The 72,089-nt window shown below is 34.7% G+C and overlaps 2 protein-coding genes across 3 annotated transcripts; one reads left to right on the forward strand and one right to left on the reverse strand.

The window, feature by feature from the left end:
• The first annotated feature begins 1,983 nt into the window (after positions 1 to 1,983).
• ADAD1 (adenosine deaminase domain containing 1) lies at positions 1,984 to 36,692 on the forward strand. 2 transcript variants are annotated; one of them, XM_003795517.1, is made up of 12 exons: positions 1,984 to 2,010; positions 2,365 to 2,539; positions 3,261 to 3,449; positions 6,448 to 6,615; positions 13,923 to 13,991; positions 17,232 to 17,357; positions 21,376 to 21,499; positions 23,067 to 23,237; positions 24,660 to 24,889; positions 29,000 to 29,237; positions 32,608 to 32,737; positions 36,526 to 36,692. In XM_003795517.1, exons 2-12 carry the CDS (start codon positions 2,368 to 2,370, stop codon positions 36,637 to 36,639), a joined length of 1,731 nt encoding a protein of 576 aa, XP_003795565.2. In that variant the 5' UTR covers positions 1,984 to 2,010; positions 2,365 to 2,367; the 3' UTR covers positions 36,640 to 36,692. The 2 variants fall into 2 exon arrangements, with proteins under 2 accessions (XP_003795565.2, XP_012664181.1); XM_012808727.1 differs by lacking the exon at positions 1,984 to 2,010 and having other exon boundaries at positions 2,368 to 2,539; positions 23,100 to 23,237; positions 36,526 to 36,639.
• A 27,318-nt stretch (positions 36,693 to 64,010) lies between these two features.
• On the reverse strand, positions 64,011 to 69,240 carry IL2 (interleukin 2). Its single transcript, XM_003795518.1, has 4 exons — positions 68,821 to 69,240; positions 68,674 to 68,733; positions 66,191 to 66,337; positions 64,011 to 64,399 (listed from the first exon to the last, which is right to left on the reverse strand). Exons 1-4 carry the CDS (start codon positions 68,965 to 68,967, stop codon positions 64,295 to 64,297), a joined length of 459 nt encoding a protein of 152 aa, XP_003795566.1. The 5' UTR covers positions 68,968 to 69,240; the 3' UTR covers positions 64,011 to 64,294.
• Between the last annotated feature and the right edge of the window lie 2,849 nt (positions 69,241 to 72,089).

Here is a 72,089-nt window from a genome sequence, read left to right on the forward strand (position 1 = left end):
CAGAGACTCTGTACTATATGATTCTTTCATACATCCAAAATCACTTCAAAATAAAACATAATTATTCATTATTCATAATATATGACTATACAATAAGAACATTTTTACTTCTTGAGCTTCTATTTCCATTCTATGCCTCCCTTTAAATTTGATTCTAATGTATTAATAATTACATTTTTGTTCTTAGAAGTTTTATCATCCTTATACTTCTTGGCAACATTTTAAAATTTCCTTTAAATTTAATTTCCTTTAACCACAAATCTCTGCATGTTAAAATGAGTTGTCATGATGATTATTAATGAACACTTGATCAAAAATAAAAAACACATTTTAATAATTATTAAAGAAAAATATACTTTTACTGAAAATTCATTGCTTAATGAGGGGAATGAGACTGTTGTTTTGTTTGTTTTTTTAGTTTTTGTCCAGTGTTGAATTTGAACCCACCACCTCTGGTATGTGGGGCCAGCGCCCTACTCCTTTGAGCCACAGGAGTCACCTGAGGTGGTTGTTTTTCTAATTAACCCATGTACCTAATAGACATTACTTCTGCTACAATGAGGTAGACTACCATCTATGCTATTGTTATTTTTCTTTCTCTTTCCTATTTTTTGTGGGGGGGGGGGCTACAATTTTTCTTTTTAGGTCTATGTTATCCAGGTTGGACTTTAACAACTCAGCTCCACTGATCTTCCAGCATCAATCACCCAAGTAGCTGGAACTACAAGTACATGCTCCAGTGTCCTTCATTAAAAACAAAACAGATTTAACCTGAGAAACCTTATCCACATAAAAAAGTAGACGGACATTGAAATTTTGTTATTACAATGCCATTCAATTCTTTAGATTCCTTCCTGGTTACACGCCAAAGCCTGTCGAATGATGTACTATTAAAAATATTTCCAACAATCTTGTCAGTTAACTCCCAGATTAGGGTCTCTTTCAACGTTCAGGAAAACACCCATAGTGTTACCCAGATTACAGCTAACTGCACTCAAGGACCGTTTACTTTTCTTTCTCCCCCCACCCCACCCGCCCCGAGACAGTGTCTCACTTTGTCGCCCTAGGTAGAGTGCTGTAGCATCATAGCTCACAGCAACCTTAAACTCTTGGGTTCAAGTGACTCTCTTGCCTCTGCCTCCCTGGTAGCTGGGACTACAGGTGCCACCACCAAGCTTAGCTATTTTTTTAGAGACGGGGTCTTGCTCTGGCTCAGGCTGGTCTCAGACCAGTGAGCTCGGACTGCTCGGTTTATAGGTTTACAGGCGTGGGCCACCTCGCCTGGCCTAAAGGCTCTGTTTTCAAGACTTGTGCAGCTCCACTGGTCAAGTTTCAGCAAATCTGAGGTGTTTTTTGTTTTGTTTTTCTGTAGGCATAGAGAACACCGTGAAGGTCAAAGCTATCTCCGGATAAAATGAAAGATTTCCTTGAAACTACCCTCACCCAGAAACCAAGCACTGCGGCTAAGAAGCCGGCAGGATAAACAACCGTCACAAAGACGACGAACTCCCCATAGGCTCTCTGTGAGGACTCAGTGGGCCCCAGGCAGTAAATGAAAAGGCGGACACGAGCGATTTCACCTAACTTCTCTCGCAGAGAGGGCCACCAGGGACCGGGAGACACGAGCCCTGGTCGCCAGAGCCTGGAACGCGGCCTGGAATGCACGCGACGTCTGACGTATTTTATCTTGACGTCGCAGGCGGCGGCGCAGAGGGCCGAGCGCTGGCGCAGGCGCAGATACAGGAACGCCGGCCGCCAAGGCGGTTGGTGATTGGACGAAGCGGGCGCGGGGGCGCCGGTAGGCGCCTATAGGGGCACCTCGAGGCCGCTTTTTTGAAGGATGCGACTCTGAGGTTGCGGCCCTCGCGCGAAGCGGCCTGAAGAGAGAAGTTGAGGCCGGGAGGAGGAAGCAACGGCGGCGGCGGCCGGCGAGCTCCCAGCCAGCGGCTGCCCACCTGCCTGCCTGCGGGATCCAGCGGAGAAGGCAGGAAGGACAGCCTCGGTGGGTGAGCGTTAGACTAGGACTCGGGAGGCCGCCAGCCGGATGATTTGTTTTTTCATCTTTGTTCTAGAACTTGCTAATGTCTCCCGTGATCCCGGAGTAGATTTACGGAGCTTTTCAACGGATCACTGTGCTTTCTTTCCTCCTTGATAGCAGAGTTTAGAGGGAATTGAGATGATGAGACCTAAGTGTCTGCGTTAACTCACAAAGCAATTATTGAGGTCATTTAAAAGGGGATTTGGCGCTCAAGTGAATGTGTGTGTAAAAGCCATTTATGGAAATAGAGGGTTTTTCCAGAGTAATCATTTTTCATTTACTTAGTATTTTTTTCTCTTTCTGACTTTATCATGTTTGCAGGTGAGAAAATGTCTGGCAACAATGACTGGTTTCAGAGTTCCCGGGTCCCTAGTTTTGCCCAGATGCTGAAAAAGAACTTGCCAGTTCAACCACCATCCTCAACAGTAACCACACCTGCGGGATACTCCTCGGAAAGTTACAGCCTGTCGAATATGGCATCCAAGGTTACGCAAGTGACGGGTACAACTTCTCTTTTATTTGTAATAATGACTCAGTTCTTCAAGATTCTAGGGTGGCCAATAAGTTCTGTTGAGCCTCTGGTTTAAATGTTTCTTGGATATATATACGTTTACCAGCGGCCATCAAAACTGAGGCGGCTGGTAGAACCCTGTGCTGCTCATTTAACTATCCCTTATCACCTTCCCTGTTCAACCGCTACAAATTTGTCTTGTTTTTTTGAGGTCAGGACCAGGTTTATACTTATTTGTATTCCACCTTTCATTTAGTGTGCTCTTAAGTATGAAGCAGGGGCAAACATGCTTTAACAATTAGGTTGAATTCAGTGTGAGAGGCAGTGTCAAGCAGTGGATGGGAGCCAGAAACTAGGTTCTAGTCCCAGATCTGTGCCTTTCTCAATTCTAGGCCTTAACGACATCATCTGTAAAAATGGTTTAGAGAGTCTCTGAAGACCTTGACATCATGAAAATTCCGTGATTCCTTGATCGCTTAATAATATGATATTACCTTGTTTTCAAAATAGTTTTAGTATTCCAAAAGGTAACAGGTTGTGTTTGCCATGTATGCTAAAATTATTTAACAGAAACATAAAAACGTTTAAGTGTGTGGGGTAACTAAATGTATGTGGGACAATCTTCTGTTTTCAAAAAGAACTTAGTGCTTTTGCTCATATTTTGTTTTTGTTTTTTTAACCAATGTGACAAGCATAAACATTTATTTTTAGGTAATTTCCCAGAACCATTGCTTTCCAAAGGTCTTTCATCTATTTCAAATCCTGTCCTTCCTCCAAAAAAAATACCTAAGGAATTTATAATGAAATACAAACGTGGAGAAATAAATCCTGTGTCAGCCTTGCACCAGTTTGCACAGATGCAACGAGTTCAGCTTGACCTTAAGGAAACAGTAACAACAGGCAAGTACAAAGTCATCCAGTTATTATTTTACTGGAAAATATTTTCCATTAAAATCAGAGATAACAGTGGTGCTAAATTTCGTTCTCCTATAACATTGGGGTTAGGTAACTATTTGTATGTTTTGACAGGTATACTTAAGAAATTTTTATGTTCACATGTTAGTCTTTTGAGCCTCTGCAAATAACTCACACATACTTAAATTTTATAATTATAATTATCAAATTGTAATTTTCTTCTGTGCTTACCTAACTGCAGCCTGCCTCATGGATTATTTGGAGATGTGAATACTTCTTTTACAATAAACACATTTTTGTAGCGATATTAAATATTTAAACTATGATTATCTTTAAAGAAGGATTTTGTTATGCTCATGGATAAGAAAAATCAGGGTCAAATTTGACTTCTGAAATTCAGGGATTCATTGCGAAAACAGCATTACATGATTGGTACTCTGGATTTGCTTGCTACAGTTTTCCTCATTCTTATGTCCCCAAACAGAAGAATCTGTTACTGTGTTGTGCGTATGAATGGCTATAAGAGTACATATCAGGAAAATGTAGAAAACAGCTTCTGATCTCTTTACATTGTAGCCAGTGATAAGGAAGCACTTTAGGAAAATGAAGGAATAAGAGAATAAGTGCTCTTAAGAGGTATAGACAATTAGAAGCATGAGAGTCAAAAATAATCTTTTAAAGAAAACTTTAGGTATATGTACATCTGTGTGCATTTGTGAACACAAGTAGTGTTGTTTCTTTGGTTACATTAATTTTTTATGATACTATTGCCAGTATTGATCTCAAAGCCAGCATCTTTGCAAAAGAAGTTAAAGCTATCGATTTTACTAAAAGTTGTCACTACATCAAATTTCAGTCTTTTGATTTGGATAAAATACCAGTAGACTAACCATTCACAAAAGTAGGACTTAACATAGAAGATGGCGTTTTCTTAATGTAGAAAGTAGGCTTGGGTGGCGCCTGTGGCTCAAAGAGTAGGGCACCAGCCCCATATGCCGGAGGTAGTGGGTTCAAACCCAGCCCCGGCCAAAACTGCAAAAAAAAAAAAAAAAAGAAAGTAGGATTAATCTCCATGTAACTAGTTAGCTTTCTTACATTCTCAGATTGCCCTTGGACAATGTAAGTAGAGTATTGGTCACTTTTTAAAAAAGAAAACCAAATCTTTATTGCTCCAAGAAAAACCTGCTTAAAACCACCCATTGATTCTTGTTTGATGTTTGGTAATAAGACGAGAGTGTCAGTACTTTTAAACTATCTCTACAGGTGATTTAGATCCATACTAAAGTATGGAAAACCTGATGTATTAACAGGCTAAAGGTTAAAGGCTCAGCATTCTGACACAGAAGACTTAACAAATTTGATGTGTAATATCTTATGCATAAGAATCATCTGGACCACTTGTTAAATATAGAAATTGGTCTCTGTTTTAGTAAATTTGGATTGGAACCCAGGTGATCATGAAGGAAGGAAATTGGGAAACTAAAGTCTTAGATATCGGAGGAAAAGCAGTTTACCCAGATGCAGTGAGGAGTTGCTTTTAAAACCTTAATGTATGTCATTAAAAAGAAAAAGTTAATACTATTGTGAATATGCATGGAAATAAGATAGGGAGGTTTATGTGTAATGACATTGTATCTAGCCATCTGTAACCAGAGAGGAGATTTAAGGCCTCTAAAGTCCTACCAACAAATAAAACTTGAAACAGAAAAATCCTTGACCTATAATATCTGTAAATTTAGGAGATGATTTTTTTCATCAAATATGAAAGTAAGTAAAATTAATTCTTATAGGAATTTTGAACGACTAGACATTCAGTTTAATTCTATGGTATATCTTTTAAAATTGTTTATGTTTTGGTTTTCCTTGTGAGTTAGCCACCAACATTCCCCTCCCCAAATTCCCTAAGCTGTAGTAAAGGAGTGGTTGATTTGCTTAATATAATGCCATGGTGGGTACACAGGGTTTCTTCAAAGGGATTTCTTATGTTCTAGATACTGTAAAAGCATTTAGGGCCATTGATGATGGTAGAAATTCAACTTTACTACATATTTGTATTGAAATTTTTCTTTCCCCCTTTCTTTTGTTAGTTATTTTTGAGACAGAGTCTCACTCTGTTGCCGTGGGTAGAGTACTGTGACATTATACCTCGTAACAACCTCAAACTGTTGGGCTCAAGCAATCCTCTTGCTTCAGCCTCCCAGGTAGCTGGAATACAGGTGCCCACCACAATGCCTGGCTAATTTTTCTATTTTTAGTAGAGATGAAGTTTCAGTCTTACTTAGGTTAATTTCAAACTCCTGAGCTCAAGCAGTCCACCTGCCTCAACTTCCCAAAATGCTACCACATGAGCCACCACACCCAGCCTTGTATTGAAATTTTAAAGAACTGAGATATGTAAAACCTCCACATCTTACCTTTCATTTGTTTTGATACTAGAGTGTTAAAATTGCCAGCCATTATACTAGACCAGCGGTTCTCAACCTATGGGTTGCAACCCCTTTGGGGATCAAATGACCCTTTCACAAGGGTCGCCTAAGATCATCCTGCATATCATATATTTACATTTATGATTCATAACAGTAGCAAAATTACAGTTATGAAGTAGCAACAAAAATAATTTTATGATTGTGGGTCATTACAACATAAGGAACTGTATTAAAGGGTTGCAGCATTAGGAACGTTGAGAACCACTGTACTAGGCACTCATTACCACCCCATGTATAACCTGTATTTTAGCACTGGCCCTGTTGCTCACACTGAATGTGGAGCCAGCCTCGCTGCTAAAATCCTCAGAATTAGCTCAGGGGCCCATCCAGCTTTAGTTTAATCTTTGCTGGCCTTACAGAAAGACTTAAAGAGATAGCATTTGTAAAGTGAATAGTTTCCCAGAGTTTTTATACTGAAATGTTTTCCTAAATATAGGTATCATTTGCAGGAATATATAGTGTATTGCTGTAGCATTCATTTTGTATTATTTTTCAAGGTAATGTTATGGGACCATATTTCGCTTTCTGTGCTGTGGTAGATGGTATTCAGTACAAGACTGGTCTGGGACAAAATAAAAAGGAGTCTAGATCCAATGCAGCAAAATTAGCTCTTGATGAGCTTCTACAATTGGAAGAACCTGAACCAAGAGTTTTGGAAACTTCAGGTAAATATTCTTGATTATATGGTATTTGTAAAATGTATCATTTTCCAGAAGGAATCACTTGAAATATTTTGTTAATGAAGGGTTACTTGGCAACTTCAAGGTAGCAGTTTGAATAATTTCCTTCAGCTGCTGTCCACTGGTTAAAAGTAGTTAACATGCTCTTGCATATATATATATGTATATATATATTTTTTTTTGAGACAGAGTCTCAAGCTGTCGCCCTGAGTAGAGTTCCGTGACATCACAGCTCACAGCAACCACCAACTCCTGGGCTCAAGCGAGTCTCCTGCCTCCACCTCCCAAGTAGCTGGGACTACAGGTGCCCGCCACAACACCCAGCTATTTTTTGGTTGCAGCCATCGTTGTTTGGCAGGCCTGGGCTGGATTCAAACCCGCCAGCTCAGGTGTATATGGCTGGCACCTTAGCCGCTTGAGCCACAGGCACCAAGCCGCTCGTGCATATTTTATCACCAAAAAAAAAAAAAAAAAAAAAAATTGCTAAACTATCTAATGATTTGTTGAATTATTAATGGGTTTGAGTCCTGAAACATGTTTTTTCCTATAATTTATTAGATTATTATTATGTCAACATTCAACATTTAATACTTCTAGGACGTTAATAAAATTTTGGGGAAATTTTGCCTCTCTTAAATTCAGTAGATGATAGACTTGCTTGTGAAAATAGCCTAAGATAGCATAACAAATAGGTTAAGAGTACAAACTCCAGAATTAGATTGCTAAGGTTGGAATACTGACCCTTTGGAGGCAAGTTATTTGCCCTTTAAACCTGTTTTAATTTAAAAGTGAGGACAATGAAAGTAACTACTTTCTATGGCTGTCATTAGGTTTAAACAAATAATGCATTTAAACCCCTTAACCAGTGCCTGGTAAATAATGTACAAATAATAGTAATTCTTTTGAATAAATATTAATTTAAAGAATGTTAGCATTGTTATGTATGTTAGCAGTTGTTGCCAATATAATATTTTTTTACCTGTAAATGAGGCAGCTTTATAAAGAAAAACATTTCAATCTGATTTAAGCAGTGACTATAAATTGTTTTTAAATACAGATCCTCACTTTCTTTATGGATTTTTTTGCTTTTAGTTTTTTAATGTTAGATTTTCCTTTGTTTTCTTAATACATCTTTAAGTGTATCTTTAAAGTCTGTATATTCTTTAAGTTGAATTCTTCATGTATGTTTAATTAAAGCTATTTAACAATTAAAAATTATTTATTTGTAGTCTTATTTTTCAAATTGTTTACTTCGGATTTAGTGGGTAGAGTATTTTGTTAATTTTCATGTTATTTTCTGCTTTTAAAATGTATTAATATTTTAAGGCCAGGTATGAGTTTGGTAAATATGTTGGAAATATTGGCACTGTAAATGCCATTTCATTTTTATTTTTAAATAATACTTTGTTTTTCACATGTTATTTACCTACAAAGAGCAATGACACAATTATTTTACTTTGTTATAAAGTGTGCCTTTTAAATTCTATATAAAATTCTGCTGTCTTGTTCTGTATATGCATATATATTTTTTGACTTTTTTTGTAATATTCATGGTGATGCTTGTAGTTAATTTGTATTTGTCCAATATTTTTGGCTATCATTTTAATTTTTAAAGGATTTTATGAACTATAAAATTAGGTTGTTTCGACATAATTGAATATTTTGACAGAAAAGTTTAATATTTGTACATATTACATAATTATCTGATATGTATGGTTTTGCATTTTTTGTTGTGAACAATATTTGACTTTTAAAAAAAATTGGAAGGTAATTACTTGAATGTAGAAAGAAACCCATTTTTTAAAATGAAGTCTGTTTTGACAATTTGAATCCTGATTTTATTTATTATGCTAACCTTATCAACTTTTATGTACATCCATCATTCTTTTATTCAGTGCTATGTACCATGTTGCTCTGGGAAAACAAATATAATACTACCCCCACCTGGAACTTACTGACTAATGATATATTCAGGTTTTTTAATGGATATATGTTTACCTTTTCAGAGTTCTTAACCAATTAATGTGAAATTCAGAAATAAAGTTCTTAAGAAATTTCTTCAGCTTATTAAGAGAAATCCTTTATGTGTGATTATTTTATCTGCTATTATACTATATTCCACTTGATTATTTTTTTCCTAGTTTCCTTCCAGGCAATAGAATCAATAAATCTGTGGTTTAGGATGTTCTGTGTTCTGGGGATTATGATAGATACTGGGACTCTACAATTAAATAAGGTCTGCCTGTCCTCGACCTTTTAAGAGCTAAAATACTTTAAGTTTACAGACTGATCCTAGAAAAAGTGCTACATACCTCATTGCTGTATATCACTAAAGTCACCTTCAAGGAACTACCCTTGAGAAGCTATGCACTGACACAAGCATCTAGTCCACCCTTCAAAACAATTTTTGAACTTTTTTTTTTGGAACGACCATCAGAGCTGTTGTCTTTGAAGGTCTGGTAGTCAAGGTGGCTCACCTGTAATCGTGAGCTTACATTGGCAGCACAGCTGTGTTCACGTGGATGTATGGCAATGGCTTGCTGAGTGGCATTCATTATTGTGTGCTCTTGTGTACCATACAATTACAGCTCTGATAGTCATTCTAGAAAAAGAGTTCAAAAATTGCTTTAAAGGGTAGACTAGGTGCTGGGGTCAGTACATAGCATCCTAAGGAGAATACTTTGAAAGTGACAGTAGTGATATTCAGCAGTGAAGTAGATAGCACTTTTTCTAGGATGAGTTCAAGAACTTAATTGTTCTTGACATCTAATTAATCAGAAAAAAGGATAGAAGTAATTAGTTTCTCATGATAAATGCTTTTTCCTTAAAGCTTTCAATGTGTTTATCTAGGGCTAGCACATGATCATCTGTCTTTTCCTTTTTTTTTTTTTTTTTCGTTAATTGAGACAGAGTCTCACTCTGTTGCCCAGGCTAGAGTGCAATGGCCCTAGCCTTGCTCACAACAACCTCAAAATCCTAGGCTCAATCCGTACTCCTGCCTCTGTCTCCAGTAGCTGGGACCATCAACACAGGCCACGGTGCTTGGCTAATTTTTCTATTTTTAGTCTCTCTCTTGTTCAGGCTAATCTTGGAACTCCAAACCTCAAGCTATCCTTCCATCTCAGCCTCCTAGGGTGCTAGGATTACAGGCATGAACCACCACACCTGCCCTATCTTTTCTCTTTTTTGTGTGTGAAAATTAAGGTAGCTTTTACCCATCTCTACTGTATCCACTTTTATGTTCATTATTGTTTTCTCTAAAAAGTGCCTTAATTACAACTTCAGGGATATATTTTTCCTTGGTGCAGATGCTGTAAATAGTATGTGTGTAAAGTCATCTTTTCCTCTATAGTGAGCTGTAATTTCTTCTTTAATTTGTTCTAAATAGCTGAGTTTATAGGTTTTTCTTATGAAAGGTTATAGAGGAAAGACATTGAGTATTCATTTCTTCTTTGCTATCAACCTCACATTAGTTTTACTAATATTAGTATTCAAGTTTTCAATATTCGAGTTTTACTTGTTCATATTTACATCATTTTTTTCAAAATTCTAAACTCATCACTTTCAAAATTCACTTAACAGCTTTCATATTTTATACATGGTTTTTTTTTTTTTTTTTTTTTTTTTGAGACGGAGCCTCAAGCTATTCCCCTGGGTAGAGTGCCATGGCATCACAGCTCATAGCAACCTCCAACTCCTGGGCTCAAGCAAGTTTCCTGCCTCAGCCTCCCAAGTAGCTGGGACCACAGGCGCCCGCCACAACGCCCGGCCATTTTTTAGTTGCAGCCATCATTGTTGTTTGGCGAGCCCGGGCTGGGGATTCGAACCCACCACCTTAGGTGTATGTGGCTGGTGCCTTAGCTGCTTGAGCCATAGGCTCTGAGCCTATACATGGTTTTCTAAATACAGTATTTTTTGTTAACTGTTTCAAGTGCAGTATGATTAATGATACTATCATAAGTTTTGAAAATCTGTAACACTTGACACGATGTAAGAATCTGGTTTCTAAGTTTATTTAGATAACTTATAATTAAAAAATTTTAATTGTGGTAAAATACACAAGGCAAAATTACCATCTTCACTATTTTAAGCGTATAGTTTGGGGGTGTTAAGTACACTTGGTTGTGCAACCAATATCTAGAACTCTTTGCAAAACTGAAATCCTATACCTATTAAGTAACAACCACCCATTCCCCTTTCCCTCAAGCCCAAGGCAACCACCATTCTACTTACTGTCTCTATGAATTTGAATACTTAGCGTGCCTCATATAAGTGGAATCATACAGTATTTTTTTTTTTTTGTAACTGGCTTCCTTAGGATAATGTTCTTAAGGTTCTTCCATGTTTTAGCATGTGTCAGAATCTTCCACCCCTTTTATAAGGCAAACATGAAACAAAGTTTATTGAGGAAGGGAAATATAGGCTTACAGAGTAAGAATCTTACAAAGCAGGATACATTCACCATACATAGTGAACAGGCCTCCATTGCCAGGGCAAATAGGTGAAGAGGACAGAAACCCCTTCCTTTTAAAGGATGAACAATACATCATTGTTTGTATCTTCTGTAGTTTATCCATTTATTTGTTCATAGATATTTGGGTTGCTTCCACTTTGGGGCCATTATGAATAATACTGCTGTGAACATAAATATACAGATATCTCAAACATCTCACTTTTAATTCTTGGTGCTACCAAGAAGTGGAATTTCTGGATCATATGATAATATTTTTTTTTTTTGAGACAGAGTCTCACTATGTTGCCCTCGGTAAAGTACTGTGGTGTCACAGCTCACAGCAACCTGAAACTCTTGGGCTTAAGCAATTCTCTTGCCTCAGCCTCCCAAGTATCTGGGACTACAGGTGTCCACCACAACACACGGCTATTTTTTTGTTGATGTTGTAGTTGTCAGTGTTTTTTTATTATTTTTTAGTTGTCATTGTTGTTTAGCAGGCCCAGGCAGGGTTCAAACCCACCAGCACCCAGCTCATATGACAGTTATTAAATCTGAAGCACTGCCATACTGTTCTGCATGCTGGCTGCACCATTTTACCCACTTTACATTCCCATCATCTTGCACAGGAGTTTAATTTCTCCATACCTTTGCCAACAGTTGTTTTTGTTTTTCCTTTTTTTGGCCTCAAATTCCTGGCCTTCCTGAGTACTAGGACTATAGGAATGAATCACCACACACAACCAAAGATGTTCCTTCTTTCTTATCACAGAGATTTGGGGGTTGGTTGGTTGGTTGTTTTTTGAGACAGAGTCTTACTTTGTTGTCCTGGATAGTATGCAGTGCAAGCTCAAACTCCTGGGCTCAAGTGATCCTCCTGCCTGTGCCTCCCAAGTAGCTGGGACTATAGGTGTGCACCACCGTGCTCAGCTAATTTTTTCTCTATTTTTTGTAGAGATAGAGTCTCGCCATGTTGGTCAGTTCCTTTTGAACTGACCTCGAGTGATCCTCCTGCCCAGGCCTCCCAAGTGCTAGGATTAAGGCATGAGCCACTGTCCCCAGGCTACTTTTCTATAATAGCCATCCTAATGAATGTGAGGTGGTATCTCATTGTGGTTTTGACTTACATTTCCATAATGTTAGTGATTTTTGAGCATCTTTTCATGTGCTTACTGGATGTTTGTGTATCTTCTTTAGATGTCTATTTAAATACTTCATTTCTCAGTCAATTTATTTTTTGTTGTTGAGTTTTAGAAGTCCTCTGTATATTCTGGATGTCAAACCTTTATCAGATACATGATTTGAAAATACTTTTCCTACTCTGTGGGTTGCCTTTTTACTTTGTTGGTAGTCCTTAGATGTATAAAAGTTTTTAAATATGATGAAGTCCAGTTGGTTTTTTTTTTTTTCTTTTGTGGCCTATGCTTTTGATCTCATAGCCAAGAATCATTGCCAAATCCAATCTTGTGAAGTTTTTCCTCTGCCTAGGTCCTTGACCCATTTTGAGTGAATTTTATATATGGTGTTATGTAAGGGTCTGACTTTATTCTTTTGCATCAGTTTTCCCAGCATCATTTGTTGAAAAGATTCATATTGAATGGTCTTGTAAACTTTTGTCAATAATCATTTGACCATATATGCAGAGGTTTCGTTCTGGACTCTTACTCCATTGGTCCATATATCTTTATGCCAGTACCAATCTGCATTACTACAGATTTGGAGTAAGTTTTGAAATCAGAAAATGTGAATATTCCAACTTAGGAGGATTTCAATATTATTGGGCTACTTGTACATGGTATTTTAAAAGGCTGACCATCTTACAAGTTGTATTTATTAAGGTTATTTTTGTATAGTAAATAGGATTTAATATCTTTAACTTTGGGGGGAAAGGGAGGGGAGCCGGAGGCTGGGTACAGGGAGGGTAATTGGTGGGACCACACCTATGGTGCTTCTTACAAGGGTACATGTGAAACTTTCTAGATGTAAAATATGAATGTCTTAATACAATAACTAGGAAAGTGCCATGAAGGCTATGTTGACCAGTTTGATGAGAATATTTCCAGTTGTGTATGAAATCAGCACACTGTACCCCATGACTGCATTAATGTACACAGCTATGATTTATTAAAAAAAAAATCTTTAATTTTCATTCCCCTTAAACCATACTTATTTGAATAAATAGAATTAAATCTTTCTTTGTCTGAGTTTTAAAATTTTGCTTATCTAAAGTCCAGAGTATATGTATCTAACTTTTGTTAGTATTTTCTTTACTAATGTCTCTAAGATAACATTGTCATTCATTGTATGTTTCTGTGTTTTCAATTAGTTTTCTATATTACTCAAAATGTAAGTCCATTACTTTGTCTTTATGAGTGGTTCTTAAGAGACTGACTACTTTAGTTGATACCTTAATGTCTAGAGCACTGATTATCAACTGCTGTGCCATGGCTGTGGGAGGATTTTAGGTGTGCCATGAAAGTTTTTAAAGATGATTAATTAAATGTTTTCTACAATATTATTGTAAATAGAAAATTGTTAATAAGAATATACAATAGGACTTCATTTTAACGGATTTTCAGATTGTTGCATCTGTTAGAAAGCAAGCAATATTGTAGTGTAAGATTAGGAAACCTAGAAATTTGTTTGCATAAATGATTTCAAAATATTAGAAAAGAAATTTATCAGGGTTGAGTTAATGGGTATTTGATGGCTGAGAATTGGCAGAAATATACAGAAAAAAAATAATCATTTTCAGATTGCTGTTTTATTTCAAAATAGCTAAGTACTAGCTCTTTGGGACATTGTCATGTTTCCTTATATTACTTTTTTTTTTAACTTATAGGTCCTCCTCCTATCCCTGCAGAACCTGTTGTTCCACCTGAACCAGCATATGTTTCAAAAGTACACTATGGTAGGAAAGTCTTTTATGATGTTCTTTCTTAAAAGATAAAACCCAATTAAAAATTGTAACATAATTAAAATATGCATTAACATTTTATCATTCAAACCTTCACACATCTACAGAGAGGAAAATTTCCTTCTATACTATGCTAAAAATAACAGAACTAAGGAATGAAGAAGAAAGATGAAAGAAAGGGTTTTTCTCCCCCATAATGAGATGGTTTGTCAATTTCACATATCAGCTTCTTTGAAAATGCTTTGCTTTGATGGGCTTGTCATTAGTGAAAACCAATGCCATTCTGGTGCTTGTTATGCATTTTATGCATTCATTTCAAATAATCTGTTCACTTTCTTTTGATAGCAGTTATTTGGCACTTAAGCCCAAGAAAGCTATAGCTTCAATTCAAGATACTAGTTTTGTGACCAAGGACCACTTACTTCTCTGTGTACCTTTCTCCCCAATTTGTAAAGTAGCCATTATAGTAATTACTTTATACAGTTACTGTGAGGATTAAATGAATTCATACATGTAAAATACTTAGATCAGTGCCTGGCACACATAGATGCTCACTAAATAGTGTGGCATCACATTCAAAATTATATAGCAGTTATTATTTACTTTTCCTTTTATATTATAAATCTCTTGAAAGGTAGGAAATTATTCTTAATTTCTACATTTACTACATAGTAGGCACATTTCACACTTTAGAGTATTTGTAAAATTAAAAGGAGCCGCCTTTTGCATTTTCTAAACCTAGAGTTTAGGATTTGAAAAGTTTTATGTATGTTCAATCTAGTCTTCCATTGTCTCTTGCTTGCATGCAGTAAAAGGACAAGACCAGGGAAAATAGGCACATTCAGGAGACAAAATCCACCAATAGACAGATATAGCCTCTGGCCTGATAGTCATAAGAATTGATGAACAGAAGGGCCATAGGGGATCAATCCTACACCAGTGATCTCCCATTGTGGAAAGTAGGCCCTTGTCTTTCCTTTTATCTTCTGTGAACATTTTCAGTGAATAATGAGGTAGAATCCAAGGCAATTGGATTATAGCAATTTATATTTATCCAAATAATATAAATTGCTATCACCCAAGAAAAAGGATGGTAATCTGTGAGAAAGAATGATTGTGTAGTTAAAAAATAAGTCAGGTTGTGTAGATAAAAAAAAAAAGTAAAGTCAGGTTCCCACATGTCAGAAAAGGGAGAGCAAAAACATCATCCTTTAAAACTCACAAGTGAAAACAAGAGTTGGATGTTATAACCAAGAGGAAGCTTTTGAGACTGACAAAAATCTTCTGAACACTTCCTATTGGGCCAGATATGGACCAGTCAGCTATTTCACAACCTATCTACTTTGCCATGTTTTTCTAATTGGACCATATCTTCCTTGAAAATAGTACTATTTGTCTCAGAAGATAGATTCAGGTTACTCATGATACCAAATATCATTTGAAATCAGCAACTTAAAATAAAAAAAAATGATGTTAACTGACATTTTGTGTCATGTTTTTATTTCATCGTTCATTTCCAATAATTTGTAAGGGTATTTTACATGTATTCCCTCAACAGCCAGCACATGTGTAGGGAAAACAATATCGTACTTGCTTCTCATTCATTCACAAATACTAAGAAAAGATATTTAGTAAGATTTGATTATATTCACAGTGTTTGTTTATTTCCATACTAAACTAAGATTAAGAGGTATTATTGGTATATTGTTAATTCCCATTGTTCTTTATGATTGTCCACAGCCAAACATTTTCTTTCCACATATGTCAGTTCTGTCAGCGCTAATTGCAGTGTGCTTGCTTTTTTATGCTGTATCATAACACAAAATAATTGCTTAACTGTAGAGGACATGATTAAATTGTAGTACATTCATCCCGTAAAACCATTAGGAAGAATGAAGCAAGACTAATGTCTCCCTTTGAAGTCTAAGACCAAATCTAAAAGCAGTGTTTATCATGTTCCATTTTTTATTTTCAGTGTATATTTATATATTGTTTCTCAAAATATCCATAAGAAATTGATAATAGTGATTGCATCTGGAGAGGAAAATTCTGAATGTATACTTTGTTTCAAGAAAGTTAAATTTTAAGAAAACATAAAGTAGAAACTTTTTCTCCTGTATCATCAGTTTGGGTGATAAACAGAGTTGGTAGTTCATTCTGCTTTCTCTGAGAGCTTCATTTTGTGATTACAGAAAAATACATGTTTAATGGGGTTACAAGAACATGTAAATGAACTAGCTGAAGTAAGTTATATGTTAGCAGAGACTAATATTGTACTTCTAGCATTTATGTACCATTTAAAAAGTAATGATCATTAAGCAGATAAGAATTTCTGTAAAAATACATATTTAAAATATATGCTGTGCGTGAGAGCAAAACTGTTTCACTGATGTTTTTTCCTCTGAAAAATATTAAATGAACTGGAAACATCTTGATTAATCGACCACCAGCAACCACCATGAAAGATCAGGAACCATCTATCAGTGATTTCCAACCAAACTTTGAGAAACACTGTATTTAAATGTATTAAACTCTCCTTATCTAGAATAATGCTTCTTCCCAAGACATATAGAATCATTTATAGACAAAGTAAAAAATTGCCAGGGCCCTACTCGAGATACTCTGTCATGTTTGTTTTTTTTTTTTTTAATAATCCACGAGTAACTTTTGAGGTATATTCTTTGGTTATAAACTGTTCCATGGTAATCCCAGTTACTTAGAGAATCATCTTCATTCTCTTTCAAAGTTTGGAACTTCTTTAGTGGAAATGAGAAAATATTTGAAGAGTCTAAAAGCTTAGTGGTTTTGTAGTGGTTCTGTGGGGCAAGTAATAAGGGATTTATTTGTATTTATGTGTATTTTGATCATGACAGGGATTGGGGAGGACTGTGGACATTCAGTGGGATGATGATCATCTTGAAGTGTGTTCCTGCACAACAAAGAATTGTCTTGTGTCTCATATGACTTTGAATATCTTATCAGACTAAATTCTACAAATATAAATCAGTAGTCCCTTACTGTGTAATACTAACACAGCTTTTTATAAGAAGTTAGGCAAAACTCAGTAACTTGAGCTTTTAGAATTGAATACTTTAAAATCTCTATCATGACATAAATTTGTCTGCATATGACTGTAAATTATTAACTAATTTGATTGTAAGGTTATAATGAATAAAACATCTCTAGGAGAAAGCACAGTGTTTTTCAAGTTCATATTTTGATTTTTTTTTCTAGAAGGGAGACATATTCAATATGCAAAGATTTCTCAGATTGTAAAAGAAACATTTAATCAACTAATTTCTAATCATTCAGAATATCTGAAATGTAGCAATTCATTGGCTGCTTTTATAATTGAAAGAGGTAAGTCTAAATATTTGGGATGTGTTATTTCATAGAAAAACTAGTATCTTAAGAGTCTCAACTATATTATATTAGTATTTTAGTTAACTATCTTTGTTCTGTTCACAGTGATCTTGGATTGATTTGAAGTGGGCTTTTCCAGCAGGTGTGAGTCATTAAACACAAAGGTTCTCAGAGGTAGAGATAAAGTACACTGACCAGGAACCAATAATGAACTGCAGAATGGCAAAAGGGCTCACATTTTAAGCCTTAACCCTGGTAGTACTACTGTTCTCCTGAAACCTAACCTTCATTATAACAAACATTGAGAGGGCAGCTGTAAAAATTAGTATCTTTTCTTCACTTTTAAATAGGAAAATATCAAATATGGAAAATCATATTATTGTGGATGTTATGTGGCAATTCTAACTATATTTTTATCTTTTGTTTACTCTTTAATGTTCTGAGTTGGCCATTAGCTATACTTTGTATTAATTTCTGAATCAGATATTATAAATTATATAAAAAACAATTTGAAATTTAGTTCCTGTTCTTAAGGAGTTATAATAATCTAAGTAGGAAGAGAAGACATATATATACTTGTCAAAAAGATAAAAAATTAAAAATTGTTTTCTGTACTGCAAAAATATGTGAAAATTCATAGAGGAATGATAGGATTAAAATGTTTTGGAATAAGTGAGATTTAAGCTGAAACTGTATTACCAAAGTTTGGATGAATAAAGGAAAGGAAAACATATTTGGAGAGAGAGGCATAATGGAACAGAACAGTAGTGGGAGACTGTTTATGGAACAACAAGGTAAATGTATTTTTAGTACAGAGTAGTCTACATACAAGACTAATGCAAAATATAGTTAGATTGGTAAAATAGGGGCAGATTACAAAGTGGCTTAAAAGCCACTGAAAAGTTGGATTTGTAATATCTGTGAAAGGTTTTAAACAGGACTAGACCTTGTTCTGTAATTGTTGGGAGCATTAACATCAGAGTCAGCCCTGCTACTTAAATTACTCTGGGCAAGTTATAAACTTAAAATTTCTATGCCTTAATTTTCATCTCATTTGTTAAAATAGATATATTAGAAATAATACTACTGCTTGGAGTTGCTAGGATTAGATATGATAATGTAAATAAAGTATTTAGCGCAGTACTTTGCATTTAGTTTAATAAATTTCATTTGTGATATTAAGAAAAATTAAGCAATAATTGACAACAGTTTTTTTCGAAAGATTACAGAGGTTGAACCTGAACTATGGGAGCACAACTTAGGTGGTTGTGATACAGTGCCTAAATTAGAGTAGAGATGAACTCTTAAAAGAAGGGAAAAAATAGATGTGATAAGATAAAGTTGATGACAAACAATAGATTAAATAAGAGTAAAAAATGTAGCATTTCACATTTACAGAGCCGAGTAGTGTTTCCATTTATGCAAGGAATCTAGAAGCTGGTGTGAAGTTGTGGAGAAGAGCATGGACAGGAAATAAATGTAGTTTTAGAAATTATGAGTGTGAATATAGGATAGGAAGTCCTGAGTGCAATTAAGTGAATGTAACTGGAGTACCTCACACAGTCAATACATATTTAATATTTATTCTTAGACACATATTTAAAATATATTCAGAGAAACCTTGCCTCATCATTTTTAATTGAGTCTATAAGAAGCTAACAAATTTAGATGTCCTTTTCTTCCCTGCCACATCTTCTCTATTGTAACTGTAGAAGATGGATCCTCTTACAAGCTAAAGTCTTTATTTTCTTGACATTATCACCTTAATTCATCAAGAAGCTAATTATAGCCCCTGTTTACTCTTTTCTTCAATTTAGCTTTTTTGCTCTGCTCCTTCTTGGTAAGTTTACTTATCAAGGCTAACTATTGCCTGCATGTTACAGAATCCAGTGTATTTTTTACCTATTCACTTCTCTTTTTATTCATCTGTTGGGACACTTAGGTGGTTTCTATACCTCCTTGGCTATTGTGCATAATGTTGTGCTGAACATGGGAGCTAAGATATCTCTTTGGATCTTATATCCAGAACCAGGATTGCTAGATCATATGGCCATTATAATTTATTGCTTAGGGAATCTTCATACTGTTTTCCAAAATGACTATACAAACTTATATTCCTACTAATAACATAGGATAACTTTTCAGCTACGTCCTCACTAAAAACTTAACTATGTTTTGACTTTTTGATAATAGCCTCACATCTGTTAAGATGGCTATCTCCCAGTAGTTTCGATTTGCATTTTTCTGATGATTAGTAATGTTGAGCACTGTTTGTAAATCTTCCTTGAGAAAAACGTCTGTGAGTCCTTCACCTATTTTTTTAATCAAAACTTTTTTTAAACAGTTGTGGGAGTTACTTATGGTTTGGATGTCAACCCTTTGTTGGATAAATGGTTTGCAGATATTTTCTTCTATTTTGTAAGATGCTTTTTCATTTTGTTGATTGTTTTCTTTATTGTGCATGAAGTAGTGATCTTGAGATGTGACTCAAGATGGTTTTTGCTTCAATAGCTTCCCCATAGTTCTGGGGTAAAACCCACACTCTTTACCATGTATATAATGTCTTTTTCTCTAGCTTCATCTTATACCAGTCCTTTCAAACTCCCCCTCCTTGACAGGAGCAACTTATACTGGTAGTCTCTCTCTGCCAAGGATGCTGTGTACATAATATTTCTTTTGACTAGAATACCCTTTCTGACACTCATGCTGAGAAATTTCAGCTTGTTAGGGAGGGAGTCTGCAACTAGTCTGTATGAGATACCCTTTGTTCTCATTATTTTATCAGCCCCATATTTGTTTTCTTCAAAGCATTGTCACAATTTGAGGTTTGTTTAGTCTTTTTTTCTCAAACTCCTGGCCTCAAATGATCCTTCCACCTTAGCCTTCCAAGTAGCTGGGACTCTAGTAGTGTGTGCCGCTGTGCCCTGCTATTTAATCATTTTTCTGTCTCTCCTACTAGAAGCTTCATGAAGGCACATCTTGCTCAATATTTTACTCCTAACTTCTATTTCAGTGCCTGGTACTTGGTAGAACCTCAGTGATTACTGAGGTTACTGTAAGTCCTTTAGGTCATTGCAGGTGCAAAATCAAACTTGTTTGAAAGACTAGACCTGAGATTTTCTGTTTCTAATGCTTAGCTTGTTCCTAAGCATTAGAAAGACCTCATAATTAGGGTATGAGAGGAAAAAAGACTGCCAATTTGAATTGTGTATTCTCGGAGCATAGAGTTTCAAGGACATTTTAAGTGGGGCATAGAAAAGTTTGAATGGAACAAAGCTACCTGGGAAAAGCATAAGGTTTTGTTTCTTCAAGAAAGCACTTTCAGTAAAACAGAGAAAAGACAATTTGGTTTATAGACAGTGGGTTAAGAAAAATAAAAGAGGCAGTATATATAGATAGATAAAAATAGAATGGCAAGTGAGGTCTCCTAGAAGGTCAAATGGATCTAGATGTAGGAGAAATAGCTACATACCTGAAAATCAAGGATATTTGGTTATACTATTGATTATAATAAAAATTTAGATTGTGTATCATAAGATAGCTGACTTTATAATTGTAAAATCTTTTCTTTTTTTTTATATTTTAGAAAAGAGTCTGTCTCTCTTTTGCCCCAGCTAGAATGTAATGGTATCATTATGCCTCATTGCAACCTCAAACTCTTGGGCTCAAGCAATCCTTCCTCAGCCTCCCAAGTGGCTGGAAGTACAAGAATATACCACCATGTCCAGCTAAATTTTTCCATTTTTAGTAGAAATAGGGCTGGTCCTGAACTTTTGACCTCAAGCCAACCTCCCACCTAAGCCTCCCAGAGAGCTAGGATTATAGGCAAGAGGGATACCACTTTGGAAATTTTGCTTCTTATAAGATTCTAAGACTCTTATTTGAAATTGTGGAATTATTTTTTCTTTTGGTCAATATATTTTACTTAATTAAAAATGGTGGAATAGAGGTGAAGGCTGAACCTAGGGAAGAGGGAGGTTAAATTAACCTGCTGCTGTTCACCTTTTTCTTTCAGCTGGACATCACGAAGTTGTAGCTATAGGCACAGGCGAATACAATTATAGCCAGTGCATTAAGCCAAATGGAAGAGTGTTACATGACACTCATGCTGTTGTTACAGCAAGAAGGTCTCTCCTTAGGTAAGGTAATAGATACATTTAATGCCAACAAATACTAATATTTTCATCCCAAAGTAACTACATATAAATGTCTATTTACAAATGGAGTTTACTAATCATTAAGCCAAGACGTGACATACTCTTATCTAAGTCATCTGATTACTGATTACTTAAACCTTATTATAGTAACTAACAGGAGCTAGTCTGTGGATCTTGGAGGCTTTCACTATTAAGATTCTATGAACTTAGTTTTAGGAGCCCCCCGTTTAAAAAGATAAAAATAACATCTTTTTTACTGACTGAAGTTACTGGAAAGTATAGCTTTAGATATGTACCAAGTAGATATCACTCTGAATTAGCCATACTATCCCAGCACCAGAAACTGACAGGTTCATGCAGAGTTTACATATGGAATATAACTAAAATATTCTTCAGGCTATTATGTGTCAGAATGGGGCTGAGGTAAACATACCTCATTTCTTTTTCCAGATTCGTCTGTCACTCTGCTCATAAGCAGAGTAAATAGCAAATGGGAGAAGCAGGAATTTGAAGTCCTTTTATATGAAAACTTAAAAAGTAGGAAATGAGTGTTGCCTTCCTATTCACCAGCTTTGATTCTTTTTAAGCTAGGAACTTACTTTTTATCAAACTTTTTGTTATAAAAAAAAAAGTGAGAATAGGATAATAAATTCCCTGAATAAAATTCAGCTTCAGCAGTTATGATTTTCTGCTGTTCTTGTTTAATCTCTCCACACTCACTTTTTATTGTTGGTGTTTTCTTTGCTGCTGTAGTTTAAAACAAATTTATACAGTATTTTTACCATAAAAATGTAAGTATGTATGTTTCTGTAATAAAGAATTCTGTAGTTTTAAAAGAAAGATTATTCAGCAGATCCATGAAGATAATGCAACTCATTGCACTCCTGTCTGCCTAGTGTTTACAGAATTATTTGGCCTCTTTAAAAGAGCCTATCCTTGGAATGGTATATTATTGCTTAATTTTTTTATATATATATTTCTGATGGGATTGAATGAAATACATCTTAAAATCATTTTTTAAATAAGCAAAACAGTATGTCCAATATTTTTATTATAAGAGTACTTCTTAACTAATAGTTTTCACTCTATTGTTTCTATGTGTTTTTTCCTTTATAACCATTAGGGAACAGGAACTATAGTATTGCTGTTGTTGTAGTAGTTTATTTTGGTAAAGAAGGAGAAATATAAGTAAGATAAAAAGTTGACTCTTCACCTAGGAGGCTGAGAGCAGAACTGGCCAAGGAAGAAGGATGAAATCATTAGAGAAATGGGACTTTCATTTTGATTGTTAAAGACTCAAATGTGAAATGAAAGTATAGTGGAAGTCAAGAAATGGTGTTTTAGGGCAGGTTATGGGGTAGACTAAGCTCCAGTTGAGGACTTCTTGAGGGGCCTAACTTTTCATTAAAGCTAAGATTATTTTAGGAATTGTGTTAATATCAAAACTTTTGACATACAGGAACATTGCTTATGACACATATGGCTATGATCATTAAGATACATCTTTTATAAATTCTATTATTTGATAAAGTTATTACATTTATTTTAGGTACTTTTATAGACAACTTCTGCTCTTCTACAGCAAAAATCCTGCTATGATGGAAAAATCAATATTTTGTACAGAACCAGCTTCTGATCTACTCACTCTTAAACAGAATATCAACATTTACCTCTATATGAACCAATTGCCAAAAGGATCAGCCCAGATTAAGTCACAGTTGTAAGTATTGTGGAAGTTGTTAAAAACAAGTAGGATGGACATGCCATATATTCTGAATCACTATCGCAAATAGATCAAGTAAGTTTTATAATAATTATCTGTCTGTATTCTCCCTCCAGCCTTAAGTGATTGTTTGTTGCCTGTAGGAGACCACAAATCCTTTACCCTTTCTCTCCATTCAACTTGATCTATTATTGCTACAGGTTGAGCATCCCAAATCTGGAAATATAAAATTAGAAATATTCCAGACTTAAAAACTTTGTGAGCACCAACATGATGCTCAACGGAAATGTTCATTAGACATCTTGGATCTTGAGTTTTCAAATTTGGGTTACTCAATCAATAAGTATAAAGCAAATATTTCACAATCTGAAAAAAATCCAAAATAGGAAGTACTTCTGATCCCAAGCATTTCAGATAAGGGACGTTCAATCTGTACATAAAAGTTTCTTGTACCTTTTTATAACATTTAACATCCCCTTTCTTTTTTTAAGACCTCATAAACTTTATGAACATATATGCTATTCACATACAAATACAGCAGGGTATGGCCAAAGCTTTGCTTTGATGAATGTGTAGCATCAGGTATATAAAATTTAAATAGTACTGACAAAGAGAAAAGTAAAATTCACCTCAAATCTGACCATTTAATGATAATGGGTAATACTTTCACAAAAATTCCTCCACTAACCCTTTAAAAATAAGGTCAAAGTCCACAAACTTCAAGAAAAATAATTTTAGATTTTGTTATATTTTGTTGGAGTTGAATCTTAAAGAATTGTCAGTTTTCTTTGTTTTTGATGTCCTCATCATATTTTCAAGAAAATAACAAACTGTGATGGGGACAAAAATTAGTTTTTCTTTTGGCTCAGCACCTATACCTTAGCAGCTAGGGCGCCAGCCACATTCACAAGAGCTGGGGGCAGTTAATCCCTGGCCTGGATTTGCCTGCCAAACAACAATGACAACTGCAACAAAGAAGTAGCCAGGCATTATGGCAGGCACCTCTAGTCCCAGCTACTTGAGAGGCTGAGTCAGAAGAATTGCCTGAGCCCAGGAGTTTGAGGTTGCTGTGAGCTGTGATGCCACAGCTCTCTACCCAGGGTGATAGCTTGAGACACTGCCTCAAAAGAAAAAAAAATTAGTTTTTCTTTTGATTTTTTTTTAAGGGACATAGGAAAGATGAAATTATGAAAAGTGCCTATGCTAGAAGTTCTAAATATGGTTAATTTCTGTTTTATATTAATCTTGTAGAATAAAGTCACTCCATTCCTAACCTTGCTTTGTGCTTGTATCTATATTTGTTATTGAAAATAAATTTCTACTTGTAAGTTAAACATTTTAGAGAATAAATCTGAGGTACATGTAGATTTTACTCTGTCAACTTTTTTTTTAAAGAAGAAACTTTTTTTCTTTCCCCAGACGTCTGAATCCACATTCTATATCTGCATTTGAAGCCAACGAAGAACTGAGTCTCCATGTGGCTGTTGAAGGAAAAATTTATCTGACTGTTTACTGTCCAGCAGATGTTGTTAATAGAGTAAGCAGTATGTCCTCAAGTGACAAATTGACAAGATGGGAAGTGCTTGGTGTACAGGGAGCATTGCTGAGTCACTTTATACAGCCAGTTTATGTCAGCAGTATACTTGTTGGTGAGTGGACTTTTAGTACCTCCTAACCTTTTTCCCTAAGTAAATACTCTGTATTTTACTTATTGACATAAATCCAGCCTTTGCATACATTAAACTTTAAGGTCAAGACATAAATTCACTGTTTAGGTTGAGCTGCTTGTTTCACAGCAACTTTTAATCACACCTAATATGATGTGACTTTTGCATTGGGAAGCCAGGAATTAATATTTTACTTAGCCAATTTGGTATATTCTGTCTTGAAACTAAACTTTTGTTTGTATAATATTTGATTTTCCTCCTTTTATTTTGTAAAAAGATGCTTCCTTGAACTTATCAAATTTAAAAGCTTATATTGACTTATCCTTGAAATAAGAAAAATGTTAAGTGCCCATTAGGGGTCTTTCCTTATACATTTTTATACTTTTGATCAAATGAATATGAAATAACAACACAAATAACATTAATTAGTAATTCTTTGGTGGGAGATATTTAAGAATGCTGAATTTATATTTGAATGGCTTTACAGACCTCATTGGCAAGCAGTTGTGGGGCTCATTTCAGCAGTTTTCACAAGGCCTTGTTTATTTCACAGTTTAGTTATCCTTGTGAAACAATTTACTACCATCACTTGGGCATTCTTTGCTTATTGTAATTTTTGGAAATGAATGCATGTGCAAACTTTAGATCTTGCTTTTTTTTTTAGGCTGTGCTAATTCTGTTTTTTTTTTTTCTTGTTTTTTCTTAATATATTTTATGCCTGTTTTTTTAGGAACTTCACTTACTGTGCTTTTTTTTCAGTTTCATATGCATACAAGTTATTGTAAAAAGAGAAATGTTTATTTGATTTGTGCAGGAAATGCATTACTTGATTCACAATTCAAAAGATTCAAAATGATTTTTAGTGAAAAGTTTCTATTTTAATGCAGTTCCAGATAGAGAGCATTTAAGACTAGTTTAAAAGCATTCAATAATGTGACATGTAAAATTTAAAGACAACCTATTCCATTAGTTGAATACTCCACTTCTTTAAAAAAAAAAAAAATCTTTCTTATATAGGGTTCTGTACTAAGAGACAATAAATATTAAATCTAATTCTTTAAACATAATGACCTTGTCCCCTTTTCTGTTAAGCCTTAAAAGAACTATACAATTCTTTATTTTGGTTCTTTAAAACCTATGTTAATTTAATAGATCATTTATGTATAGAAAGAGTATTGTAGAGGCAAAGGGAAGAAGGTTCACTAAAAACCTGCAAAAACAGATTTTAATAGAAGAAAAGCATGTAGATTTATTAATGTGCATGGGAAACAGGGATGGGAATCTGGGAAACAGGGATGGGAATCAGAGTGATTACCAAATTACTCAGTATAATACAGAAACTCATATACCCTTTTTCATATGTGAGAGGGGAAACAGGGAATGTAGACAATTCTTTTGGGACAATAAATTATTAGGGAGAATGAATGGACTCAGGAAGCAGGAGGATGAGATTATGGGAAGGTGAGGGCAGTCAGTTTTTGTACCCTGTCTGAAGCTTCCCTAGACTGAAAGCTGAGTTTGTGGCTATAGGGAGAAAAATTAAGTTAATAGCTAAGTCACAAAGGATTCTATTAAACCAATCTTCCTTGGGAAGGAAAGAAGCCCAATTAAACAGTTTTGTCTCATTTCAGAAGGTGCATTGCCAATGGGCTCTATTAAAAAGAACCACACGTATGTATGAAAATAACTACTCGCTTGTGGGTAAAGATGCCCTAAATTATAGTGAGCAGCCAAGTGGATAAGGAAATTCCAGAGTGAATCCTTTCTGGTGCTTTGGGAAAGAGGATCGGAGATCCTCTACAGATGTTCATTCTGTCACTTTATGGTATTTTGTCATTTTGTGGTAGTCTTTTGAAATTTAAAACATAAGAGCTAGGCTTGAATTAAAAGGAATTTTATTTCAATAGAAACTTATTCAGAGTAATCTGGAAAAACAATTTCAGTTTACTTGGATACTGAGAAATAGCTGGATTTATGTTCATTTTCTAGCTTTTTTACAATGTTTTATGAATTTGGTAACCCCTAGTAAAATAAGTTCATTGTCTAAATACTTCAAAAATGTTTGTCCAGAGGTATTTTCAGCTAGAAGTGCCTTTCACATACTGAAGTGAATTGTAGAGAACACTAAATGCTAATTTCCTCCTATTGAAGGAATCTATTATAAACATAATTCATAGACTTCTAAAAAGTAGTTGATAATCTTAGAGATTTGGTTATACAATTCTTTTGTTTTCTTTTTTCAAATTAGGAATATGAAATTCAGAATGCTAATAAAAATACTTGCCTAAAGTAAGTCAGTTTGCTTATTGTCAGAGCCTGGACTCAAACCCAGTTTTTATAACTTCTCATGCTGCTGCTTCTGATCTTTAATGTATGAATTTCTATCAGGTCTTCTATCATAGTCTTTGAATGAATTTAACCTTTAACTTTAACCTTGAAATTTATTTCACATCATTTTCAATGCATAAAAAAATTTGAATTATAAAATATAATCTTAAAGATATATTTTTCTAGGAACAATATTTACTCTCAAGATATAATCAAAATCGGCTCAGTGCCTGTAGCTCAGTGGCTAAGGGCACCAGCCACATACACCAAAGCTGGCAAGTTCAAATCCAGCTCAGGCCTACCAAGCAATGACAACTGCAACCAAAAATATAACTGGGTGTTGTGGCAGGCATCTATAGTCCCAGCTACTTGGGAGACTGAGGCAAGAGAATTGCTTAAATCCAAGAGTTAGAGGTTGCTGTGAGCTGTGATGCCATAGGACTCTACCAAGGGCGACAAAGTAAGACGCTGTCTCAAAAAAAAAAAAAAGACATAATCAAAATCATACTTTACGTACAGTAAATCATTAATATATACATATGAAAAGGAAAAAAACTTAAATTATAAATTACCTTTTTGTCTATTACTTTAGTTTTTATACTTCCCATTATAATATCTAGGTGAAACAATTTGATGTATAATAATCTGATGAGGAGTTTGACTTATAAGGTTTTTTTCTTTTTACAAATATGTTTGTTTTTTTAGGAATAACAAGTGTCATCCCTTCCAGTGTGTAATAAATACATTTGATTTTCTTTTAAATACATATCTACTCTTTGTTATAGATACAATAACTTTTTCAGACCTTAGTTATATGCATGTTTTTTCTGTGCCCAAATATATTTTTAATTTGACTAGCCTTCATTTGTTACTCTTGATTTTGAATACTTAAAAGAAATATTTAGAAAAAGGATATCAGAAGCAACTTATGTCCATTTTAGATTATTTTCTTAGTGCCACGTAGTCAAAATGAATTCCTAGTAACCATCTCAACAATTTTAATGATAAGCAAATAAAATTTTTTTATGAAATATGTCTAGTGGTATACAAAGATTCTTCTATTATTTGTAAGAACCTCTGACCTAAGAAGGAAAGAGATTTGCTTTATGATTATTTTCAAATAGGAGTGACTGCTGCTTAACTTCTGTTTTGAAGTTTGATGCAGCTCAGTATTTTATAATAGCGACATTGTGTCATCTTCAATAGTTAAGACTGAGAATTCAGTCTTGAAGGTTGAAAGATAAAAACTAGGAAGTTTTCAAACTTGGCCACAGTTTTAACCAGAGATGTTAATTCTTTAAATTACTTTGTGTTGCGAAATTGAACATATATTATTGGAACATTTAACTTGTGGCCCTTAGACATGAGAAATAACTTTTATCTATTTCTCAGCCACATTTATCTTCTGCATCATGTGCTCATTTCTTACTGTAATCAGAAGAATTCAAGACAGAATGAGCCAGTTATCTCTGGAAAAACCTTCTAAAAAGTACCAGTTTCTTTCTGGGTCTTTGTTTTCATTCACTAGAATGACTCTACTTTCTGTATAAGAGTCTTTTTTTTATTGGAAATTCTGACTTATTACCTTGTCCTGGTTTTGGTAAAAACTATGGAAGATCTAAGAGAGCAGAAGTAAGAGAGAAGGTTGAAAGATAAAAGATAAAGAAATGGACTTTTGACTGTTTCCAATTTTTTTTCTTGTCTTTTGTTGTTGTTACAGCCTTTTGATATTGAACTTCTGAGTATTTTGTTTTTGCTTTCTAGGTGACGGGAATTGCAGTGATACTAGAGGCTTAGAAATTGCTATAAAGCAACGTGTTGATGATGCGTTAACTTCGAAACTTCCAATGTTTTACTTGGTCAATAGACCTCATATTAGTTTAGTACCCTGTGCATATCCACTTCAGATAAACTTGGAATATAAATCCCTGAGTCTGAATTGGGCACAAGGGGATATTTCTTTGGAGATTGTGGATGGCCTAAGTGGAAAGATCACTGAAAGGTTAGAGTTACTAATTTCTTTAAAAATAATATTACTTAAGCAAAAGAATACATTTTATTGCATTTTTGTAACCATTTGTTGAATTCTGAACAATAATAATTACTATCATTAGTTGATTATAACTATGTTGCAAATATCAAACTAGTTTTTTTTAAAAAGCCTGAGTAATACAGCTTCATAATCTGCTTTTCCAAGTGTTATTTCATGACCATTAGCATCATGTAATTTTTTCAAAATTCAGTTTATCCTGCTGAATCTGAATTTCTGTATCTGGGGCTCAGGAATCTCTATTTTTTTTAACATGCCTTTTCAAATACTCCCTATATGCACTTAAGTGTGAGAACTTTTTTTGGTTTTGTTTTTTGAGACAAAGTCTTAAGCTGTCACCCTAGGTAGAGTACCGTGGTGTCACAGTTCATAGCAACCTCAAACTCTTGGGCTTAAGCGATTCTCTTGCCTCAGCCTCCCAAGTAGCTGGGACAACGCCTGACTATTTTGGTTGTAGTTGTCATTGTTGTTTGGCAGACCCGGGCTGGATTCAAACCCGCCAGCTCCAGTGTATATGGCTGGCACCCTAACTACAGGCGCCGAGCCTAAATGTGAGAACTTTAGTACCACTACTTTGTTCCAATAACCCTGTAGGGTGCTTGACTGAGTCCATACCAATGAATGGTATGGACTCAGTCAAGGGTAACACTATTTCAAGTAGGATGAATTACACTAGTATGCCTTGGATCAACATAAATTAGTGTTTTACTATTAATAACAAACTCAACCACACACATAAATAAAACAAGTCTTCGATGAAAGACATTAAAAAATATAGTATAACAAAGATGAAGTTAATAAATGTAATATGAGTTTAACTCATTTATTATGGCCAGATACTTAGTGATTACAAACAGAAAGTGGAAGATGTAATCTAAATATTAGACAAGGTATAATAAGTCTCAAAGGGTTAAAATAAGACAAAGGAGGACTCCTTAACATTATAAAGAGTATAGGCTGTGCTCCGTGGCTCACACCTGTAATCCTAGTACTCTGGAAGGCCAAGGCAGGTGGATTGCCTTTGCTCACAGGTTTGAGACCAGCCTAAGCCAGAGGAAGACCTCGTCTCTAAAAATCGCTGAGCATTGTGGTGGGCACCTGTAGCCTCAGCTACCTACGAGGCGGAAGCAAGAGAGTCATTCGAACCTAAGAATTTGCTATTGCTGTGAGCTATGACTTCATAGCACTCTACCAAGGGCAACAAAGTGAGACTCTCTCAAAAAAAAAAAGAGTGGTGCCTGTGGCTCAGAGAGTAGGGCGCTGCCCCATATACTGAGGGAGGCAGGTTCAAACCTGGCCCCAGCCAAACTGCAACAAAAAATAGCTGGGTGTTGTGGCAGGCACCTGTAGTCCCAGCTACTTGGGAGGCTGAGGCAAGAGAATTCCTTAAGCCCAAGAGTTTGAGGTTGCTGTGAGCTGTGATGCCACTGCATTCTACCAAGGGTGACAAAGAGAGACTCTATCTCTAAAAAAAAAAAAATTATACATTATAAAGAGTATAATTCATCAGATAGAATAGTCATAGATACTTTCACTGCAAGTGACATAGTATCAACACAAATAAAGCAGAAATTATAGAAGATGAGTAAAAATAGAAACACTATTAGTAGAGACAATAATTCACCTCTTCTACTTCATAGTAGATCAAGTGGGCAAAACAGTAAACAAGGATATAGCTATTTTAAATAATAAAGTAGATTTAATTAAAAACTAAGTGCCATAAAAATATATATATACAGCTACTTTTCAAGAACGTATGGCATGTTGTTAAAAAATATACAATATATTAGGCCATAAAGAAAAGCTCAAATTCCAAAAACTAAAAACAATGCAGATAATATTCTCTGATTATGAGATAAAACTATAAATAAAAAACCTAGAATACTAGAAGAAGCTACTTTTCCTGGGAGAAAATGTTAATGACAGACTCACCTATACACATAAATAAAACAGCTGTTAGCTCAAAGGGAAATATAAACTGAAATTGCAGAATATTTAGAATACAAGGATATTGAAAGCATTACATATCAGAATGTAGGATATAGATTTCAAACAAAGCTAAATAGAGAAGTCAAAGCCTTAAGTGCTTATATCAATAAATAATGGAAATACACTAAGAAGAATGAAGGAATGACTAGAAATGTAAAATCTAAAAACAAAGGAGAATAACTTACAAACAGCTGATTCTGTGAAAAATCATATAAAATAATACATAAGAAATTGCTTAGAAATAGGGGAAATTAAAAGAATTAAAGCTATTTAGTATAACCATTCAAATATAATTTAAAACCTGAGTGAAATGGATGAATTTCTAGTAATAGATTATTTCCAAAATTGGCAGAGAAGAGGAAAAAATCGAAACACTATTTTCATGAGAACAACATCAAGAAAATACTCAAGCACCCATTCTGAGGTGATTCAGAGCTGTGGGTCAACTATCAGATTAGGTTACCTTCACTCATGTGTTTTCTTACCATCTAATTGGCTAGTTCCAGCAGATTCACAGGACAAATGAAAGGGTCCCAAGAAAATTAGAACACAGACCTAGGCTCAAAACTGTCGCACTGTCCTGTTCACCAAAGCAAATCACAAGGATAGTATAATTCAACGGAAGGGAAAACTAACCACACATGTTGATGAAGGATATGATAAGTCACATTGTAAAGAGCATGGAGACCAGGAAAAATGAAGGAGTTGGGCAATTTTTGTAATCTATTATCAAGAACTGAGAGGATATAATGAAAGCAAAAAGTTACAATAGTGAAAAGATTTGTGACCTGTGCACCCACTTTTATTAGAAACCCAGACAAATTACACATCCACATGTACATGCATTCACGTGTATGTAGAGGGTCATGAAGTGGCTGTGTATATGTTATTTTTTTATTGAGTTAAAATTTACCTGCACATTATACAGTTTCATGAATTTTGATATATTTAATTTACCTATGTAACCATCATCCCAGTCAAAATGCAGGATATTTTCATCATCCACCCCCTTCTAGTTAATTCCTGATAAAACCACTGTTCTAATTTATTTTTATTATCATAGATAAATTTTGCTTCAAACAGTAGAAATATTTCAAATATCAGTCTTCTGCATTAAGTTTTGATACACTACTATGATAAGTTAAACTATAAAAGGTTAGCTTTAGGAAGTAAATATTAAAAATTATTTTCATGTAAAATAACTTCATTTTATGTATCATACATAATGGAATCAATAAATATTTTATAGACTATGTTGATTTTTAATCTCCACAATTTTTACCACAAACCTTCAAATTATGATTAGTGTATGTTTCATTCTTTTCTTTTTTAGTTCCCCATTTAAAAGCGGTGTGTCAATGGCAAGTCGACTTTGTAAGGCTGCAATGTTAAGTCGATTTAACCTGCTTGCCAAAGAAGCTAAAAAAGATCTACTTGAAGCTAGTACATATCATGCAGCTAAGGTAAGTCCTTAAAGAAATGAAGTTAATGAGGGAAATAAAATTTAAGACATTAATTTTATTGATTATATGCAGCAAAAGTTTATTTAAGAATTCTTGAATACAAGATATTACCAGATAATGGTAAAATTAATTTTTTTAAGTGCATATGCCAGAAACTGGATATATAAAGAAATATTGCCGCTTAAGGTAGCCACTTTGGTATGATACATACTTGCTTCAACAAAATTGCTCAAAACTTACTATATCATACCCAGAGAAATAAAATAGTAATACAGTTTTATCTCTATATGACATTAATTGTGGTAACAATAGAATATTAAGTATTCCAAAATAATATTTAATATCCATATAAAGTAGTTTTCTACCTAAAGCTTTAATTTCAACATGTGATTTGGACCTGTTTTAGTAAATGACATATACAGCCTTTGGTTTTTTCATACAAATATAATACAGGCTTAAGTAGAAAATTTGGAAAATGTTTAAAAATATAGAAGAAAAATATTACTTGTAATCCCACTTACCATGCATAGATACTGTGCTCTTGATCTTTTAATGTAAGTATATTATTTTGTTTCTTATGTATGTGTATTTTTGTATGCACATATTTAAAATGTTAAGATCATACTGGATAAATTTTTTAATCTCTTTTAAATCAACATGACATAAACACTCTTCCATGTTAACATTATTAAATATTACATAAAAATTCTGTTTGATAACTGAATTTCAAAAGTAATACAGTACTGTATGAAAATCTCTCAATTTTACCAACACTTTAATGCTCAGACTATGTGATTACAACCTATAAAAGCAGGTATATTAACTACAAGTCACATATTTTTAAGTATAAAAGCTTACCTACATAATTTCTGATTTTGGTGGCATAAAGAGGTTATAAGTCTTATCTATAACAAAAACTGTACAGAATTATCAGAAACAGCCTTCACAACTCTAGACATTTGACGAAAGGCAGAAAAAATAATGAAAAGTGAGTGTTCTTCAAAAACTGTTACTACTTTGGGTAAGAGTAACAGGAGCATATGGCCCTCTTGCCCAGAGTTCTCATTTTCTGTTTCTTTCTGCTAGTCTTAAATGGCAAGAACTGTAATTTTAGCCCATTGAGGCTGCCAGCAAAAGCAATGGCTTTGCTGTCAGAGGGGATAGACTTGATTTGGGTCAAGGGTTGAAAATTTGCAGTTTTGCCATACTGACTGCCAAACCTGGCAGGAAATGAATGCCAAAAACTGGTAATATTGCTGGCCCAAATTTGTAGTCTGGGTTAGAGGCAAATGATGAACAACCAGCAACTTACCAAGGAAATTTTGAAAAGGAGAGAGCTAAATTCTTTGTGTCTCCCTACCTGACTAAAAATTCTTGTGCTGAGGATACCCAAAATAGCTGATCAAAAAGTGAAAGCCAGGGGATACTTGAGAACTAATTATAACATTCAGTATTCTCCCTTCCACACACAGATAAGAGTAGATAAAGGTATATTATGCCTTATAGACTTAATGCGTTAGAGCACAACTTCTGCTGAAGTCTTTTGCTGATCACTAAGCTATGCAGATTCAAGCTAACAACTGAGAAGGCAAGCTGAAACATGCACAGAAGAATTTAAAAACTATATAAGTTAACACCTATAAAACCCACATAATTATCTCAAAATATGTGCAAAATGGACTTGACCAAGTCCAAGACCCATTCACAGTAAAAACACTGAACAAATAAGGAATAGAAGTGAACCTCCTCAACTTCATAAAGGGCATCAAAGAAAAACCTACCATTGACATTATATCTAATAGTGAAAGACTGTATACTCCCTCCCTCACCCCAGATTAGGGGAGAAGGCAAAAATGTTTCTCACCTCTTGGATTCAACACTATTCTCTAGGTCTTAACCAGTGCAGTAAGGCAAGAGAAAGAGGTAAAGTTACTATACTGGAAACAGAAGAAAAAAAATTTCTTTATTCTTAAATGATACAATGTTGTAAGTAAAATATTCTTTGCAAACTATCAGAAAACAAGCTAAATAATATGTAAATTTAGCAAGGTCACAAGACTTAAGAACAATATAGAAAAAGCAATTTTATATCTATGTACTAGGAATGATGACTCCAAAAATTAAATTGAGAAAACCTCTTCACCCACAATAACTCCAAATGTTCTCTCTCTTTCTCACTCGCGAGCTCTCTCTGTCTCTCTCTCTCTCACACACACACACATTGAACAAAAGCCCAAGACTGGTACAGTGGAAATGATGAGATGTTCCTGAAAGCAATTGAAGGAGACCTGATAAAATGGAGAGATGTGTCATCTTAGATTGGGAAACTCAGTAGGGATAGGATGTTACCTCTTTCCAAATTAATATATATCTCCGATGCAAAATTGAAATCCCAGCAGGCTTTTGTGTAGAAATTGGCAAACTGATTGTGAAATTGATAAGGAATTCCAAAGGACATAGAAGAGCCAAAATTTTGAAAGAGAACAAAGAGGGAAACCTTAGCCTGCCTAGTTTCAAAACTCACTATAAAGCCACAGAAATTAAGATTACATATTAATATGATAGACATATATATCAGTGGAACAGAAATAAACCCACATTTATATGGTCAATCAATTTTGTACAAAAGTAGCAAGGTAATTCAAAGGGATCAAAAATAGTCTTTTCAGCAAATGGTGATATATCTACAGGTAAAAAAAAATTAATGTAGAACTGTATGTCACACAAAAATTCAAAATGGATGTTAGATCTAGCTGTGAGAGCTAAAATTAAAACTTTAAGATGAAATAATTACATTCTTTAAGAAAGATTGATAGATATCACATCAGAGTATAATCCATAAAAGGAAAAAACTGATCATTTGAATTAAAAAATTTTCAAAATTAAGAAAAAAATATAAGCCATAGGCAGGGAGAAAATACTTATAAATCACCCCTATGTCAAATGACTTGGATCCGCAATAATTCACAACTATCAAAAACTAGAGACAGTTCAAATGTCTATCAGCTGATGAATGTGTGAACACAATATGGTATATCCCTGCAATGAAGTATTAATCAGCAATTAAAAAGAACAAACTACTGATTCATGAAACAGTATGGATGAACCAGAAAACACTATGCTAACTGAAAGAAACCTGGCACAAAAAGAATACCTATTGTGTTAGTCAATTTATATAAAGTTTTAGAAAAAACAAAACTCAGTGAGACAGAAAATACTGACTTATGGTTGCCTGGGGCTAGGGCTGGCCAGGAATACAAATTCACTGTAGGGAGGCCACAATGGAACTTCTTAGGGATGGATTTGTTTTACATCTGGACTGTGGTAATATTTGCATACTTTTATACATGTATTAAAAATATCAAACTGTACACTTACAGTCAGTGAGTTTTATGGTATATAAATTAACCTCAAAGCTGGCTTTTTAAAAGTTCATGTGTATGTTCACCTATAAAACATGAAAATATACCAAAATAGTAATGGTAGTTATTATTTGGGCTTATGGGTAATTTTTTATAATGTATATTTTCTCTGTTTTTAAATTTTCTGTAGTGAGTATGATTACTCTTAATTAAAAATGTTGAAATAAAAAAGAAATATAGCTTTTTAGGAGTGTTGGGAAGGAAATTATTTAGCTTCAAAAATATTTAAAAAATAGGAATTCAAAAATATTTTCATTAATTTTTTAAATGTCAAGGAAAAGAATATTATTTTCATAAGTAAAATTCTAACATTTTTTGTAAGTAAAATTCTGACTGTTTTCTGTAACTCATTTTTTTCCTTTCCAGTGTATGTCTGGCTCCTATCAAGAAGCTAAAACTTTGTTGAAATCCTACTTACAGCAACACGGCTATGGATCCTGGATTGTGAAATCTCCCTGTATAGAGCAATTTAGTATGTGATTTAGGCAATCCACTGTCATATTAAAAATCTTCTATTTTTTGGTGTGTTTTGACTAGTAAAAATGCTTTTAAAAATTGTTTTCAACTTTTAAAATCAGAGTCTTGCAACAGTAATGTCCAGGGGTTACTAAAAATTTGTAAATATTCCTGTTAATTTACATTGAAACATTAGTGTATTTTACCTTTTCTCTTTTATTGGAAAAAGAATTACCTTAGTCAATATTTAACCACTTCATATTTATTTTTATAGAGATTATAAAACTACTGCCTTTTTTATATTTTAAAAGATTATATTTTAGGTTTTTACTACTTGCTTTAAAGCTATTTATACAGCTGCAATATTCAACATTGTGTCCTTATATCTCACTCAATTATTTTTTAATAATTGGAAGCCTAGTATAAAAAATAATTCTTATTCACTGACTAATGCAGCAGTTATTTGATTGTCTAATATTTGCTAGTTACCACTCTAGACAATAGTAAAAAAATAATGATTAAAACATCTCTCATGTCACAGAAGTTCATGAATGCACACCACACATATTAATGCAGAATAATATTAACCATGTTAGAGAATAGTTTTATAATGTTATTCTGATTAATAGAGAATTATTACATATGCTTTAAATAAGTTTGCCCATTTTCAGCTGCCCTCCTATATCTGCCTATACCAAATACAACTTAATCCTTTATCATTTAGATTAGTGGGACTTTCTAACTTATAGGTCAATAAAAGACTGTTTAGCTTTATATTTGTTTATACAGTGATTAGGTGAAAAAGGAAAATGTAGATACTCAGTTTAGGATATGCAAATTTAGTGAAATTGTGAGTTCACCTCATAGATTAGCTTCTTCACCCTATTCCTTGGTTTTCAATCACAGATGTATGTTCAAGATTGGTTCTCAAAGTTTGTCCATATTAGCTTGGGTCTTTACTAAACTTATAATAGAAACTATTATAATCTCTGATTATATGTAAGTTGTTTGGGTTTTTATGTTTTGGGGTGGGGGGCAGGGATGTCTATTCTGAAAGTATGGTAGAATTTGTTGGCAAACAGTGAAGCCATTCTGGAAAGTCATACTTACATGTCTTTTGGTAATCTAAACTCTACTTATGTTAGATTGAATCGTGAAGTTGCCATTTTTTGTAGATTAAAAAAGATCACATATGGGCAGTTCTGTAAGAATTATATAGTATGTCTCACTTATTTCTGCAGTTGGTATTTCCTCGTTAAATATTTTTTTTAATTTTATATAGGACTGTTGCCTTTTTTAGTAAATTTCCAGCCTTTATTTCTATTATTTTACCTCTCCTGATAGTACATTTCCCTTTGAAAATAAAAGATCTTCCCTTTTCTTTTGGCTCTTTTACATTCATAGGTATTAGTTGGTACTTATAACATATGGGAAAATACCAAGTACTTTTTATTTGCTTCTGAAAATTCTGCCTAATTGATAGAACTCCCTGAGATAAGGGACTGTCATGAGAATAAGTAAAAGACAATTTCTTTTCTCAAATTGAGAGTCTTAATGGGACAATCAAGCAAATATACCCAACTGTTTTACAGACAGAATCTAGTTAAGTATCACTTATGTATTCAGCATATGGTCACTGAATGTCTCTATGTACTGTGTACACTCAATTACATGTGGTGGTTTGGTTTAGAGAAAAGATTAGGTAGGTATCCAGAGAGACTTATAAAGGATTATGGAGACATTAATTTAGTAGAAGGCAGTCATTTAGTAGAAGGGTCAGGAAATGGATGTGAAACCCTACATTGGCCTTTATAACTGTGACTGTTGTAAATTATTTAATCTCTCTTAGCTCAGTTTTATCTTTACAAGGATGAAGTTAATATGAATGGTTTTCATTCTTTGTTCAGGAATGAAGACTTGATGGAAAGGGCTCCCAGCTGCCCTTCATCAAAGGGATGCAGCTGTACTTTTTGTCTCTTATGAATGATTAGGTATTGAGGTTCTACAAGATAGTTTCCTTGAAGAAAAGCAAACTCAGACTGCTAAACTTCTACTTCTAAAATTGTTCAAAAACCAATAAATTAGTTGTATCTAAGTTTAAGTTCTCTTTCAATTCTAAGGTTCTATCTGAGGCAAGCATTAAAGGATGCTTTAAAATTTGGTAGGTTGAAATAGAATGCATTCCCACTGAAAATAATGAAGATTAGAAGTAGAATGGCATAGGGAGCCACTATCTCCTCCCATCAGGCCCAAGATTTGGCTTCTGTTTTTAAGTCCTATTAAATGATCTTTCTGAGAAACTGGATTTGTCAGCCTCTTTCTTCAGCCTCTCAGCATCCTCAGACTTTTGGGGGTAGTTTTGGATAGACCTCACCATGGAATGGCAATACAGCCCTGAACTCCTGGGCTCAAGCAATCCTCTTGCCTTAAGTCACCCAAGTAGCTGAGACTACAGGTGTGTATCACTGTGCCCAGGCACACATTTATGTATAATCGCAATTCAGTTCACTTTAAAGATTAATAGTAACTTTTCTATTTCATAAATTATGTCGATGGCTGGAATCAGGATCAAAATTACATTCATATATAGGAATTTGTATGTTTGTGACATAGTCTGTAAACCTATAGATGTCCTTTTTTTCTTTTGATTTTCTTATATGTACAAAAAGTATTTCAGAGTTGCACACAATTTCAATTTTGCTGTTTTTATCAACAGGATGTCATGTAACAGGTTCTTCTGTTCTCTCTCAAGAATGCTTCATAGGCAGTATTGTATACTTTCATCAGAAGACACAATGTCTAGATTGTCTTTCTTTTTGTGATGTTAGCTGCTGTTGATGATCTTTGCCTACATTCATTATTTTATTAGAGGTTGGAGGGGACACTTAAATTCTTTCATTAGCCGGAATGCTTCTATGAAGAAACATCCCCTCATAATTTAATTACCTAGAATATAATTGATACAGGAAAGGCTGAATTGCCAATTACATTTTGAAATAATTGGTTCTTCGTCATCCTTTAAAGTTAATGTTTTTTAGTGTCATGAATTCATGGATTTAAACATATCTCAGTCTATGACAAGTATTTATATTCATGTTCAAATTATTCTATCTGTAGTTAATGGGAGCCTTTTGTAAACATCTTATAGTATTTTCTCACAGTTGATATTTCTGATGCTATTTTAAGTAATACAATTTTGTATATTTTCTATTTGTTGTTAACATACATTTTTTTATATTGGTCTTCTAGCTAGTGACTTTACTAAATCAATTTGAATGGTTTTCCTGTAAAACCTCCTGGATTTTCTTCATACAGAATCATATATGAATGACAGATTTCTGTCCCAATCTTTATGTTCTAATTTTTTTTTCTTTTTTGTACTGGCTATGACTTCCTAGTACAGTGTGAATGGAAGTAGTAAGTAGTGTCCTTGCCTTATGTGGAAACCCTCTCATCCAAAATAGACTCAGATAGCTTTGTTACTTTTCTGTTGATAGAATGTGCCTGCCTTAACTTAAGCCTTTGTTGTCCCAGACTTAGAACCAGCCATTTATCTAAAGAGCTTCCTTTTAATGGAAAACATTTAGAAATCATAATTTGAAAGTTAAGGATACCTGTTGATAACTGAGTTTGTCATTTTTTCCTAAGGTCTTTTTTTTTTCCAGAGAATAGAGCTTACAAATATGCATGTAAGATAAATTGATATATTTTTTCACATGAATGCTTTCATTTCAAATTCAGGTCCACAACATTTTTCATTAACCTCTTCAATCTTTGAACTATGTTTCCTTTCTCTCACACCAAAACCCCAATTCCTATTGATATTACTTTTTTCCACACCAAGACAGCAGTCTCAGGATAACAATACCATCAGTACCATCAATAATATGATTACTAAGATCAATTGAAAATTGTTTTTTGTCTTTGGGATATTTTCTACTAGATAGATACAACCAAATTAATGCATTTTTCTATGTAGTTATACCTCTAACTATACAGCTCAGATTTTTTATATAATTTAACTTTTAATATTTAAAAGTTGAGGTTTTAAAATTATTAGATAAAAATATGACAAGTCCCTAATACATGGTATTATGTAGAGAATTCTAGCCTTTACCTATATTCCTTCCATCCTGAGAATATGTGTATGCTTGCTCTCTGATCTCTCTCTATATATTTACCCACAGGTATTAGCTAGGTATATATAAAATTAATATTTTTACTTTTCATTATTTTTAATGCACATTTTTAAGTACATATATATGTATATACACAAACCTACATATGGATGGACATTGAGTTGTTACAGAGAATCTAAGGTAATGTGAATGCATTACTAAAATGGCTAAAGACAAAATGGGGGAAATAAATATTCCAAGAGTAAAAAGAAGAATTGAATGGAATTAAAGCAGTTTCAATGAGTGAGGGGCAGATTGTGTTCAAGGTATTTTTGAAGTTTGAGTTCTTGGAGATTTTACCCTGGCATATATTTTGTCATGCTCCTCGCCTCTCGTCCCCTGTCTCAGTTATTAGCAAAAGTAGTGCAATATCTAAAATAGGAAAGAATGATGGCTAATGAATGGAGATTTATGGTTTTCAATCCCTTCAGCCTTTGAGAGGTCTGTTTGGGACCTGGGCCAGCTAGAGCCCTGGACAGTTGAATCTTAGCTTCAGGCAGCCTGTAATGTACCCCGCTATATATTAATGCCATTTTCTTATTGGTGAAAAAGGTTAGAAAATACTACTGTAAACTTTTTAATGAAAAATGTGATGCTGATCACCTATTAAGGCAGTGCCCTGTAGAGTATCAGTTCTTAACCTGTGGGTTGCGATCCACAGGAACTGTATTAAGGGGTCGCAGCATTAGGAAGGTTGAGAACCACTGCTATAGAGGGTAGAACAGACATTGAGTCATAGATCCTGATCATTTTTGAGCTGGGAGGTAAACACAGACACCCCACACACAGAGTCGTCCCTTGGTACCTGAGAGAAATTGATTTTCCAAATCTCACTGCACTGAATGAAATCTGGAAAAATAAATTGAGCATAATATGCATATGACATATATACGAATACTTTGAAAATGCTACTGAGGACTTGATGTGAATGTTGTCAATCTTGATAACAGTAAATGAAGAAATACTGACTTCCAAAATCAAGTTTATTTTCTTTGAGAATGAGCTGAAATTGATGCTTCCTAGGTAAAGTTTATTTTTCTTTGATGTGAGAAAGAAAAGGTATTGTTAAGTAAACAGGAAACATGCGAACTTCCTCTTCAAAAACCTTTTAATTCTGATAGTGTCCTATAAATTGACTTTAAATGCAACTTCCTACTCTGTCACTTCTGGTGTTATGTGAAAAATACTTAGTTTTATTTAGCTTAATAATTCTAGTAGTACCAGAGGAGCACCCTAACTACCAAAACATTCTTTGTTCCTAAAAAGAAAGAACATATATATTTTAATTAAAAATTCTTCTGAACCTAAATTGCCTATTTTAAGACTGGATTATTTTCTGTTTTCATGAAAACTAAAACTTTTGTTATGACATGGTAGAGAAGAACAGGTATAATAATCCTAGAAGGTTGGTATTTCCATTTAAAACTTTAAAATGAATAATTTCCAGAAAATTAACTTTTAATTTTTCTACATTTATTCATTATACTTGTCTGTTAAGTCTTGCTTTACACTTTGCCTATAATGTAGAAGGAATTTACTATTATAGAAATATTCTAATATGTAACTTGTTTGGACAGATGACTATAAATTTTTAAGCTATGTTTTTGGATACTTTTTCAAAATCTTAATGTTTTATAAGTTTTCCTATAAAGCATTTTTTAATTATTTCATTAGTTGAAAGATATTATAAAGTACAATTTGATAACGCTTTCAAGTCAAACATTGTATATTTTAGCTCTGAGTATGTTAAAAATTATTAGAATTTGAGAGCTTAAAAATATGATAGTGGCATCTGCAATGTTCTGGCCCAGAGGAAATTTCATACTTGTTTTTGTCTAAATACCACTACCCCAGTTTGTTTACCAGTCCCTACTTTAATAACACCCTATTCTTTAACCAACTTGGAACAATTCTATGTTTCTTGAATATATCATGTCTGTCTTGCTGTATTTTTTATGTTCTTGAGCTTGGAAAGACCAAACATACCACTTCATCTTTATCCAAATTCTTTCCTTTTATAAGGAGAGCTCAAATATAATTACCTCCTAGGCAGTAACTTTCCTATGACAATTAGTTAATAAATGTTTACTTACTGAAAACTTTCTAAATTATTTTCCCCAAGAATGACGTCTGCATGTCTAGACACACATCTAAATTTACTACTACAGAATGCAAAACATTACAGGGTCCTTTAGGTGTATGTTCTTGTAAATGAATTGTCTTATTTGATCATTTAATGCTAAAATTTTAATGACTACACCTGCATAACTGCATTTACTAAGATGACTTGTATTTTTCAAAGCCAAAAACCTCCTGGAACATTAAGAAAGTATATGACACCAAGTTTAATGCATTTAAGGGTTTTTTTATTTTGTTTACTAAAGGAATTATTTTTCTCACAGAATTAAACTTTTTATTTTGAAATAATTGTAGGCTCGTAAGTTGCAAAACTAGTACAGAGAGGTCCTGGGTACCAACCTCCTAACCTCCTTTAATGGTACATTTACATAACTATAGTATATTATCAAAATCAGGAAATTGACTTTGGTATCATATTCAGATTTTGCATTCTCTCCACTTTTTATATAGTTTATGAAATATTTTCCTATGTTTAGATTCAAATAACTACCACCACGTAGTACAAAATTGTCCCGTTACCACAGAGGAACTCATATACTCAAATCCTCTCCCTTTATACCCAAATTCTCTCTCCTAACCTCTGGCAATCATTGATCTGGTGATTTTTCACTTTGAGAACGTTAAGTTACAGCAGCGGTTCTCAACCTGTGGGTCGCAACCCCTTTGAGCATGACCCTTTCACAGGGATATCTAAATATATCCTGCATATCAGATACTTACGTTATGATTCATAACAGTAGCAAAGTTATAGTTATGAAGGAGCAACGAAAATAATTTTATGGTTGGGGGTCACCACAACAGGAACTATATTAAAGGGTTGCAGCATTAGGAAGGTTGAGAACCACTTTGGTAGAGTCATATCGTACAATTTTTCACTCTCCCAAGTTATATGTATCAATACTTTTATTATTGCTGAACAGTATTCTATGTTACCATAGTTCATCTTTTTACCCATGTAGAGAGATTTGTCTTGTTTCTGTTTCTTTTTTTTATTATTATTGTAGAGGGGAGGACAAGAGTTTCATTCTGTTGCCCAGGCTAGAGTGCCATGGAGTCAGTTTAGCCAACAGCAACCTTGAACTTCTGGGTTCAAGTGATCCTTCTGCCTCAGCTCCCTGAGTAGCTGGAACTACAGGCACCTGCCGTAGTTGACTAATTTCACATTATAAACTTAATGTATACTTATCATAAAGAAATTGGGAAGTACAGAAATATATTTTTGCATATTTGGGGTTTTTTACTTAATTATTTTTGCATATTTTTCCTATAATTGTTTTTCAGGTTTTTTTATTTCAGAAAGTGGGTACAGATGTTTAGTTTACATACTTGTTTTTGTATGATTGAGTCGAAGTTATACATATAAATGTGTCCTTCACCCAGATAGTGCACACTGTACCAAGTAGGTGTGAATTAACCCATACAGTCCTCTGCCCCCTCCCCTAGCTTGATTTTCATTGAGATTTACTTCCATCTGTGCACGGAAATGTTGATCCATTAGTTCCAATTTGGTATTGAGTGCATGTGTGTGTTTCTCCATTCTTACAATGTTTCACATAGAAGAAATGATTTTCAGTTCCCTCCAGGTTGTCAAAAAAGATAGTAGATCACCATTTTTAGTGGCTGAGTAGTACTCCATAGTATGCATGTACATTTTATTAATCCATTTATGTTATCAGTGGGCACTTGGTTGTTTTCACTATGAACATAGTGAATGTTCATACATTTTTAATTGTGGTAAATACACATAAAATTTATAATTTTAATCATTTTTATGTGGAATTCTGTAGTATTAAATGCATTCACAATTATCCATTTCCAGAATTTTTTCATTATCCCAAATAGAAACTATATAAAATAATACCCTCTCCTAATTTTTCCCATACCCTATAAACTCTAGAATATAATTTATTTTCAGTCTTCATGAATTTTCACCTATATAACATAAGAGGAATCAAAGTATTTGTTCCTTTGTGTCTGCCTTCTTCATGAATTTTCATCATATTACATAAGAGGAATCATAAAGTATTTGTTCCTTTGTGTCTGCCTTATTTCAGTTTTCATAATGTTTTTAAGGCTTATATATGTAGCATGTGTCACAATTTTATTCCTCTATTAAAGCTGAATATTTAATTGGATAAATATACCATATTTTGTTGCTGCTGATCAGTTTATCTGTTGATGGACATTTGGGTTGTTTCTACCTTTTGGCTATTGTGATCCTGCTATGAAGATGAGTGTACAAGTATCTGTCTGAGTCCTTGCTTTGAGTTCTTTGGAAATATACCTAGGAATAGAATTACTGGATCATGGAGTAATTCTGTTTAACATTTTAAGGAACAGCCAAATTGTTTCCAGATCCCCATCAATACTTATTATTTTTCTTTTTTTTGATGTGTCCAAGACCTTCATTTTATTATGGCTATATAATTGATGTAGCAGCAGTTATAGACAAGATCACCATTTCTCCTTTGAGTTACAGTTGCAGGTTGGATATAACCTCATAGTCTTCTTCCTTTCTACTGCTCTATGTTTATGTCATTACCACACTCTTATTCTGTGTTGCTTTAAGTCTTAATAAGTCTTAATATTTTGGTGATATGAGCCTCCAGCATTGGTTTCTTTAAGAATGTCTTGGCTATTTTAGAGTCTATTTTCCTAAAAATTTAAAACTGTTGGTTTCATGCTTTCCCTTTGCCATACACACCCATATAAAATTACTGAAATTTAGGATATGATTGTATTAACTCTATAGATTAGGCAAAATTAATATCTTAAGTTATACAAGTCAGGAATGTGGTATATTCAGGTTTTAATTTCTCTTGTAATATTTTACAGATGATATTGTTTTTAAATATTATTCTGATGCTGTCATATAAGGTACAGTTGACTTTTGGGTATATGAACCTTGTTAACTAGTAATTAGTGAACATAATTATTATGTTACTAAGTTCACAGTTTACCCATTCTAATAATTTGTAGTTACAGATTCTTTTGCATATTCTATTTATGTAATCAGATAATCTGAGAATAATGATAATTTTACTTCTTCCTAATTTTATACTTTGTTATTAAAAGTTTTAAATCTATGCTATTCCTTTAAATAGAAATGGTGATGGGCCTTTTTGTCTTAGTCCCAAACTCAGGAAAAGTTTTTATATTTTAAATTACTGTATTAGCTATGGTCAGTTTCTTTTGTAGATGCCTTCTGTCAGATTAAGGAAATTCCCTTCTAAGTTTTTCTGGGTACCATTAATTATTATTTCAAGTTTCTTAAAATGAGTATTATATGCCAATCAAATTAATCATTTGTCATCAATACCTGTTTGGTTTTTTTCTGTTAATGTATTGAGTTAACATGTTTAAAAAACACTAATCTTAGGGCAGGGCATGGTGACCCACGCCTGTAATCCTAGCACTCTGAGAGGCTGACATGGGCAGATTGCTTAAGCTCACAGGTTCAAGACCAGTCTGAGCAAGGGTAAGACCCCGTCTCTAAAATAACCAGGCATTGTGGCAGGCACCTGTAGTCCTAGCTGCTCAGGAGGCTGAGGCAAGTGAAGCACTTGAGCCTAAGAGTTTAATGTTGCTGTAAACTGTATATGACACCACCACACTCTACCAAGGGCAACAAAATAAGAGTCTGTCTCAAAAAAATTTGCATTCCTGGAATAAATCTAATTTGGTCGTGGGTGTGGGTGTGTGTGTGTATAGAAAGAGAGACTAATATTTATTTACTAATATTTTGTTAAAAGATTTTAGCTTCTATGTTTATGAGAGATGGTAGCGTATATAATTTTGCTTTCTTATAATGTTATTTTGTATTCAGGTTATGCTAACTTAATAGAATGATTTTTAAAGTTTCTCTTCTTTTTCTATCCTTTGTAATTATATAAGATTGCTAGTATTTAATCCTTTGTTTCTTTAGTGTCTTAAGCTCTTATAGTAAATTTTTTATTTCTCACATTTTTCAGTACTGTAACTCAGTTCTAGAACTTTGGTTAACTTTTATAATTTCAGTTTTTATGGTTTCCATTTCTTTGTTGGATTTATTATTTGTACCCTCATGGTGCTCAGATGATACTTTAAATCGTGAACATACTTATAATAGCTATTTGCTTCATCTATGTCATTTTTTAATCTGTTTTACTGAGTGATTTTTCTCCTAATTATAGGTTATATTTTCCTACCATTTCATATACCTGGTTATTTTGTGTTGTATGCTAGACATTCTTGATACTTTGTTACTGAGTTTCCAGTTCTTATTGTCTTAGGGACATTGAATTTTGCTCTGAAAAGAAATTAATTTACTTGTGGATCATCTGGAGTTTTTCAATGCTTATTTTCAAGCCTTACTAGGGACATGTCTAGAGTAGTCTTTAGGGGTAGATTATTATTATTTCTGAGGCATGATCTTTCTAGGGTTTCTACCAAATTCCTCTGTGTTTAACATATTTCTCCATTCTCAGTCATAGAAATTTGACATCTTTCAATCCTGAGCAAGCTTCAGTGGTTTTTTAAGTTACAGTTTTTCAGCATGCATTCTTTCCCTAGTAATAGTTCTTTGTCTAGCTTGGTAGAATTCCTTGTCTAAACACATACAGCTATACTTCAGAAAAAAAATTAGCGTAGCTCTTTTTCTATACATGTTTCTTCTGGCGAGTATCCTGGCTCCACAGATTTCTATAAGGTTACTTCAACAATCCTGAGCTCAAATTTCAGTTTCCTTAGCTCAGCAAGATTTCTGTGCTCTGGGTGGGAGGGGAGGGCTCACCTGGTTTATATCTGTCCATTTCCTTTGCTTTGTGTCACATTTTTTTTTCTTTTTTTGAGACAGAAACTCACTATGTGGCCCTTGATAGAGTGCCATGGCATCATAGCTCAGAGTAACCTCAAACTCTTGGGCTTAAGCAATTCTCTTGCCTCAGCCTCCCAAGTAACTGGGACTATAGGCACCCACACACACACAATGTCTGGCTATTTTTTGGTTGCAGTTGTCGTTGTTTAGCAGGCCCAGGCCAGACTCAAACCTGCCACCTTTGGTGTATGGGACCGGTGCCCTACTCAATGAGCTATGGTGACCAAGCCTGTGTCACATTTCTTTGCTGCTTGTTGTGCAGTGCCCCACTTGTGGTTTTTTGCAAGGAGGAGCCTAGTCTAGTACTAGTCACTCTTGCCAAAGCTAGAAACAGAAGTTTGGTCTATATATTTTGAAACTATGTTTTTACTATCAAATTTAGAATTAGTATGAATTCTTGTTGAATGAACTCTTCTTTTTCTTTTTTTTTTTTTTTTTTTTGTTGACACAGAGTCTCACTTTGTCACCCTCGGGTAGAGAGCTGTGGCGTCACAGCTCACAGCAACCTCCAACTCCTGGACTTAGGTGATTCTCTTGCCTCAGCCTCCCGAGTACCTGGGACTATAGGTGCCTGCCATAGCACCCGGCTATTTTTTTGTTGTAATTCTCATTGCTGTTTTAGCTGGCCAGGGCTGGGTTCTAACCTGCCACCTTCAGTGTATGGGGCTGGCGCCCTGCCCACTGAGCCACAGGCACTGCCCAGAATGAACTCTTTTATCATAAACTTTTCTCTTTAGTTATACCTCTTGTTTTAAAGTTTGCTTTTTTAGTTTTTAACACATCGTTGACCAGCAATTTTACATAGAAGTTATCCTACGTGAGCACCTAACTTTATGTAATTGAATATGAAAGCAAAATGAAGCTGATAGATACATTCTCTATATCAGCAGTTCTCGACCTGTGGGTTGCAACCCCTTTGGGGGTCGAATGACCCTTTCACAGAGGTTACCTAAGACCATCCTGCATAACAGACATTTACATTATGATTCGTAACAGTAGCAAAATTACAGTTATGAAGTAGCAATGAAAGTAATTTTATGGTTGGGGATCACCACAACATGAGGAACTGTATTAAAGGGTCACAGCATTAGGGAGGTTGAGAACCACTGCTCTATATGGTACCATTGCTTCTTCTAAGGATAACTCTTGCTTAGGTATACATAAAGACTGAAATTTTGGAATAAAGTAAATCAAAAGAGTCCTAATTTTATGAAGTCTTTCTTCATTAGCTGTAGCATGTAAATTATCACTAAGATGAAAAAATATATAAGGATTTTTCAAACCTCATTCTGGTCATAGTTTTAGGAAATATTGGTGTTTCAAGTAAAGGGTCCATTGACCAGTAATTTCTACAATGTGATCTTTTTGTTTTTCCCATCAATGTCAATAAGACAAGAAACGTTGTATCACTAGTGATAATGTCCATCCCTGGTAAAGTTTGAATTTTTATAAAATGTTTCCATTTGGCAATGGTATGAACTGGTTTGAAAAGCAACTAAATTAAAAAAATTATTAAAAAGTAATTTTATCACTTCACTGATACTCTATGGATCACTAAGTTCAATAGTTACACCCAAAATATTTGTATAATCTCCAAGGTTGGTGTAATATCCAGTCTTCAAAGTCACTTTCATTATCAGATTCTATTACATTTCATTTTTGCTGTTTTTGTGATCTAACAACAGATTCATAACTATCTTCCAACAAACTATCACTTTCCAGATCACTATAAAATATCTTAAAATCACTCTGACAATATGGTAAAGCATCTATATATAATTTATTGAAAAATTCTTCATTGTCATGATCCGTCATGGTCGAAATTTTTGCAATACTAGAATTATGATAAAAACCTGAATATGTAGAAAATAATTTTTATACTAAAGTGACCACGACTGAACATGATCAAGAAAGCTTTCATAATATCCTATGTTAACCTATGTTTTAAAAATTACAATAGCTAATGCAAGTGTCAACATGAGTTAATTCATCATCAGTCAATATTTGGGCATGAACCCACATCACAAAGTCTCAAAGCATCAGATGCTGGTGTGGATGTAGAGAGAAGGGAACACTTTAACACTGCTGGTGGGACTGCAAAATAATACAACCTTTTTGGAAGGAAGTATGGAGAATCTTCAAAGAACTCAAACAAGACCTCCCATTTGATCCTGCAATCTCATTACTGGGCATCTATCCAGAAGAAAAAAAATCATTTTATCATAAGGACATTTGCACTAGATTGTTCATGGCAGCTCAATTTACAATTGCCAAATTGTGGAAACAACGTAAATGTCCACCAATCCAGGAATGGATTAACAAGCTGTGGTATATGTACACCATGGAATCCTTTTCAACCATTAAAAAAGATGGTGACTTTACATCTTTTGTTTTAAACTGGATGGAGTTGAAACACATTCTTCTTAGGAAAGTATCACAAGAATGAAGAATTGAGAATCCAGTGTACTCAATTCTGATATGAGGACAATTGATGCTAGTACATGGTGGAGGAATGGGGGAACCGAGGGAAGGAAGGAGGGGTTGGAGAAGTCACAGTGTGTGACATACCTCTTCGGGGCAGGGCACAATTATAAGAGGCACTTTACCTACCAAATGTAATCAGTGTAACCTGGTTCTTTGTACTCTCAATGATTCCTCAACATTAAAAAAGAAAAAATGGGTGCATGAAAAAATGAGTTAACTTGTGACTGGTCAACAATGTGTTAGCTACTTGTTTTTGTTTTATATCCTATTTTTACTTAGTGTTTGTATGGTATGCACTTTCTTTTTGTAATTTTAACTTTTTGTCCTTTCATTTAAAGTATGATTTTTATAAACAGTACATAGTTTGGTTTGATTTTTATTTTACTATCTTTTTAATTGGAAGTTGTAGTTCATTAATATTTAATGAGATAACTGATGGAATTTGGTTGGTCCCCATTATCGCTGTTTGTTTTGTTTGTCTCATTTGTCCTTTATTCTCCCTTTATTACTCCATTTTTACCTTGTTTTTAATATTTTTTCTCCCACATAACTTTTTAATTGTACATAGGTTGAGCATCTCTAACCCAAAAATCCAGACTCCAGAATTCAAAACTTTTGAGCATTGGCATGATACTTAAAAGTCATGCTCAAAGGAAACATTCATTTGAGCATTTTAGATTTCAGATTTGGGTATTAGGAATGCTCAAATATAATGGAAGTATTCAAAAATTAAAAGTTCAAAAGCACTTCTGGCCCCAAGCTTTTTGGTGAAGGGATACCCAACCTGTACTATTTTTTTTTTCTTTTTTCAGAATATAAAAGGAGTACACAGATTTTGTTTACATAATTTGCTTTTGTACATTCTAAGTCAAAATTACAGGCATGTCCTTCAACCCAGAATATGTGCATTGTACTAGTTAGGTGTAAATTGACCCAACTTCTCCTCCCCTCCTCCACCTACTTGATTTCTGTTGAGTTTTACTTCCATATGTACACATAAGTTCCAGTTTAGTATTGGATATATGTGGTATTTTTTTTTTCCATTCTTGTACTACTTCACTTAGAGGAATAGTCTCTAGTTCCACGTAAGTTGTTACAAAAGATTCTGGATCATCATTATTTTTATGTCTGAATAGTGCTTAAAGATACACCACTCACCAATACATTTTCTTATTCCACTCATTTATTGATGGGCACTTTGCAATTTATTGATTCCACATCTTTGCAATCGTGAATTGTGCTACTATAAACATTCAAGTTCAAGTGTCTTTTTGCTAAAAGTCTTTTCCTTGAGTTAAATTCCCAGTAGTGAGATTGTTGGATCAAATGGTACTCTGGTACTTTCCATGCTACTTTCCATAGAGGTTGTACTAGTTTGCAGTCCCATCAACAGTGTATAAGTGTTCCTTCCTCTCTGCATCCATGCCAGCACTTATTCTTTGAGTTTTTGATGAAAGCCGTTCTTCCTGGAGTTAGGTGATAGCTCATTGTGGGTTTTTATTTTATTTTATTGAGTCAAATACACATAGATCTTGGATAGATTCATGCATGTGTGGGGTACAATGTGCTGATTTTTTTAATACAATCTAACATGATTACATTTAACCAATCAACATAGCTTTCACCTCAATTACTTGATTATTGTGCCAAAACATCTATGTTCTACATTTCACAGATTTGACTTGTACCCTTGTCATATGTTTCATTGTGGTTTTTATTTGTATTTCCCTGATGATTCGAGATGTTGGGCATTTTTCATGTGTTTGTTGGCCATTAGACTATCTTCCTCTGAAAAGTTTCTGGTCATGTCTTTGGTCCAGTTTTTAATGGGGTTTAATTTTTTTTCTTTTCATGATTGCTTGAGTTCTTTGTGGATTCTGGTTATCATGCCTTTATCAGATATATGCCATAGGAGAATATTTTCTTGCATTCTGTGAGTTATCAATTTACTCTATTAATTGTGTCCATGGCTGTGTAGAAAATTTTTATTTGATTATGTTCCGTTGCTTTATTTTTGTTGCTGTGATTGCTTTTGGAGTCATCTTCACAAATGCATTCCCAAAGGCTGATAAGAGTTTTTGCAACATTTTCTTGTGGAATTCTTACAGTGTCGTGCCTTAGGTTTAAGTCTTCTATCCATTGTGAATTAATTTTTTTGAGTGGTGAGAGGTGCAGATCTTGTTTCAGTCTTTTACATACAACTAACCGACTAACTGGTTTTCCTAGCATGGTTTATTAAATAGGAATTCGTTTCCCTAGTGTATGTGTTTATCTGCTTTGTCAAAAATAAGGTAGAATATGAAAATGGTTTCATCTCTGGGTTCTCTGCACCAGGACCATACTATTTGGCTTACTATAGCCTTATAACACAGCTTGAAGTCTGGTAAAGTGATGCCTTCCACTTCATTCTTATTACTTAAGTTGTCTTGCCTACTATTCTTTTAGAAGTCACCTTAGACTATAATATGAAGCTTTGACTTATGGCAGTCTACCTTAAATTTGTTTAACACTTTCCTGACTAGGATCTTGCAACATTTTAATTCCATTTGTCATCTTATATTGTTATTTCTTGTTTTCAAATATTTTGTTACACATGTTAAAATGGCATATTCACATTGTCATGTTAATCAGCTACTGTCTATGATATATGACGTACTTCATTTCTTTTTTGCAATTCTGTGCTGCCATCTGGATTATTTTTTCCTTCAGCCTTAATTTTCTTTTTTAATTTCAGGTTAATGCAAGTATACAAACAACCAGGTCACAATATTTGCATTTGTTAGGTGGAGCTCCTCTTGTAGTTGTGTCCCACAGCCAAAAGATGTACTACATACCCATACATTGTGCCCATTAAGTGGGAACACCCTAAACCCTTGAATTGAAATGAATGTTTCTCATACGTGGGTGTGAATTAGATCATCTTCTATCTTCATATTAGTATTTCTTTTATGCCTTCTTATAGTTAAAGTCTGCTTTTGAACAGTTTTCTCAGTATTGTTTGCCTAAAATAACTTTTACCTTAATTTCTGAGGAATTTTGGGTAAAGAATTCTAGATTGGGGCAGTGCCTGTGGCTCAGTGAGTAGGGCGCCAGCCCCATATACCAAGGGTTGTGGGTTCAAACCTGACCCCAGCCAAACTGCAACAAAAAATAGCCAGGCATTGTGGTGGATGTCTGTAGTCCCAGCTACTTGGGAGGCTGAGGCAGGAGAATTGCCTAAGCGCAGGAGTTGGAGGTTGCTGTGAGCTGTGACTGCACAGCACTCTACCAAGGGCAATAAAGTAAAAAAAAAAACTTTAATTAAAAAAAGAATTCTAGATTGTCAAGTGTTTTTTTTTTTTTAAATTATATGTCATTCTGTTGTTTTCCAACTTCCATATATTTTGTTGAAAAAATATCTAGAAATTTAATTGTTGTTTTACTGAAGACTATGCCTTCCTTTCTTTCACTGGCTACCTTTTGTCTTTGCTTTTCAACAGAGTAATTCTGGATTTGAGGGTTTTGTGTGGGTGTATTTTGCCATTGTAGTTGTTTTATATTTATCCTGCTTGGATTTTACATATCTTAATCTGTATATAGATGTCTATCCATTTGGTTCTGAAAATTATTAGCCATTATATCTTTCCCTAGGCTTTCTTTCCTCTTCTTATATAACTCCATTTACCTGTATATTACTCTGTTCTTGTGTGTGCATACACCTCCTTTATTTGTTTATTTTTCTGAGATAGAGTCTCACTCTGTTGCCCAACCTACAGTGCCTTGGCATAGCTCACAGCAACCTTAGACTCAGCTCAAGTAATCCTCTTGCTTCAGCTTCCCAAGTAGCAGGGACTACAGGCATCTACCATAATACCTGACTAGTTTTTTAGTGGAGATGGGGGTCTTGCTCTTGCTCTTGCTCTGGCTAGTCTACAGCTACTGAGCTCAAACAATCCACCCACGTAAGCCTCCCAAAGTCCTAGGATTACAGGTGTCCCAACCTTTTTTTATTTTCAGTGGATTTTTTTATTGTCCTACCTTAGATCAATAATTCATCTTTTGCTACATCCAGTGTGCTGTTAAGCACATCTAGTGATTTCTTGATTTCACATATTTTTCATCTGATTTTTTAAAATTGATCCCAGTTTTCTACAAAACTTTATCATCTTTTCCTCTATTATTTATGTCTCATGCTTTATTTTATTGAGCAAATTATATATTATTTTAAACTCTATGTAACTACACCTGAAACCTATGTTGGAGATATTTATTGATTTTCCCCTTTAATTTTGAGTGTATGTATGTGTCTACATGTATATGTTTGTTAGCATGCCTCGTAATTTTTTAACTTAGGCTACATGTGGCTAAAATATTGTAGAGGTTCTGATCGATATTATCTTTATTGAAGTTAGATTTTTTTGTTCAGGAGATTAAAATATGAAAGATTCCTTTGATCCTATTGAAAGGTGCTTTTAAGCATTGTTAGGGCTGGTAGATTTCAGATTCATCCTCATTCCAAGCCTTGTTTACCTAGAAGATTGGCCCTTTTTTGTTTTATTTTTTCGTTTTTCACTCCTGACTTCTTTTAGTAGACCTTTCGCTTGTGCCAGGCCTTCACCTACCACCTGTGTTTCCTTAACACCACAGAGCTTATTTGCCGCCTTCTACCATTTCTTGTAGTGGTTGGGAGATGTCTTATTTTTTGTTTGCAGCTGGACAGCTAATTGAGAGGAATTTGTTTGTAGATATATGGCCATCTTTTCTTCAGTTGCCTCCCTTATGGGATTTTTGTCTCTTAAATTCCACCCACTTGGACAACTCAGAGCTCCTGCCTCTGTGTCCTCATAGTACTACCACTTCATTCTTGGGTTCTATTTTCATGTGCTCAAGAAATAGTTTCTCTCAGAAAAAAAATAAGAATGTATATTGTATATATTTCTTCTCCTGAGGAATGAAACCTCCAAAACTTACCTGCATTGCTGGTTTTTCTCACACGTAGGAACAGCTACTGCACAGGAAAGTGTAGGAGGAGTGGGTAACTGAACCTGGAAGGATAGGGTCACAAAGGGCCACAGTGAAAGGAGAATTGCCTTCAGCAAGTGAAGCAAATATCCTGAGGTGATCTTACATCCATCTTACCAGGAATCCCCTTTGACCAAACTAAACTAGAAGCCAGAAGTCAAGAAAACACATTAATGTATTACACACAATTCAACTTAACAGGGTAAAAGAATGTACAGTTATTTCTTTTTTTTTTTTTTTTTTGAGACAGAGCCTCAAGCTATCCCCCTGGGCAGAGTGCCCTGACATCAGGCTCACAGCAACCTCCAGCTCCTGGGCTCAAGCAAGTCTTCTGCCTCAGCCTCCCAAGTAGCTGGGACCACAGGTGCCCGCCACAACACCTGGCTATTTTTTGGTTGCAGCCATCATTGTTGTTTGGCGGGCCCGGGCTGGATTCGAACCCACCACCTTAGGTGTATGTGTCTGGTGCCTTAGCCACTTGAGCCACAGGTGCTGAGCCAATGTAGAGTTATTCTAGGGGAAGCAGGGGAGGGGATGGAATAGATGATATCTGGCAACGTTGACCCCTCTGTTCCTCAGCATTATGCTCTCTTTCTTTGTGGGGGGAGCTAGGGAGCAGAGGAAACGCATGAAATCTCATCAAATATGCTGTTATCACTGTAGTATAATGTCAGTCCCCTATACCTTAATTTTAGGCACTACCAGTGTTTTTCACATAAACTATGAGAAGTCCCATTTTACATAGCAGGGGACAAAAATTTTTTTTTAAAAGTTAAAATTGGTTGAGTCCCTGCTTCAAATACGTAGTTAGGAAAGTTGGTAATTGCAGTTGCCTTCTTCCACTACCCTTTTTATGTTCCCCTTTACCCTCTGCCATTACTTTGGACAGATGGAATTCTTCATCTAGTAGTGTGTTTCATATCTCAATTCTATGCATTCTGAATCTTTAATGTTCTTGAATTTGGGGTATTTATGTAGTTTTCCATTGACCAGTACTACTAGGGAGAGAGAGCTAAGAAATGCCCCACTGGATTTCCTGAGTTCCAAATACAATGCTACCTAATATGCAGTTATTGCCCCTGTTCAACAGCAGAAACTAAGTTTCCCCTTTTTCACCCTGGGCAATATAATAATCCTTGGTGTGCTTGTTGGTTCAGCTAGATAAAGAATCTCCAAATGTCCAATAGTTTATCTTGGCCACTTCATCAGTTTTCTGGTAGAAGCATGCCTCATTGATTACTAGGGCCTCATAAACCTAACCCAGCTAAGGTTTCATGGACATGAGGTCAACAAAGTCTTCAAATGAGATATTCAGCCTGATAATTTCTAGCTATGAATGAGATTATGCTACATATTGTCTTTTGGTTTAACACAAATAGTGCATCCTGTAGGAATGACTGCACTTCATCCTCACAAGATGTCATAACCAAACTTTCATCAGGACATTCCACTATTACATCAAGCCAGCTATTTCTGAAGGATAGAGCACATAGTGAAATCCATGAGCATAATCTCATTGCCAACTTCTTGTCATAAAATGTATTCTTTGATTGGAAGCAGTACTGTAGCAGTACTGTGATGGACAAGACATCTCCTAGATCTATTAATGGAAGTGCTTCAGAGCACTTAAGAAAGAGAAAGACAATATGTGTCTAAAATATGGGTCCATCATTGTGAGGACAAAACACTGTTCACTCCATAGTGAGAGGAGTCCAATATAATCAACTTGTCATCAACTAAGCAGCTTACTCCTCTGGGGAATAGTGCCTTATAGAAATCTCAGCATTGGTTTATGGTTTGTAAAGGCTTATCCACTCTGCAGTGGGAGGAGATAAGCATGTTGTAGTCTCTATCCTTGCTGCCATGGCCACTTTGTGGACCTAAGAAGTAAACACAGAAATGGCCAGTGAAAGAAACTGACTGGCATCCATAGGAATGGACATCTTGTTCACCTGAATAACAAAAGCATTCTTTAACAGTAGGACATGATTATCTTCATATTCTCTATCCATTCAGAATTACCTCTTCCCCAGACCTCTTTGTGACTGATTTCTTTTTTTTTTTTTTCAAATCCCTGATCAGCTGACAGAATAATTTATCACTTCCCATAAGTCACTATATTCTAAACTTACACCCTCTTGGCCATTTCTTCTTCAGTTAGAAATGAACAACCAAATGCACAACTTTGGTACCATTCTAGCTAGTATCAGCCTCTGTTACAGATGCATTTATGAACCAGGCTCTTACTTATTTCTCCTCTTTTAACTCGTAAAAGAGAGCTCCCTTGGAAGTCAAAGAAGTTGACTGATGGAGAGAGGTTAAAGCAGGTACCAAGAGAATCTAGGATACCTGATAATGTGGTTTACTTATGCCTTTGGGGCCTTTTTATGCCTCCTCTTTTCCATGTTATGATGCAGTCCTGCTCTGTTCACCCAACTTTGTTTCAGTGTATTAGTTAATAATTAGCTTATAGTGGATAGTTTGAGTTGCATAATTATTTCGTGTCCTGTGGTCACGTGTTTGTATATACCAGGGTTCTGTTGCAAACCAGGAGCTGCTTTTAAATGGAGAATTTTCTGTAGAGTAAGATGTGGCCTTTTCTGTGGTTCTTGAGAACCACATGGTAATTATCCTGCAGTGACTTTCTAGAGACTGTTTTCAGCATCTCTACCAAAAACACTTTGAATATGCACTGTCTTTTGGATTATAAAGCCCAAGTGGCTGAAGAATTAGTATTGAGGCCTGGTCCTGCTAAAAATCTCTCACTTGGATTGGGCCTCAGTAAAAACTGACCATCTTATGGATTACTCCCCAAAACTGGTAACAAAGTACCATACCTCCAGATTCCAGAGGCCTACCAAGCTTTATACCTCTCTTTAGTGAACTTTCCATACAGCAAACATCTTGTTCTCCACTTTAGAGAGATCTCCTAATAAGCATGAAACTATTGAACCCCTAGAAACTTCATTTTTGTGACATACTTTGGTTTTTGTAAGAGTTCTTTTCCTTCTTCTAGGTCATGTATAGCTTATCTGGTACTACGTTTCTAACTGTTACTTCTCACAAAATCTGATAGGATAACATTGTTAATATAGTGTTTAACAAATAATAGAATGCTGTGAAATATTAAAATAATCAAGTACTCTCCAGACTAATAACAAAGAATTAGAATTGATATAACCCTGTAGTAAGACAGTGAAGGTGCTGATATCGCTTGCCCATGCCGTGGAAATGCAAACAGTGATGGCTAGAAACTTAGTCAACTATGCCACCTGCAGCATGTTCTCATGAAGGGAGACTTCAACGGTGCACATCCTCAGCTATTAGAGGGATATGCCACAGAAGGTTCGATTATCCCTTTGGACCTTAAGATGGTTTCAGACTAATACTCCATCTCTTGACCTCCATAAGCCCCTACTATGACTGGTGGCTCACAATGGAGTCTTAGAATTATAGGATCAGTTCAGAGGCATTATCTAATTATCCATGGAATATCCACAGATATTTCCTATTCCTCAGTGCTTAATATCCCTGGTAAATATCACTTCCAAAAAGCTTGGGGGAAATTCTACAGTATGCTTGTGTGCTCATATTGCAGGGTCCTTCCTTAAAAGGATCTGGCCTCTTTGCCCTAAAGCAAGGATAGCAGGTCTATGAAGTGTCTCAAATCTGGGCACTGGAAACTGGTCATGGATACTAACTGTGGTAACTTGCATTAATTTATGTCTAACAGAATAAGAATATTCTAATTTTTAGGTATTTTGCAATCAGCCATCATTACAGATCTTTTGGGGTCAGGACACTTTGATTAGTACTCTGCCCTGTAGTTTACCTAGCCTTTATCATTGCAAGATTCCTTTATTCCCAGTGAGATCAGGGAAACCAGTTCCATTGCAGTACCACCTGCCATCATTTCTGGCCTAATGTAGAAAGTCACCACAAAACTCTGGTAAATACTAGGATCTCCCTTATACATATCTTAATGTCTTCCTATGTGGTATGAGAACATTGCATACAATAGAGCAATTCAAACATTTCTATTTCCCTGGTTCTTTGGGTTTTTTCTTCTATAGGAAGCTTTTCTACATTTCAGCATCTTTAACAGAGGTCACTGTAGAATCCAAGTCTTCACTCCTCCAACTCTTAATGTCATTTGTGAGTTCTCACTAAATTCTGAACCCCAGGTAGTTGTACCTATCTTCAGTTAAATAGACCCAATTATGGCTTGGTGCCTGTGGCTCAAGCGGCTAAGGCGCCAGCCACATACACCTAAGGTGACGGGTTTGAATCCCCAGCCCGGGCCCGCCAAACAACAATGATGGCTGCAACCAAAAAAAATGGCCAGGCGTTGTGGCAGGCGCCTGTAGTCCCAGCTACTTGGGAGGCTGAGGCAGGAGACTCGCTTGAGCCCAGGAGTTGGAGGTTGCTCTAAGCTGTGATGCCATGGCACTCTACCCAGGGGGATAGCTTGAGGGTCTGTCTCAAAAAAAAAAATAGACCCAATTATGACTTATTTTTCTCCTCCCTTGGTCTAAACATTTTGAGTCTCACTGTACTGGCAATGTTGAAATCTTAACCCCTATTTTAGACCTAGAGGCAATGAAGAATGGTGGAAGTGAGTTCTGGAGAAAATTGCCTTTAATTTGTGAGTCATTGGAAGATTTTTAAGCAGAGGAGTAGTTTTTCCTCGTTAGGGATGCTATTTAATAAAAGCATTACTTCTGTCAAGAGGAAACAAATTCAAAGTTCGGAGCCTCCTCTATGTCTAACAAAACATCAACTTGCTATATTCCTTCTGCTTTCCCATCCTTAGTTTAAGAGACCTTGAAGACTTATAATTCACACTACATCTTTGCAGACCTTGTATCAGACCTCAACATTGTTCTCTGCCATACCTACCTATCACTACAAAAGATGAGGGATTATTTCAAACTGCCAAAGAGGACTTCTTGTTACTGATGTATATTTTTAATAGTACATTCATAACTTTTATGTTTCCCCTTTGTTCTATGTCTGGGTGCATCAAAAATCTAGATAATAGTTACAATTTTGATAATGGTTGTTGCTGTAGCAGCTAAATGTCACAACCAATTGATCTCACAATACCTTGCCCTCCATTCGCATGTCATCCCTTGCTACCATTGATAAGTTGAGTAATCAGGATGCTACTACATCTCATAAATTTTCCATCTCCTATTATTTCTATATTTCCTGACTATATGAACCACCCAGGCCCAGAATCCTATTTCAAGAGTCTGTTTCCTGGGACTGTTTCTGGCACAATTACTATGTGTGTATCCCAGCAGGAAACAGATGGCATACTCGATTAGAAGAAAGATTTAATAAAGGGATGAGTTACAAAACTAGGGTCATGGAATAAGGAAACTGAAAGAGACAATACAGTTGTCTCTTTGGTAGCAGCAGAAATGTCATCATACCCAGGCTTGAAGGGAGAAATGAAAGGAAAGAGTACAAGAACTCAGAAGGAAAAAAGTATCCAGAGTGCTACATTGAGGAAATGATTTTTTGATTGAGAGTCACAGATACCCTGAGGCTACTCCAAGGAGAGTCAGAGGAATCTTCTCCACCTCAGAGCTCAAAAACATTTGAGTCTCTGAAGGCAGAGAGCAAGGTGTAAGAGGAGAATGAGTAGAGAGGCACACCAATTCTAAGAAGAGTTTCAAGAATGTTTGTATTGGGGATTTTATTTAAATTTAAAGAGAAGAAAAATATTGGTATTCTTAAATTTAAGGAGAAAGAAAATTTTATAATCTGCCAAGAGACTGGAACTAAGGATCTGAACAACTTTTTTTCTTTTTTTTTTATTTCAAACTAATGTGAGGAATATGAGGGTATATACAATTGGGTTATATTTCTTGTGTTTGTAAGAAAAAGTCCAAGATGTACCTGTATTCTTCCCCCAGGAAGTATGCCGTATACCCATACATTGTACCCATTAACTTAACAAGCCCCAAGCTCCCTTCTCGAATTTAATTGAGTTTTTCTGTCATGTGTATCTGTAGTTATTAACCTACTATTTTCAACTTTGTATTGAGTACATGGGATGCTTGATTTTCCATTCTTATGATGCTTTACTTAGAACAATGTTCTCCAGATCCTTCCATGTAAATATGAAAAAGATAAAGTCTCTCTTTTTTTTTTTTTTTTGCCATTTTTGGCCGGGTCCAGGTTTGAACCCACCACCTCTGGTATATGGGGCCAGCGCCCTACTCCTTTGAGCCACAGGTGCTGCCCAAAGTCTCCATATGTTTTATGGATAGATAATATTTCAAGGTATACATATGCCACAGTTTATTCATCCATTCATGAGTTGATGTGCACTTAGATTTTTTCCACATCTTTGTGATTGTGAATTGACCTGAGATAAATATTCAAGTGCAAATGTTCTTAAGATGACTTTTTTTTTCCCCTTTGGGAAATACCTAGTAATGGTATTGCAGAAAGAAATGGAGGTCTACTTTTAGTTCTTTGAAGAGTCTCCAAACTTCTTCTTATAAAGGCTGTACTAGTTTGTAGTCCCACTAACACTGAGTATTCCCTCTCTCCATACCCATGCCAGCATCTACAGCTGTGGGTCATTTTTATGCAGGCCATTGTCACTGAGATTAGGTAATATCTCAAAGTGGTTTTGATTTACCTTTCTCTGATAATTAGGGACAATGAGCATTTTTTTATGTGCTTGGTGGCCATTTGTCTATCCTCATGAGAAAAGATTCATTCATGTTTTTTTCCCAGTTATTAATGAGGTTGTTTCCTCTTTTAGACAAGTATGTTCATTGTTACCACTACTTTTCAACAGAAGGCTGGAAGTCCTAGCCAATGAAATCAGACAAGAGAAAGATATTAAGAATATCCAAATGGGGACAGAGGAAGTTAAACTATCACTCTTTGCTGATGATATGATCTTATATTTGGAAAATCCCAAGGAATTAACCCCAATAAGTGGTTAAGAAATACAGTAACATCTCAGGATATAAAATCAATGTTCAAAAATCAATAATTTTCACATACACCAACAGTAGTCAAGTTGAGAATCAAGTCAAAGATACAATACCCTTCATAGCAGCAAATCCTTCAAATACCTTGAAATATACTTAATAAAGAATGTGAAAGATCTCTACTGAGAGAACTATAAAACACTGAAAAATGAAATAGCAGAGGATGTTAACAGATGGTAAAAATACCATGCTTATGGCTGGGAAGAATCAATATTGTTAAAATGTTTATGCTACCCAAAGCAATTTACAGATTTAATGCAATCCCCATTAAAATAAAAATGTCAAATATTTGAAGATCTTGAAAAAAAATTGTTGTTTGTTTCATGTGGAACCAGAAAAAAAAAATAGCCAATATAATTCTACAAAATAATTACAAATCTGGAGGCTTCACTTTACTGGACTTCAGGTTATATAACACAAGTTGATAGTGATCAAAACAGCATAGTACTGGCACAAAAATAGGAACATAGGTCTCTGGAATAGAATAGAGAATCTAAAGATGAAATCAGCGTCATATTGCTGATCTTTGATAAAGCAAACAAAAGCACACACTGGAGAAAAGAATCCCTATTTAATTAATCGTTCTAAGAGAACTGTTAGTGATGTTGTATGTTCTTTGGAGCTTCTGATCGGAGACGCAGGGGAAAGAACTGCAGACAAAATGATGATTTAAGGGAGACTGTGACTCGCTCTGGTCGGTGGCCCAGCTAAACTTTACTGATTATCTTATATACTTTCCAACATTCAGTAAGAATTTAACACATATACAAAGAAGTGCAGTAACATTAGGAAGCTACCATTTAAGATTACAATTTAGTGTGAAGGCTGAGGAACACATATACAATTGATTTTGTTTAAAAAACATAAGGGAGACTGGCTGTCTGTCTTTGCTGGCCCAAAGTGAAGCTACACATTATAATGCTAATGAAGGAGGAAGGCAGAGAATAGAACCCAATGCTCGAAGACCAGTCTGTTCACCCCCAGCTACACCTCGGCTGATTCTCCACACCTCCTAGGGAGAGTCACTCTGCATATTCCTGCATATCTATAGGCAGGTACAAAAGCTCGATCTTCAAGGAAATGTTTCTCAGAACCAATCTCCTGAAGGAGCACATTGAGGCAAATTGCCATGTCTTGAGCAAGGGGAGCTTATCTCCTACATGTTAGCCCCATGTAAAATGTTGAAACAAGACCCACACTTCTAGCCACTTAGAAAAATAACTCACAATGGATAAAAGATTTAAATGTAAGATATGAAACTACAAAAACTCTAGAAGAAAGTGTGGGGGGAACTCTGGATCTTATCAGCCTAAGAAAAGAATTCATGAAGAAAACCCTATTGCAATCACAAGAACAATAAAAGTAGATAAATGAGAACTTATTAAGTTAAAAAGTTTCTGCACAGATAAGGACTCAGTCAAAAAAGCAATGACACGATATTGAGGATACGAGAAGATATTCACGTTCTGATTTCAGATTCACAAATCTGAAAAGGGCTAATAACCAGAATTTATAAAGAACTCAAGCTGATCCACTTTTAAGAGGAGACAGCAAGGGCTTTGAGATGCCCACAGCACTGTTCTATTATAGATAACTTCATCATGTGAAGAGTGACTTTTGTAAGCATCTTTGCTATTGTTCATATGAACTCACTTGAGTAATTCAGAAATATTTTATGGCTTACTCTGCTGTTCACAAAATAACAAATACATGGGCTGGTTTATATTCATCAACTTTATTAAATAATTTTATTAACCAATCTACACAGACATTATATTTAACAATTCAATATAATAAATACTATGGGATAAATAATTTAAGTGAAACCATTTTAGAGCCCCTAGGGCTTACAAAAAGAATCTCAAAAGATCCATATTTATAATCTTAAGACTAAGACTAATAGTTATAAAAGGTAGCAAACAATACATTCAAAAATAAATAACAATTTTAAATATTTAAATAAATAGAAGCCTTAGATGTTTTAAAAGGGAAGCCCTTAATTATCAAGTCATTGTTGAGATGATGCTTTGACAAAAGGTAATCCATCTGTTCAGAAATTCTACAATGGTTGCTGTCTCATTATCTTCACATATGAATGTTTCAGATCCCTATAAAAGAAAAATTTTAATTTTTTTAGTTCATAGTAGTTTACCACATATATAATTATTCTTAATTGAAGTTTTATAAGGTTATGGTCTTTATTTTCAAAATTATTAATCATTACCATTCACATTTTCTTGAAATGATCAAAATGATATACCAAAATTATGTATATATTGTTATGATACCAAGTGATGCTAACATATAAGTTGGAATTTTCCCCATTTGTTAATTCTTTTAATGAATACAAGATTATTTTCTCTTGAATTGGATGCAAAAAACATTAAAATAGTTTTGGACAAATATTTTATTCAAAATAAAATTGACCTCTTTTCCTCTGGGTACATCTACATCTATGTAGGTTAACTGTATGGAGTAATACGTATATTATACTTTCTTCTTTTCTAAATCTTGATTAAAAGTCTCTTCTTATTCTACTTCAATAAATCTCTGCCTGTTTTCCCCAAAGCAAGATAGAACAAGCCCAGAGTAAGTTAGGAAAACCTTCTGTTTGGGGGAACTTCGTGTGATGAGTCTTCATAAATCACACATTCTAGATGAAGGACACACTTATAACTTTGACTTAAAATGTACAAAAGTAAATTATGTAACCAAAACCTGTATCCTTATGAGATTCTAAAACATAGTACTTATACTAACCCCTACCTCACCCTAGCCTCAATGCAGGTAAGTTTGCCAACTTTTACAAGTCTAAGCTTTAGAAATTTTGTCCTGCGGACTGACATTTTACAAATTTACTACTCCTGCCAAAAGCAGCTATTTCAAACTACTTTAGCTGAAAAGCTAAGCTGGAAATACTTTGATAAACAGTGCAATACAAGGGAGGGCTTTTTCAAATTTGAAGCAATTCCTTCCCTGGGAACAAACACTAAGTGAGATACAATATTCTCTTTAAGTAAATATTCCTTTTAAATAAACTATTGTAGTGTTATATACCTTCTCAAACATAATTATTTAAATATTGTAATCTCTTGGGGAGTTAAATTTTTTTAAGCATCTGGATTTTGAAACACAGTTTTCTGAGTTTCAGTTTTATCCAAAATTTGTAACAAGGGTCTAGAGTGACTTTTCTGATGTTAGTCAATTATTTTTGAGCAAACCTCTTGACATAATTAAGGAACTTAATGTCTAGATGACATTGATCTTAATGCATTTTTTAAAATTAAACTGAAACAGTTCACTAATAAAGTGGCTCATTTGGAAACAGAGTTACTTTTATTTTATTTTATTTTATTTCATTTTTACTTTCCCTAATATTTATATCTGTCTGTTTTATTTTTTTTATTAAATCATAGCAGTGTACATTAATACTATCATGGGGTACAGTGTACTGTTTCAGTATATAATTTGAAATACTTTCATCCAACTGGTTAACATAGCCTTCATGTCTTTTTCTTAGTTATTGTGTTAAGACATTTATATTCTACATTTAGAGAGATTCACATGTACCCTTATAGGATGAACCAGAGACGTGATCCCACCAATCACCCTCCCTCCACCCACCCTCCTGGCTGCCATTTTTTGAGACAAATCTTTTATGGTTAGTCCTATCAGATGATAGGGAAAAACCATTTGAAAAACCCTTCAATAACCTTTCTAGCTTATACTTCCCAGTTCCGCAATGTGTATTAAAAATGGTTCGTGTTCACTATGTACTTAAAATGTTGGCTTATTAAATGCATGTACTTCACCAAAAAAAGTTATACCACTTTAAAATACAGTGCTTTCCCCCTTCTATTTATTTTGTTTCCAGGACAGCAAATAAAGTGATGCCTTACCTTTAGTTCCAGAACCGTTACATTGATATTGCCAATTACTTCCCTGGTATCTCCCAAGTGAAAGTTTTTGCTTTGACCTAAATCTAGCACTTTCTCCAGAGGTCCAAGTTCTTCTTCTAGGCATTGAAGATGTTTCAATTCTGTGGCCTAGAATAATAATAATTATCAGATCAGTTTACCCTATCTAAAAGTCAGAATTGGAAATTAATCTCAAATTTATTAGGAGTTGCTGTATATAGTTTTTACCATTCTCCCTGTTCTCACTATTGCTGTAAGGATGGATCAGTATAGTTTACATTGTTAAATGTGAAAAAACTAGAGCTCAAGTACCTCTTACTAGCATTAACTTGTTAGTGGGCAACAAATGAGTCATTAGTTTCAGCTTAATTTGGCTTTGCAAAAAGACAACACATCTGCATCTAAATGCAAATCATTGACTCTGAGTGATAACTTTTACAGTCTGCATAAAAATCATTAGAACCAAAGCAGTTAGAATATGGAAGTGTAAGAATCACATTCTATGATTCTAATATTTGATCATCTAAGAGTTGAGAATCACAAAATGTTAAAGGACAGAAGGAGCTCTTGGACGCCACCTATCCCAAGATATTACATGTTAGGTAATTGTAATCAGGTAGTAACAACTCTCAATATAGCCTGGAACAAGACATATTTAACTGCATCTTAAACGTTTAGTTTTCTATTAGTCTTGCTATTCTTAATAGATACATTAAGATGCATTTTATAAAAAATTATTTGTCACAACCAAATAAAAATCACAATATTTGAAGGATTTTTGGACAGACCTCCTGATGCAAAGTGTTTTCTCTTAAATAAGCTCATTTAAGTCTCACAGCCACTTTTTGAGGTAAAAAATACAGTATTATTATCTCCATTTTACAAATAAAGAAACAAAATCTCTTTTGTGTCTTCCCCAAGGCACCATAAGTGAGCAGAGCCATGGTTAAATTGTACTTCTTTTCATTATAGCATTAATACAGCATCCTTTGAATTACGTGTTTTTATTAATTTCTAAAATCCTTTGTAAACATGGAATGGTGGTTAAATGAACAAATGAATAGAGTTTATCACATTACTTTTGGTTTCAAATAGTTTGAGTTGTCATTTAGAAACTGTTAGATTTCAAAGAACTCAACCACCCCTAAATTATGCGTATTATCTTTCTAACAATCATTAGAGGGAAAACAGGGGCTAGGCTCTACACTTCTCCTGACAAGTCCATCTTCTGCCCTCTCAATTTGCTACTACACGTTCTACAAGTTTAGAGCTTAAATTTTTGGCATGAGCAAATTAGAGCTACACCTATTTCCTTCAGAAAACAGTTTAGTGGCAATATTGCTGGAGTTAAGAATTATGCATCTCATGGAACTAGAGGAGCATTTGTAAGCTATTTTCTTTTCATCCTTCAAGAGAATAGTTTAAAGCCACATTTCCTTGAACTAATAGAAGTGGATCAACAGGATTGCATCTATGTCCCCTTAACTCCTATTTTTGTTCTAAGTTTGAATTCACCCTGGCACAAGCTCTTTCTGGCACTGAAATTTTGCCCATGCTCCGTGACTGGCACAAATACTAGGTAACTTTATACCCCTTTGCAGCCTAGGAACTTAGATTGTCTATGCTCATGCTCTAACTATTTGAATCCCAAAACAAACAAATGACGCTTTTAATCTTGGAAAATAAGTTATATAGCATCCTAAGTCTCTAGTTCTAATGGTAAGAAGCTGTGTAAGTCCAAAATTTTACTTTATTATTACCAGCAAGAATTTTGTCTCAAATATTACTAATAATAGCTAATGTCTACCTTGTGTTTACCACATGCCAGACACTATTCTGAGTACTTGACATTTGTTCATTAATCCTCACAAAACTATATTAAGTATATACAATTATTATTCATGTCAGTAGGCAAGAAACTGAGTCCCAAAGGGAGTAAGTAATTTGCCCAAGGTCACAAAACTAGGACATGTCAGAGCTGGGATTTCACTTAAGATAATCTACTGCCGGAGTCTGTGCTGTTTAATACTATGCTATGTTGCTTCTCAAAGATAGAATCTTTTCTAAAACAATAAAATATTTTTAAGTGGATTTGCATGAAATCAATTTTGGTATTTTACATGCTAAAATGCTATAATCAAATATTTTTAGAGTTTTACATTTTTTTAAAGATAGTAAATCAACATCATTTTCTTTTACCATTGTCCTAGCAATAAAGTGAGAATATTATTCTTGTATTTTTTTCCTACTTCCTCTCCCCAAACAGATAAGTACATATAAAAAATATAGGCAAACCATTATAACAGAAGCCTAATTATCAAACCTTGTTTTTTAAAAATATATATCTATTAAAGTTATCATTCTTTTCCTCAGATGAGGTGCTATTAACCCAATCAATGTTCAAATTTTTATATTACTTTGGAAATTTATTAAAATGTAAATTGAACATAGAAAATTGTACTTACCTTCTTGGGCACATATAATTTAAGTGTGAGCATCCTGGAGAGTTTGGGATTCTTGTTATTCTGAGAAAGCATAACACAGTGTTATTAAAAAAAACTCCAGCAAAAGTTGGAATGTAATAATTTTAGTAAGAAAGGGAATATACTTACATTAACGCCATTCAAAACCATCTGTAAATCTAGCAGTAATTGCTCCAGTTGTTGCCGTGTTTCCTTTGTAGAGCTTGAAATAGGTGCACTGTTTGTGACAAGGGCAAAAGTTAGTGCAATGCAAGTCAAGAGTTGCATCTTGTACATTGTGGCAGAGGTTGAGGTTACTGTGAGTAGTGATTACAGAGAGTGATAGGAAGCTCTTGAACAAGAGGAGCAATTTATACTGTTAATTCTGGAAAAATATTATGGGGGTGTCAAAATGTTTTACATATTACACATATTTTCAAAGACTCTACCTGTCTGAGAAAACATTACCTTTATTTTTCCTCTTCTGATGACTCTTTGGAATTTCTTTAAACCCCCATATACTGACTGAATGGATGTAGGTGAAATCCCTCTTGGTTACATTAACCCACACTAAGTAAAGTTTTAATTCATGCAACACCTTCTGTATGAAACAATTTTTCCTCCTCCTTTCTTTAAGGGGGTGGGTATACAAAAGTAACTCATGAAAAATTTCTCTTTGTCATAAAACTATGCTGAACATGTGAGCAGCATGATGTGGACAAGAGCAAGAATAATCAGATGAAAAGAATAAACTTTTGTTGATTAAACAGGAAGAATATTGGTTTCCTGTTTCAGGATGGTTTTACTTTTTTATCTACACAATGAGCTAATTGCATACAATATGATAGATTGCTTCTTACACCATCAGCTAGACAGATACTATGATTAGAATACATAAAATGCTTATGGAGCTTGAGATACTATTTTATGCTGTTTTAGTTTTAGCATGTTCCAGTATCTGTTTAAATCTCTTAATGTCTACTGTGCTTTTTTTAAGCAAAAAAGAAGGTTCAACAAATACTCAAAAGAAGGTTTGCATTCAAGGACACTGAAGCTAGTTTATTGTAAAACTATTATAAGTCTATCATAAAGCCTTAAAACCATACATGTTTCTAGTTTTTGTGTTTTTACCACTTTAATTGACTTAGATTTATCCTGTAAAGTACCTGAGACACTGTGAGTGTAAAAATAACAGCTATGAAATGTGATCAGATTGATTTTTTTTTTTTAGTTGGTAGACTGGATAGGATACATGGATATATGTTTTTTTTTCTTTTTTTTTTTTATTGAACGGTAACTATGTACGATATATGTTAATTCATCCTCAGTATAATGCATGAACTGTCTGGATGATAGTATAGGTGTATGCTTCTAATTTAACCTGGGGAGAATTAAGGAAATCCTTTCTCAACAAAATTTCTTACAATGCCTCTATTTTCCTGCCTTATTCATTTATTATCTAGTCTTTAAACAGAAATTTGTGCCAGGCTCAAGCGGTTCATGCGTATAATCCTAGCACTCTCAGAGGCTGAGGCAAGTAGATTGATTGAGCTCAGGCATTTAAGACCAGTCTGAGCAAGAGTGAAACCCTGTCTCTATTAAAAATAGAAAAGCCTTCTAGGCATTGTGGTGGCCACCTGTAGTCCTTGCTTCTCCAGAGCCTGAGACAAGGGGATTACTTGAGCCCAGGAGTTTGAAGTTGCTGTGAACTATTACACCACATCTCTACCCAAGGTGACACAGTAAGATTCTATCTAAAAAATAAATAAATAAATAGAGTAAATTAAACAGAAATCTGTCTTGCACCTATCATGGCTTTGGGAATATAGAGAGGGAGAAAAGAGAGCAGTATACCGGCATGCACTCAGTCTAATTTAAGCCTCACAACAAACCTGTTAAGTGATGGTTTTTTATTTTGCAGATTAAAAAACTGAGGTTCAGAGTTTTTGCTCAAGATCACTCAGCCCTTCCTGCCAGTAAGGGACAGAACAAGGATTTGAAAAGAGAATGTTCTGGGTGGTGCCTGTTGCTCAGTGGGTAGGACGCCAGCCCCATATACCAAGGGTGGCAGGTTCAAGCCTGACCTGGCCAAACTGGAACAAAAAAATAACCGGGCATCGTGGCAGGTGCTTGTAGTCCCAGCTGCTCTGGAGGCTGAGGCAAGAGAATCACCTAAGCCCAGGAGTTGGAGGTTGCTGTGAGCTTGGTATTGCACTGTACTGAGGGTGATCAAGTGAGAAAGGAAGGAAGGAAAGAGAATGTTCTGTCATCAGTAATACTTAGCTATTAGGCAATATTCTAGAGAATATAAAATAATTTTGTAAAATTTAAAGATAAGGATTATAGTTCCTCGGGTAGAAAAAAATTTAAGAAAAAGTCAGATTTAGGACAACTCTTAAGATCTTTTTGTTACTAAAAGATGCAAAATGTCTCTCTGTGCCTTTCAAATCAAAATCATAATGCTAGCATTGTTATAAGGCTATTTGGTGGTCTGTGTATCATTTATTTAGTACAGGTAAGCCATGTTTCTCTAAAGACTTCCATTATCTAATCCCAGCAGCATCAGTTTAGGCCTTGCCCTTCCAGAATGGGAAAACTCAGGCCCACACATTTTTCTGTGTGGGGACTTTTCTAATGAGGCCTTTGATGTTCTCATAGTCTTGATATTTTTATTTCTCTGGCTATTTCCATTAGAGAATGGGGCAATATATGGCTACATTTCTGAGGCCATGTAGAAAATTATGCTCATGGACGCTGAGATTATCTGTATTATTGCATAATAGGCACCATTAAAGAAGTGGCTTTTTAATTTCTTCCTTGAAATGCCTGGGGAGAAAGCTACCATATGAGTGTGGCACACTTTCGCTTTCTAACATGTCTGACACATCAGCTGGCTTTTCTGGCTTCAGTGGTGGTAAAGTTAGTAGTAAACTACCTACTTTGTGTGTCACACCTCTGCCTGTCCTTTAACCATGCAGAATTTTACTCTTCGACAAGAAGCTGTTTAGGTACTTAACATGGTTTCTGACTCAGTCTCTCAGTAGCCCAAGCTCTTTAAAAAGGGCAGCCCCTGTCCCTGAAGCTGCCTAGCAAAAAGGTTGAACACCCTTTGCACATATTGTTCATCCAAAGCTGACTTTCATGGACTCTGCCTTCCACGAGACTTTCTTTTTTCTGACCCTTTTTCACAGCAATATGAATTTGTTCTAGAGCTTTACGCCTATATTAATGCATCTCTCATCAGTTTCTCTTGGCTTTTTAAGACACAGTTCAATTTCTTTGAAATTAGGAACACATTGTTGGATTATCTTTATGCCATCCAGACAGAACTCAGCTAGGAGCTCTGTGTTTCCTGTGAAAATCTGAATTATCTCAGGTGTAGGTTGGTGACCAGTATTTATCAGACCTTCAATCTTCCA

Source organism: Otolemur garnettii, unplaced genomic scaffold (genome assembly GCF_000181295.1).
Source record: "Otolemur garnettii isolate 467f Iridium unplaced genomic scaffold, OtoGar3 scaffold00093, whole genome shotgun sequence".
NCBI lineage: Eukaryota > Metazoa > Chordata > Mammalia > Primates > Galagidae > Otolemur > Otolemur garnettii.

Excerpts from the sequence above, each read along its gene's own strand:
- ADAD1 (XM_003795517.1), top strand. The coding sequence starts at position 2,368 with ATGTCTGGCAACAATGACTGGTTTCAGAGTTCCCGGGTCCCTAGTTTT. Across the intron at positions 3,450-6,447 it reads TAAGGAAACAGTAACAACAG|GTAATGTTATGGGACCATAT; the intron begins GCAAGTACAAAG and ends TTATTTTTCAAG. Across the intron at positions 23,238-24,659 it reads GCCCAGATTAAGTCACAGTT|ACGTCTGAATCCACATTCTA; the intron begins GTAAGTATTGTG and ends TTCTTTCCCCAG.
- IL2 (XM_003795518.1), bottom strand. The coding sequence starts at position 68,967 with ATGTACAAGATGCAACTCTTGACTTGCATTGCACTAACTTTTGCCCTT. Across the intron at positions 66,338-68,673 it reads AATTATATGTGCCCAAGAAG|GCCACAGAATTGAAACATCT; the intron begins GTAAGTACAATT and ends TTATTATTCTAG. Across the intron at positions 64,400-66,190 it reads TAACGGTTCTGGAACTAAAG|GGATCTGAAACATTCATATG; the intron begins GTAAGGCATCAC and ends TTTCTTTTATAG.